Consider the following 72,089-nt stretch of genomic DNA (forward strand, 5'->3'; position numbering starts at 1 on the left):
CATATATTCTAGATTTTCCTAGCTCTGTTTCAATTTTCGTTTCTATCTCACTGCTGTCACATGCATTAAACTATTTTACATGGACATTCGCCCAACCGGTGAACGGCCTCACCCACATGCATGTTGGTCTGTTTTCTCAATCTTCCATTCATGTTTTACATGCACTGTTTATCACTTATGATATCACTTAGTGTCACCATGCATTTCATCGAATTACTTGCTTTCAATTGCCCATTGGAGAGTCGGGCCAACCTTGACCCAGTCTTTGCCTTCACTAAGGCTACATTGCACAATCTGGAGAAGGAAGGTTCAACTTCCTCTCCAGATTTGTGCATTCTGGTCCAACACTGGCCTCCTGGACTGAATTGCACATTTCTGGAGGTCAATGGCTGCTTGGCCCAAAAATTTGCACAAATCTGTCCCTGGGCCAGTAGTCTATCCCAACTGGAATCGTGCATTGCTCAATCCTAGCAGCCAATTGCCCAACTGGATTGCATATTTTGTAGATACAACAACCAGTCTAGCTCCCAGTTAGTTCAAACTACCTTTTACAAAGTTCTGGTAGCTAGTCACTCAGCCTCCCAATGAAATTTGTGCAATCTTGCTCATCAGTTCCCCAGGTATGTGCTATGTCCTTCCCCAAATTTGCTTTGCTTTCACTGACATATTTCTTGTCATGCACGCTGCTTGTTTCGAGGTCTTTCAGGTGTTCATCTATCTCAATGGCTTCCAAGAGAATAGGATCCTAGGACACTGATGGTGTTGCAGCTGGAACAACAGTTGAATAAGTGTCCTCTAGCATGCCACTTTACAAAGATACGAAGCTGTATCTAGACAAGGGCATCAAATTGAAGTGGCAAGAGGGGAATGAAACATTCACAGGTACTTTTGGGGAAGATCTTGAAGACCGTCAGGTGTATGTGAACATTCATAAGTCCAGCCTATACCGGATTGCATGTAGATACCCGGCGTTCCCATGTGCGGGTATGAATCAATGGATCGTCTCTCATATTGACCCTGAGACGATGACCTTGAGGAGTGTCAGTGAGACGAAGCTTGCAACCTTCTGGGCAAGATATTACAATGAGATGTATCAGATGGATGAGCCCATGACTATCATGACCCCTTCGTTTAGCTTTCCCAACAATAGAGGCCACTCAAGAGATATTCTGAAGGGTTGGGTAAAGGAGCCAGCTCGTTTCAAGATGACCCCTAATCGGATCTATAAGACAAAGATATTGAGGAAGGCATACCAATACTTAGACATATTCATATGTCGACTGAGTGGCCAAGCAAGCACTGAGACCTTCCCTCAGAGTTGGGTGGTGGCGCTGGACCAACTATCTAGAGAAGGAAGACCGTGCAACTGGTCCGACATACTGGCTCATCAGCTGAAGGAGCAAGTTGTGAAGGCTCGAAAGTCACCCGAAGGCATGCATGCAAAGATTTACATGTCTACCTACATTCTAGATGTAGTTTATGCCCAACATGAGTTCCCGGGCTTGGAGTGGGCATGGTCACTAGCGAAGACTATTGTGAGGACATATTTCAAGCTATTCTCCTAGTGCAGCTTCAGAGGAGTGATCAAACGACTTTCCGACCATCTTGTCACCCTAGTGTACAGGTTGATATTCGAACAAGATCCACCCTGCATGTCAGAAGAAGCGATGAAGGAATTGTTAGGCATTGCAGATTGGTATGCCTCACCGGACAGCATGTTCATCCGAGTGTTCAGTGCGGAGAAGCGTCCGCATGTTATGCCAAAGTTTGCTTCAAACATGCTTAGCATGCAGGAAGTAGAGTATCATATCTCAGCAGGATTAATAGCTAGGCTGCAGCGGAAGAAGAAGGCACCTTGGCCCACTCTTCCATTGTGGATTGGGTTATACAAGATCCAAAGCATCAAGAAAGTGGATGTCGAAGCTGAACAAATGAGGAAGTACCCGTTCGAGCTTCGAAGCTTCAACTCGTATGACCCACATTGCATTGTGAAGGATCACTGCATGAGAGTTCAGTTCAATTGGATCCATGGGGAATTTCATTAGACCGAGGAAGAATCATGGAGGTATTGTCACCATTACTCCAGACCCAATGAACAGGTTGGTTTCTCCATAGAATGGTTAGCATGACAGCATGAAGCAGCACCACAGAGAACACCAATAGTAGTAGCAACAACAGAGGCAGCAGAGCCAAGCATACCTGTGAGCAACAAAGGGAAGAGAAATATTGTCGAACACATGGAGGAGGAACAAAGCTACGAGTTTCAAGTAGATCCACTTGTAGAACAAGCAGCTAAGGCTATTCAAGCAAAGAGGCAGCAACATGAGAGGCGTATCACGTGAAGGAAGAGGGAGAAGAAGAGAATGGGAGAAGCAGAGAATGAGTTGCACGAGATGAGAGAGCAACTCCGAAAAGAACAAGAGTTGTGCCAACATGAGAAGGAAGCGCAACAACAACAAATTTAGCAGGGGGTGCATCACGTGAAGACAAACGAAGCAGTGCCCGTACAAGTAGTTGATTCTTCTGAACAACTGGCATCAGTAGAACTGGGTGAACCCTTGCAGGGGAAAGACTTTTCTCATGAGATAGAATAGGCTCTTGAACAGTTGGATGCAAACATGGAGCAGCTGAGTTGGAACAGGACATTGACCTCATGCCTCACCACAAAGAGGTCGACTCGCCCACTTCAATGCATCGAGATGATGAGCAAGTCTCTAATGACCAAGGAGGCACTGAGATCCTTGGTGGTCAGCTGGAAGTAGAGATGTGCAACATCTCCTTTGATGAATATCAACATAGAGTTGTGCAGCTTGACAGAGTACCAACTCCAGAGGACCGAACATCCCCTGCGCAAGTTGAAGAACAAGTGATCGTGACCAATGTGCACAAGGACCCAGCTGCTTTGGCCGATGCAACTAGAGTGTATGTTGAAGCCACTAGCTCCAGTGTTTGCTTCCTCATAGTTGAGAATGAGCGAATGGCGAAGGAACTACAGGTGGCCAAGCAGGGAGGAGACTTGGTGACAATGTCCACCCGAGATGAACTGAAGAAGGCAATACTAGATGAAGTATTGTCCTTGGACACAGTCATGTGAGCATTGTACTCCAAGTTCGGTACCATGCATCAAGCAGTTGTTCATCTTCACGGATGGCAGCATCGATGTGTGAGAAGAGCTCACATCTTGAAGAACATACATGTTGCCATTGACAACATGCAGGCATGGACGATGAAGTACAAGGGAGCCCCGCTTCATTTGCCCAAGATGATGAGGGCCAATGTGGTTGAGCTGCAAGCATGTATCTGGAGTCAGATCCAAAACTATGAGGACCTACTGCAACTCATCACTGGCATACAGGCTTCCCATGCACGAGTATTCAAGAGCATGGAGGTTGTGGTGCACACACATGCGATTCCATCACTTGGGACTCTCACCCAAGCGAAGACCAAGAAGTAGGTACAACAGGAGCTTGACTCATACTTCGGTAAGTTGATGTGCATCACCACCAGTTTAGACTTGTCTATCATTGCAGACATCATGCGCAAGTATGTTACTGGTCCAGCCACATTGAGGACAATGATGTACATGCTTTCAGATGAGTTGGACACAGGAGCCCAAGCAGTGTACCCGGATGCCATGAAGGCAAGGTTCAGGTTCCAGACAGATGTCACAACGAAACACATAGACATTATCGGAGATTACCAATCTTGGCACCAATATGTTACTGTTGATCAGCATGAAGATGTCGAGTAGCTGGACTTCTATAGTTGTCTAAGTCAGAGTGGTGTCTAGTTTGGCTTATTCAAGCCATTATTCATATGGGTACATTTGCATTGTAATGTTGAGTCATGTCAAGTGTAAGTCAAGTGTCAAGAGTGAATGTAACAGTCATAGAGTAGGTGAAGAGTCTCATAACTCATTATATAGGATTTTGGTTCACCAAGCTTCTCCTAAGACTATCTTGAAGAAGGCATGGACAATATTGTAATGTGCCTTGGCTTCTCCACTATACGGAGCTAGTACATCTCTTTGGAGGAGCAGGCGGATGTGGCTGTAACACTCCATTGTTGGGGCTAGCAAGTTTACATGGATTTATTGTATGATTGTGACTTACTCTTCTTTATATAATAAGAGCCAACACATTTTCATGCATATGTTGTTATTGTAGTTGCACTGTTTTGGTTGCCTTAATGATATATGTTGTTTAAATTATGTACTTGTATATGAATTGATTTATATGCAATTATATGAATCTTGTTGTTAATGTGTTGCATATGTTGTTAATGTTTTCACCATCTGTGTCGACTGCTCTTCCGGACATCAGACAAACCTTTCTCATGAACCTTGCTATATCCAGATTGATCTGTGAGTGTTGTTCGTGTTATCTTACCTTGTATGTTGTGACTGTCGCATCTGTGTCGATGCTCTACCAAAAGCTGGGCATGTCCTTTGTGTTGTGTGTTCCTAGATGAGTTGGGACTGATCCCTTTCAACCTGGAACTCACCTTCACGTTCCTCTCCCTTCGAAGTGTTGGAACCTCTCATACTCATTCCTTGACTCACTACATCAATCACGCCCTTGCTACTGACAGAGTTATCTTACTTGTCTCTGTGCGACATCGCGATCAAGGCATTACCTTACGACCCACTGTTGGGAATCCTACACCAAACGGTCTAAGGTCTAATTGGGACTTCTTACTGGGGAGATCCCCTTGACATGTTGGCAGGTACAACACTATTAATAGGATACGAGTCAACAAGAATTTGAAATGGCTAGTATTGTGAGGAAAGATGCATATAAATATGGTGATAAAATTGCAACTACTCAAGAAATTTTAATCTAAATCAAGAGACACAATTCTACTCTACTGATCTGCGAAATTTAATTCACAATCTAGAACAACATTAAGAAACATGCAATAAGAAAAACCACACATGCACAATATTTTTCTAGGGAAACCGATCTGGGAAAATCCCCTCAATCGTATTTGCATTAATCATATGAATAAAGAATGTATTACAATTTCTTTCCCGCTCTGACCACAACCTACAAGTGAGTAACATATCTCTCTACTCAGTGAGAATCTCCAACCCAAACTTAGTCAATTTCTACCTCTGCTTGAGACCCTATTTCCTTGTGCAAATCCTAAGGAATTAGCCCATATTTTTTTAGGAAATTTCCTCCAATTGATTGCGCAATTCCCAAGTAATGATCATCTAACTGTATGCAACACATGTACACTCAAACTAGTTTACGATCGCTTTTTACACTGCCTTGGAATCTCCACCACAGTTGAGGAACTTGAATTCCTTGCATGCACTAGATATTTTGAGCTGATTTATCAGTTAACTAGATGATTACTAAGTTAGATTGTTTTCCCACTGCACAACTAACCTTCCACTAGTTCCATTAACTGTTAGAACTAGTTTAATTGAACACAACTATAAATAACTGACATGGATTACTAAAATTTAGCAATCACACATGCTTAAATGAACTCCAAGCCCTCTAACTTGAATTTACTGTGCTAAATGAGTGACAAGATCCATGTAACAAAAGATAACTACCTCCAAGTTTTCTGATGATGTGGAAATTCGAATTTTCTTAATTTGACCAAGGCTAAATCAAATTGGGACTTTCTTGCTACACTTCTCAACACTTCCTCTTAGCAAGAAAGGGCTTATCAACCACCCCTATCCTGCACCTGTGGAATTTGAACTTCCCTCTTAACAAAGCCTTTGTCAAATGTCAACATATTGTTCCTGTGTCAGAATATATTGTAGCAACATTATTTGCGTCTGCACACGGTCCCATAAATGATGATATAGGATATCTATATGCTTGGATCAATTGTGAAATATTATATTCTTAGAGAGCTTGATGCAACTCTGATTATCACAATAGATCACAGTTGGATCCATCATCTAACCAAAAAATCCCACAAGTATATTTCTGTTGTCACTGCTACAACACCCTCCAAAATTTTGGCCTGCACCAAATTTTGAAGCCTACCTTGGTCTTGCATTTTGTCATCACAAACATTGAAGTCCATTTCATGTGTTTTCTTTAAGTGTTTTGGTCCCTTTTGCAAGAAAGGAAAAATGTTGTCTTTTCGCATGTTATCTATTGCATAATGTGTGGAATCTTTTTTTGGTGATTTCAAGGGGTTATATTTGTGCAAATGAGTTTATATAACCATGTAAACATCTGTCACACTCATTCCCAAAGTTTTAAGCATTGTCACACAAGTGTCGTCACGGTCGTTGCAAAGTGTATCTTTGGTGTCACACTTGTCGTAAGTCATCACAGAGTTGTCGCACTAAGGGGAGTGTGTGGTTTATGTGTCAAGGATGATCTATGTTGTTGTGTCATTAAGTGTTTAAGTGTGGTCACAGTCAAGTCATGTCATTGATCACATCAGTTCACTAACCCCACACTTAGCCAATTTTCAGAAATTTCCTAGCAACTTAGCCTCATTTAGCCTTCCCCAACTATGCATTGTGCAATTCCAACCCTCAAGATACATCCTTGTCTCTTTCCATCACACAATGCACATTTACTTCCTCCTAGGACTACGCACTACACAGTTCCAGTGATCAAGCCCAGACCTTGGCCCACAAAATTGCGCAACCCAACCCTCCAACCTGGCCTTAGCTGTGCATTGTTCAGTCTCTAAGCTCAATCTCAGCCCTTGAGCTCTTGAGTTGCACAATTGTGCAATTTCTAGGTCTTCTCCACCTCCCAAAACTGTGAATTTGGCCCCAACAATGAAAAACCCATCAGCTAAGACCAATAAGCCTTAAAGTTGCGTAGTTTCCTTCATCTGTCTAGCCTAAACTACACATTGTACAATCTTAAGGCTCAAGATTCACCCCTGAGCTCCTGAACTGTGCAATTGTGTAGTCACTAAGTCTATCTCCCAGCCTGCAATTTGGTTCCGACTCAGCCAGTGGATCAACATGTGCCATCTTAGACTAGGGGTTTTATTAGACTGATGTTGTCTTGTCATGAGTGAATTGAAGATACAATTACTCTATCATACCATGACAAGATGATGGATAAGGAGATGGATAAGGGAAACATGTTGAAAGACACTTGTGTATCTGATTATGCAAGATGATGAATCAAGAGAAGACAAAAGGGACACCATTTTGCGACCATAACTCAAGACTTGATACCATTAAAGACTCCTTACCTTTGATCCATAAGGAGGTGGATAGAAGAGTATCCTCAAGAAGACATGTAGCAAGTAGAAACAAAAGTGGCTTGACATTTCCATCTCATCAAGCAATCCATGTTAGTAGTGTCATGTCATGTCATGTCATGAGTTTTCATATGCCACATCACCATTGTGGGTTATGTAATTATCTATTCAAAATGTATTATAAAGTGGAAGTCCAAAGGATACATTCAGAATATGAAGAGTCATGTAAAGTAAAAAGTCATAGGAAGTAAAAGAGTCATGAGGGTAGTCAAGAGTCACAAGGAAAGTGAATCATCACCTCATTAGTTATATATATACACCCTCATTGTATGAGAAAGGAACTTTTCACCTTGGCTCCCCCCGCAAAGCATTAGAGAGAAAGGATAGTTCTTTTGGGGAGTAAGGAGTGGCTATAATACTCCACTATCGGAGCTAGTGGTGTTCATTGTATACACTTGTCTTGGAATTTTTACTTAATATAAGAAGCCTCATGGGAAACACATTCTTCATGCAAGGAATATGAATATTTGTAAGAGTATTATTTGGATGTGTGTAATTCATGTTTATTTTCATTTGTACTAAATTAGTTGAACTATTTCGGTTATGTTATTACTTATCATATTGAGAATGTGCTGTAAAGGTTATTATTTCTATCACATCCTTGTGGACTATTATGTTGGATATTAGACAAATCTCTCTTGTTGATTAGTTGTATTGACCATCACATATTAATGGAATATTCCACTGGATGTTAGGTTGATCCTTCCTGGTTACGTGTGTCTCTACTAGGATGGTACTATTACTTCTCTCTTAGAGGCTCACTTTATTTTCTCCCTCCGTAGTAGAAGAAACTTGACACACTTACAACTGAACACTCACCATGCACACTCACTTACTTTTCGAAGGCACATTTTCATTCCTCTCTCTTGATGATAGTTATAGTCAAGGAATTTTTTTAAGAAAATGACACCACATATCAGGGAGACCCCTTGAATGTTGGCAGGTCCAACACGATCAACATTTTTGGCACAAGAAGGAGGGAAACCAGATTTTTATGGTTAATAAACTCACCCACCCAAATCCTACTTCCTTCGGTCAAGGAAGTAATATCCCCAACACCTCCCCTGCGCATATTCTTAAAGTTGGTAATCCTTCTCAGCCCAAGACTATACAAACTTGTGAGATCTCTTACGACCAGATTCAGGCCATTTTCCCTATCACCCATAAGTTTGCAAGAGCTATTGGATTGATACTTAGAGTACATAATCTTCCATATTTTCCAAAGAAGAACCCAACCACCCCCACTGGGATAGTGGTCTCAATAGTTGAAGATTTGGTTCTCGCCACCCTTGAAGAGTTAGCAACATCTGAATAGAACACATAAAAATTAGAGCATCCTGCAACCTTCAACGGTGGTGATGGCGATAACATGGTACTCTCGGATGATACTTTTCATGAGTTAGGCAGTGAATAAGAAGAAAAAGACCAATCAAATTTTGAAGATGGGGGAAAAAGTGATGAAGACATGGTAGACTGAGATCTAGACTAGATGATTCAATGCCCACTTGCACTATTGGGTGAGTTATATAAAATGTCAAGGCACCTAAAGAAGTTTTTAATGAAATATGACCCTGACAAAGAAGTGAAGGCATAGGACCACCTGGAAAACTTCTACCTCCATCTGAAAATGCTTGAGGTACGTTAAGATAATGTTTCATGTATAATTTTTCTGTGTACCTTAGATGGCAGAGCAATTGTATTGTATCACAAACTTCCTCCAAACTCCATCTAGAATTGGAGGGGTTTTAAGAAACCGTTTCTGGATAAATTTGTTGATGATAAAACCCCAACCATGATTTTAAGAGAGTTGGGAAGTATTAAGATGGAGAAAAAAAGAAAGTGAAAGATTTCAATTAGAGGTTTAACCGTATCTTGAATATATTTTTGAAAGACAAGAAACTTCATGACTCCATTACCATCGATTATTTCACATCTACCTTACCAACAAGCATTGCACAGTTCGTCAAAAGAACTGCGAAACCAACTTTGGATGAAAATTTCAAGGAGGAAATCATAGTTGAAAAGAACTTACGTGTAATTGGATTCATCGTAGATGACGAATCAACGAAGGACTCCAAAGACATGGGTAAAAGGTCTTAGGCCTTTGTAAGCAAGGCCAAGGAGAAAGAAGCAACTGATCTTGAGAGCTTGAGCCACACTATCAAGTTTTTGTCCAATGAGTTGGCATAATTGAAATAAAGGTCAAGTGAGACCACCGTGAGTAGAAAGCCTCCTAGATTCAACATTCTGAGAAGGGTTACTAACTCTAGCAATAACAACAGCCAACTGTCCAAGTCTGTGTAGAGCTCGAATGTTGTGCTGAACGTTGGAAGTATGGGCATGGATCAATATTGTTCGTTTCATCAAGAGTATCATTTAGAGAAGACATGCCCGCAATGGAACCACAACGTGAACGCTTTTGTTGCGCACATTATTGATACAATGATTTCAGATGAGTAGAATGAGCATGTAGAAGAGAAGGAAGAGAATGTTGTAGCCGACGAAACTCCAAATGTTAGGCACACAGTAAACACATTTAGTTTTGTTTCCCCAACTGAGAAGAAGAGTGCCAAAGAAAAACCACTGAGTGAGGTCCTGAATCAACAACATAACACTTGATACAACCTAAGAAGCTAAGGGCCAACCTCCACACAAGAGTTGACAAAGTAGAAATTGAAATATAATTTGATGAGGAAGATCACACCACCCGTCAAATCATCTCAGAACACTTAGAGCAAGTCTCGGAATGCGGCTAAAACAAAAAATACTTCAGTGAATAGGAAAAGTAAGCCCATAATTCCAGAAGTAGTAGATAAAGAAACTCCTCGAGACACTTTGAAAATATATTCTGCACTAGATTATAACATAGTTGATAAGATGAAGAAAGCTTGCGTGAATATTTCACTCTTCGAATTGACAAATATCATGAGCCAGCGGGAACTGGTTGTCCACACATTCGAATAGTCCACCTTAGCTAATGACACTTCTTCACAAAATGGATCTCGTATGTCCTCTGGTTCCCTTGAATCTATACTTAATGCTTTAACGTTAGATACAAACACACTCTGCCCTCCATCTCTATTAATGTTTGAAATTTTCAATTATAATGTGCACAATTTCTTAGTTGATTCCGGTGCATCTGTAAATGTAATGCCTTTATCAGTAGCAAAGAAAATCAATGCAAAATTGGAAAAAACAGAATCTACACAGATCATTAAACTAGACATAATCATTTCCATGTTATTGGTGAACTCTGAAATATGCTTATTCACTTATCATATAACCAACGAGTTCATGAATGTATAAATACAATAATTGTGGAAATTCCAGAAGCGTATGATGAATTTTTGAGCAGAGAATGGTCTAGAAATTTACAAGGGTATTTTGCTATGGACTGGTCACATATGTGGCTTCCATACAAGGGCAGAAAAAACCTGATACATGTGAACTTAGAGCGTACATGAAACACATGGGTACTCCCCTCTAAGGAAAAAACGAGCCAATGGATTTCACATATATTATCTTTGGAGATTGCTTTCTTCAAACTGATCTGGGGTGTTCTCTTGCTCAACCATCCCTAGTCCCACCTGAAACACAGTTGGAACTCTGTCCTAGTCCAACTGGTGAAAATAATATTTGTACAATTAGTAGTAGTAGTAATAGTAGTAATAGTGCAGTACATAGTCCTTGTAAATACGATGTTTGGACACTATATTTTGATGGTTCTAAGGCACAGGAGGGCTCTGTAGCTGGTTGTGTTGTAATAGAACCGGGACAGAGGAAACATTTAACTCTCCAACCTCTTGGAATTTGAGTGCACCAATAACATTGCAGAATATGAAGCACTGATCTTGGGTTTGCAAAGAGACATTGATGTCAATGTTGTAGTCCTCAAAGTAGTAGATGACTCATAAATTGTTGTATGATAGGTACATGATACTATACACTATGCGTCACCTCATCTAAAAGGGAATAAAAAAGAGATACTATCCTTTATGTCGAATGCTAATGTATTCAAGGACACAACTATTGACGAAGACGAGCACGAGAAAGCATTGTAGTATGAAACCCAAGCGAATAAAGAAAAACCCATGCAAAAAGGTGTGGTATCACTTGAGAAGCTATATGGCCTACATAATCGCTTCTGAGGGTTAGTGAACACAAAAGCCCATAGCTCAACGTTGTCGCACGAGCAAATAAATCTTGGAACAGAGAGAGATCTAAAATTTTCCAATCTAGATACTTGTTGTACACCACATGAGCGATAATATTTCATCTTCTTATTCAAGTAGTACCGATATGTTTTCGCATGGACATATGACGAGTTCAAAACCTATGAAACACATATAATCCAACATGTTATTCCAATCAAAGAAGGGGCCAAGCCTTTCCAATAGAAGCTGTGAAAGGTACACCCAATGCTTGAGCCCCTGATTCAAAAGGAATTGAGGAAATTGCTAGATGATCAGATCATATATAAAGTGCGACATTCTACATGGGTATCAAATCTGGTCTTAGTAAGGAATAAGTCAGAGGAAATCTACTTGTGTGTACATTTCTGCAACTTGAATCACACCTCTGACAAGGATTACTATCGTATGCTATCTATGGAGTAGATATTGAATAGAATATCGGGGTTAGAGATGTTTCCTTTGTTAGAAAAATATTCAGGTTACAACCAGGTGCTGGTCTTAGAGCCTGACAGACTCAAAACTACATTCCGCATGAAGTGGGGCACGTTCTCATTTAGAATAATTCCATTTGGGCTAGTCAATGTTGGTGTGACATCTCAACACGCCATGGGAATCACATTTCGTGGACCCATCAGGTAGAGCTTAGTGGTCTATCTTGACGATGTAACAATTTTTTCCAAGAAGAGATCTAACCACCTATGTCATTTGAAGAAAAGTTTTGAGTGATGTCACAAATACGAGATATCCCTTAATCCAAAAAGGAATATTTTTGCAATGCCTAAGGGAAATATATTGGGCTATATTATCACAAAGAGTGGGATTAAAGTAGACCCAAAAAGGGTAAAATCCATCACACAGATTCCCTTCCCAATGAAAAATAAAGTTATGCAGTCCTTCTTGGGAAAGATCAATTTCCTTTGCAAGTTTATCTCCTATTATGATCATATTATTAAACCCATATAGGAGATGGTGAAGAAGGACAGGATATAAAAATGGCATAAAAGGGGAAAGGAAGCATTCTCCCATATTAAGCAAACAATTGTAGCAGAACTCGTGTTATATAACCTATATTTTAGCAAATATTTTCTAATCTACGCCTTCACCTCTAATAATTATCTTTCCATAGTGCTTACTCAGAAGGATGATCAAAATAATGAGAAACCAATATATTTCATGAGTTCCAACCTGCAAGGGCCCGAACTCAGCTACCCTGCCATTGATAGGGAGGCATACACAATTTATAAGGTAGTAAATCATTTCTGGACCTATCTCTTGAAGAACCATTGCATTATCTTTGTGCCACACTCAACTGTCAGATCAATGTTTGTTCAACAAGAGTTGGGTGAGAGAAGAGAAAACTGGATGACAGGTTTACAGGAGCATGACTTATAATTCAAGCTAGAAGGGCCAAGATCTTTGTTGGCTAGCAGAAGAAGCAGTAGATGCAAAGAAAGAAGATTCGTCCAGTTGGGAGCATGAAATCAAAATTTACAATGTTGAGAAAGCTTCTCGCACTACCATTGCGAAATCTTGGTACACGGATGTGTGCCAATATCTAGAGCATGGCACCTTGCCCTCTCACTTATTCACATGATTGATCTAGGTGGATGTTGGTGGCCACCCACCTATCCCATTTGGACCCCCGCAAAAGTCTCTTTCAACATTTTCAGTTTCCTAAATTGTAGCACAGTTTACTATTTTTAGCAGTTTTTCAGGTCCTGAACTTCTAGAGCCATTTTGAGGCCCTAAACGATGTTTTTTTTTGGAATCTGGGGAAACATGGGTCCATGGACCGATGTTGCCTCCCAAAGTGGTAGTGCTCGGATAGATCTTTCTAACGAGCTATCGTACGCGTCAAACAGAGATCGTATGCCAAAGTTACGACCCCGGGAAATTGATGTACCAATTTACCCAAACGGGGCCCACAATTTGGCGTTTCATCTTCTAGGGTTAGGTATTGGAATGTGAAGGGTTTTCCATTGTTTCTCAACAATAAATAGGCCTTCGAGCCTCATTGTAACATAGTTCAGAATAGTTCAGAGGCATGTAGCCGCCACATCTCTTCTCAGAGATAAGCTACCATCGCCCTAGCTGGTTTCTTTCCATTTCTGTTTGTAAGCATATTTCAGTATTTTATAGTAATGAAATGAAGTATTATTTCCGCTGCATCTTTTTGTTTATGGTTATCTCTGTATTTTATTGCATTCATGTTTAAATCTGGATCAGTGGTATCAGAGCAGTCTGCTTTTTCTCTGTTTTTCTTTGCATGTCCCCAACGAGGTCGGGATATAAGGAGTTAGGGCTTGAACTGGTCGAACCTTTGCAAGACCAGCCTCGCAAATCCCGACGGCCTCCCATGGCGGATGAGAAGAAAGATGAGGGGGCAGGAGATCCTATCAAAATCTTGCTCGAAGAAGCGCTCGAGCGGCAAAGGAACGCGATAATGGATAGCTTTGCGCAGATCCTTCAGCGGCTACCCAGAGGCGACGCATCGGCTTCCAACAGCGACTCTGGAAACGCCACACCGTTTAAGGTACAAGTTAATTTTGAAATCCCCATCTTCGAGGGTCAAATAGACACAGATGCCGTAGATAAATGGTTAAATCTGCTAGATGGGTATTTTTCTGTTCATGAATTTTCAAGTCGGGAAAAGATTGTTTTCGCTCTTCTCAAAGCAGCCCCCCACGTCAAGGGTTGGTGGGAAACCTACTGCGAGCAGAAGGATGAAAGTACAGGCTCATTATTTTCAGCCACACCCACTTGGAATAACTTCCGGGATGCCATCAAGGAGCAGTACTAGCCTGTCGGAAGCTATGAGTACAAATACATCAAATGGACCACACTGCGGCAGGGACGAGACCAAAATGTGCCGGACTTCACAAACATTTTTCATACCCTTCGCACACAGTTGGGTATCGAAGATTCTGAGCTACATCTGGTACTCAAATACCGCGACTGCCTACACAGATACATCCAGGAAGAGATGGGGTTCCTGAACATCTCCTCACTCAGCACAGCATACCGATATGCTGTCAAAATCGAGGAAAAGTTCAAACAGAAGAAGCGAGACTTTGGATCTGCAAATCCAAAGCCCAAAGGGCAAAGCCAAGGTGGGGTGACCCAAGACAACCCGTCGAAGCCGCAAGAAAAGAACAACACCACGAAGCCGAAGAAGGACAGAGGAAAGTTGTGTGAGTTCCACAAGAGTCCCACTCATAACACAAGTGAGTGTCGGACCAAGCAGTGGCTGGTGGCCTAGTTGAAGGCTTCCGAATCAGATGTATGTTCTGACCCTGAGCCAGAACCTGACAAGGGGAATGGCAAAGGGAAGCAGATCATTGATGCGGATCCCAGCGCCACTGTTGCCGCTGCCAAGATCCAGAAGAATGAACCTACAGATCCAGAAGAGGGGGAGCGTCTTTTCCACTCACAGATGTGGGTAAAGGGTTCGCCGCTGCAATTCATTGTCGACAGTGGCAGCCAAAAGAACCTCATTTCAGCAGAGGTCGTGAAGTGGTTGGGCCTACCAACTACACCACACCGCCAGCCATACAGTATCGGATGGCTTCATGAAGGACAAGATCTCAAAGTTCGCCAGCAGTGCCGCATTCCCTACAGCATCAAGCCCTTCATAGACGAGGTATTGTGTGATGTTACACCTCTGGATATTTGTGATGTATTATTAGGCCAACCATACTTGTGGACGACATGCTGTGTATGAGTCAAGGCCTCGTGCTGTCATTATTTCTTTAAATAATTCATTATACAGGATACCAAAGGTAGCCCCACCTACTGCCACATCTTTGATCACTGCTAAGAAAGGCAGCAAGCTCATCTCCCAGACCAGGAAATTTATCTGTATGGTTCACTCCCAAAGTAAGGGAAAGATCGTTGCTACATCCATGACCCCTGCAAAGGGTTCCTCCATGCAGCAGCAGCAGCAAAGGGATACAGTCATGACAAGACACAGGAACAACTTCTCCTCACCCACAGGGGTACCACACAAGTTTCAGGTGGGTGACAAAGTCTGGTTACATCTGCAGAGAGAACGCCTTACCAAAACCCATCAGAAACTCAGGCGACTCCGACATGGTCCTTACACCAGTACCAAGGCTACGGGCAACAATGCTTTGAAGCACAAAATTCCTCCATTCCTTGGCTTGCACCAAGTGTTCAATGTGGACTGTCGTCGACCATGCTTCCCACCATTTTTGGACACATCAGAGATTGCAAAACAGCGCACCAGAGACCCAGATCAGCAGAAGCTTCCTTATCTCAGGGGTGAACTCAACGCAATGGGGACCATTGCTTCCTAAGGGGGGATGAATGATCCAGGTGGATGTTGGTGGCCACCCACCTATCCCATTTGGACCCCAGCAAATGTCTCTTTCAGCATTTTCAGTTTCCTAAATTGTAGCACAGTTTACTATTTTTAGCAGTTTTTCGGGTCTTGAACTTCTAGAGTCGTTTTGAGGCCCTAAATGATGTTTTTTTGGGAATTTGGGGCAACATGGGTCCATGGACCCATGTTGCCTCCCAAAGTGGTAGTACTCGGATAGATCTTTCTAACGAGCTATCGTACGCGTCAAACGGAGATCGTATGCCAAAGTTACGACCCCGGGAAATTGATGTACCAATTTACCCAAACGGGGCCCACAATTTGGCGTTTCATCTTCTAGGGTTAGGTTTTGGAATGTGAAGGGTTTTCCATTGTTTCTCAACAATAAATAGGCCTTCGAGCCTCATTGTAACACAGTTCGAAACAGTTCAGAGGCATGTAGCCGCCACATCTCTTCTCAGAGATAAGCTACCATCGCCCTAGCTGGTTTCTTTCCATTTCTGTTTGTAAGCATATTTCAGTATTTTACAGTAATGAAATGAAGTATTATTTCCGCTGCATCTTTTTGTTTATGGTTATCTCTGTATTTTATTGCATTCCTGTTTAAATCCGGATCAGTGGTATCAGAGCAGTCTGCTTTTTCTCTGTTTTTCTTTGCATGTCCCCAACGAGGTCGGGATATAAGGAGTTAGGGCTTGAACTGGTCGAACCTTTGCAAGATCAGCCTCGCAAATCCCATCGGCCTCCCATGGCGGATGAGAAGAAAGACGAGGGGGCAGGAGATCCTATCAAAATCTTGCTCGAAGAAGCGCTCGAGCGGCAAAGGAACGCGATGATGGATAGCTTTGCGCAGATCCTTCAGCGGCTACCCAGAGGCGACGCATCGGCTTCCAACGGCGACTCTGGAAACACCACACCGTTTAAGGTACAAGTTAATTTTGAAATCCCCATATTCGAGGGTCAAATAGACGCAGATGTCGTAGATAAATGGTTAAATCTGCTAGATGGGTATTTTTCTGTTCATGAATTTTCAAGTCGGGAAAAGATTGTTTTCGCTCTTCTCAAAGCAGCCCCCCATGTCAAGGATTGGTGGGAAACCTACTGCGAGCAGAAGGATGAAAGTACAGGCTCACTATTTTCAGCCGCACCCACTTGGAATGACTTCCGGGATGCCATCAAGGAGCAGTACTACCCTGTCGGAAGCTATGAGTACAAATACATCAAATGGACCACACTGCGGCAGGGACGAGACCAAAGTGTGCCGGACTTCACAAACATTTTTCATACCCTTCGCACACAGTTGGGTATCAAAGATTTTGAGCTGCATCTGGTACTCAAATACCGCGGCTGCCTACACAGATACATCCAGGAAGAGATGGGGTTCTTGAACATCTCCTCACTCGGCACAGCATACCGATATGCTGTCAAAATCGAGGAAAAGTTCAAACAGAAGAAGTGAGACTTTGGATCTGCAAATCCAAAGCCCAAAGGACAAAGCCAAGGTGGGGTGACCCAAGACAACCTGTCGAAGCCTTAAGAAAAGAACAACACCACGAAGCCAAAGAAGGACACAGGAAAATGGTGTGAGTTCCACAAGAGTCCCACTCATAACACAAGTGAGTATCGGACCAAGCAGTCGCTGGTGGCTGAGTTGAAGGCTTCCGAATCAGATGCATGTTCTGACCCTGAGCCAGAATCTGACAAGGGGAATGGTAAAGGGAAGCAGATCATTGATGCGGATCCCAGCGCCATTGTTGCCACTGCCAAGATCTAGAAGAATGAACCTACAGATCCAGAAGAGGGGGAACGTCTTTTCGACTCACAGATGTGGGTAAAGGGTTCGCCGCTGCAATTGATTGTCGATAATGGTAGCCAAAAGAACCTCATTTCAGCAGAGGTTGTGAAGCAGTTGGGCCTACCAACTACACCACACCCCTAGCCATATAGTATCGGATGACTTCATGAAGGACGAGATCTCAAAGTTCGCCAGCAGTTCCGCCTTCCCTACAGCATCAAGCCCTTCACAGACGAGGTATTGTGTGATGTTACACCTCTGGATGTTTGTGATGTATTATTAGGCCAACCATACTTGTGGAGGCGACATGCTGTGTATGAGTCAAGGCCTCGTGCTATCATTATTTCTTTGAATAATTCATTATACAGGATACCAGAGGTAGCCCCACCTACTGCCACATCTTTGATCACTGCTAAGAAAGACAGCAAGCTCATCTCCATGACCAGGAAATTTATCTGTATGGTTCACTCCTAAAGTAAGGGGAAGATCGTTGCTACATCCATGACCCCTGCAAAGGGTTCCTCCATGCAGTAGCAACAGCAAAGGGATACAGTCATGACAAGACACAGGAACAACTTCTCCTCACCCACAGGGGTACCACACAAGTTTCAGGTGGGCGACAAAGTCTGGTTACATCTGTAGAGAGAACGCCTTACCAAAACCCATCAGAAACTCAGGCGACCCCGACATGGTCCTTACACCAGTACCAAGGCTACGGGCAGCAATGCTTTGAAGCACAGCATTCCTCCATTCCTTGGCTTGCACAGAGTGTTCAATGTGGACTGTCGTCGACCATGCTTCCCATCATTTTTGGACACATCAGAGATTGCAGAACATCTCACCAGAGACCCAGATCAGCAGAAGCTTCCTCATCTTAGGGGTGAACTCAACGCAATGGGGACCATTGCTTCCTAAGGGGGGAGGAATGATCCAGGTGGATGTTGGTGGCCACCCACCTATCCCATTTGGACCCTCGCAAATGTCTCTTTCAGCATTTTCAGTTTCCTAAATTGTAGCACAGTTTACTATTTTTAGCAGTTTTTTGGGTCCTAAACTTCCGGAGCCGTTTTGAGGCCCTAAATGATGTTTTTTTGGGAATTTGGGGCAACATGGGTCCATGGACCGATGTTGCCTCCCAAAGTGGTAGTACTCGGATAGATCTTTCTAACGAGCTATCGTACGCGTCAAACAGAGATCGTATGCCAAAGTTACGAGCCCGGGAAATTGATGTACCAATTTACCCAAACGGGGCCCACAATTTGGCGTTTCATCTTCTAGGGTTAGGTTTTGGAATGTGAAGGGTTTTCCATTGTTTCTAAACAATAAATAGGCCTTCGAGCCTCATTGTAACATAGTTCAGAATAGTTCAGAGGCATGTAGCTGCCACATCTCTTCTCAGAGATAAGCTACCATCGCCCTAGCTGGTTTCTTTCCATTTCTGTTTGTAAGCATATTTCAGTATTTTATAGTAATGAAATGAAGTATTATTTCCGCTGCATCTTTGTGTTTATGGTTATCTCTGTATTTTATTGCATTCCTGTTTAAATCCGGATCAGTGGTATCAGAGCGGTCTGCTTTTTCTCTGTTTTTCTTTGCATGTCCCCAACGAGGTCGGGATATAAGGAGTTAGGGCTTGAACTGGTCGAACCTTTGCAAGACCAGCCTCGCAAATCTCGACGGCCTCCCATGGCGGATGAGAAGAAAGACGAGGGGGCAGGAGATCCTATCAAAATCTTGCTCGAAGAAGTGCTCGAGCGACAAAGGAACACGATGATGGATAGCTTTGCACAGATCCTTCAACGGCTACCCAGAGGCGACGCATCGGCTTCCAACAGTGACTCTGGAAACGCTACACCGTTTAAGGTACAAGTTAATTTTGAAATCCCCATCTTCGAGGGTCAAATAGACGCAGATGCCGTAGATAAATGGTTAAATCTGCTAGATGGGTATTTTTCTGTTCATGAATTTTCAAGTCGGGAAAAGATTGTTTTCGCTCTTCTCAAAGCAGCCCCCCACGTCAAGGATTGGTGGGAAACCTACTGCGAGCAGAAGGATGAAAGTACATGCTCACTATTTTCAGCCGCACCCACTTGGAATGACTTCCGAGATGCCATCAAGGAGCAATACTACCCTGTCAGAAGCTATGAGGACAAATACATCAAATGGACCACACTGCGGCAGGGACGAGACCAAAATGTGCCGGACTTCACAAACATTTTTCATACCCTTCGCACACAGTTGGGTATCAAAGATTTTGAGCTGCATCTGGTACTCAAATACCGCGGCTGCCTACACAGATACATCCAGGAAGAGATGGGGTTCTTGAACATCTCCTCACTCGGCACCGCATACCGATATGCTGTCAAAATCGAGGAGAAGTTCAAACAGAAGAAGCGAGACTTTGGATCTGCAAATCCAAAGCCCAAAGGACAAAGCCAAGGCGGGGTGACCCAAGACAACCCGTCGAAGCTGCAAGAAAAGAACAACACCACGAAGCCGAAGAAGGACACAGGAAAGTGGTGTGAGTTCCACAAGAGTCCCACTCATAACACAAGTGAGTGTCGGACCAAGTAGTCGTTGGTGGCCGAGTTGAAGGCTTCCGAATCAGATGCATGTTCTGACCCTGAGCCAGAACCTGACAAGGGGAATGGCAAAGGGAAGCAGATCATTGATGCGGATCCCAGCGCCACTGTTGCCACTGCCAAGATCTAGAAGAATGAACCTACAGATCCAGAAGAGGGGGAGTGTCTTTTCCACTCACAGATGTGGGTAAAGGGTTCGCCGCTGCAATTCATTGTCGACAATGGCAGCCAAAAGAACCTCATTTCAGTAGAGGTCGTGAAGCGGTTGGGCCTACCAACTACACCACACCCCCAGCCATACAGTATCGGATGGCTTCATGAATGACGAGATCTCAATGTTCGCAAGCAGTGCCGCCTTCCCTACAGCATCAAGCCCTTCACAGATGAGGTATTGCGTGATGTTACACCTCTGGATGTTTGTGATGTATTATTAGGCCAACCATACTTGTGGAGGCGACATGCTGTGTATGAGTCAAGGCCTCGTGCTGTCATTATTTCTTTAAATAATTCATTATACAGGATACCAGAGGTAGCCCCACCTACTGCCACATCTTTGATCACTGCTAAGAAAGGCAGCAAGCTCATCTCCCAGACCAGGAAATTTATCTGTATGGTTCACTCCCAAAGTAAGGGGAAGATCGTTGCTACATCCATGACCCCTGCAAAGGGTTCCTCCATGCAGCAATAGCAGCAAAGGGATACAGTCATGACAAGACACAGGAACAACTTTTCCTCACCCACAGTGGTACCACACAAGTTTCAGGTGGGCGACAAAGTCTGGTTACATCTGCAGAGAGAACGACTTACCAAAACCCATCAGAAACTTAGGCGACTCCGACATGGTCCTTACACAAATACCAAGGCTACGGGCAAAATGCTTTGAAGCACAACATTCCTCCATTCCTTGGCTTGCACCGAGTGTTCAATGTGGACTGTCGTCGACCATGCTTCCCACCATTTTTGGACACATCAGAAATTGCAGAATAGCTCACCAGAGACCCAGATCAGCAGAAGCTTCCTCATCTCAGGGGTGAACTCAACGCAATGGGGACCATTGCTTCCTAAGGGGGGAGGAATGATCTAGGTGGATGTTGGTGGCCACCCACCTATCCCATTTGGACCCTCGCAAATGTCTCTTTCAGCATTTTCAGTTTCCTAAATTGTAGCACAGTTTACTATTTTTAGCAGTTTTTCGGGTCTTGAACTTACGGAGCCATTTTGAGGCCCTAAACGATGTTTTTTTGGGAATCTGGGGCAACGTGGGTCCATGGACCAGTGTTGTCTCCCAAAGTGGTAGTACTCGGATAGATCTTTCTAACGAGCTATCGTACGCGTCAAATGGAGATCGTATGCCAAAGTTACGACCCCAGGAAATGTACCAATTTACCCAAACGGGGCCCACAATTTGGCGTTTCATCTTCTAGGGTTAGGTTTTGGAATGTGAAGGGTTTTCCATTGTTTCTCAACAATAAATAGGCCTTCGAGCCTCATTGTAACACAGTTCAGAACAGTTCAGAGGCATGTAGCCGCCACATCTCTTCTCAGAGATAAGCTACCATCGCCCTGGCTGGTTTCTTTCCATTTCTGTTTGTAAGCATATTTCAGTATTTTATAGTAATGAAATGAAGTATTATTTCCGCTGCATCTTTGTGTTTATGGTTATCTCTGTATTATATTGCATTCCTGTTTAAATCCGGATCAATGATAGAATAGGGAACTCAGGTTAAAATAATTATCTTATCAATTGGTGCATGGGATGCTTTTCAGGAAGCATCATAATAGAGTTTTGCTCAGATGCTTGGAAGCACATGATTCTGAAAATGTATTGTGTGATCTTCTAGATGGATTAGAGAGGGGACACTTTTTGGGTAGCACAAATGTGCACAAGGTTATGTGGGCTGGTTTCTATTGGCCCACATTATTCAAATATTCTCATACTTATCCCCATAAGTGTCTGGTCTATCAAAGGTGTGCTGATAGAGGAAAGAAGTTAGCTGCCCCATTGCAACCTATTCAAGTGGAAGAACCATTTCAACAATGGGGCTTAGATCTAATTGGTGATTTTTTTTTGCACTCATCAAAGCAACACCGCTACATCCTCACTACCACCAACTACTTTACACGGTGGGCAGAAGCAATTCACTCAAATAGGTGAATGATCAAGAAGTCATTAACTTCCTTAAGTAGAATATCATTTCTAGGTTCGACATTTTGACTTCAACTGTTTTTGAAAATGAAATGTATTTCTCTTTGTTAAAATTATATCTTTCCATTGTAAAATGGAATTGCATTGAAACATTCATCAAACTAATATCTATAGGGAAATGGTTTTGCTGAGTCTACAAAAAAAAACCTCATCCGCATTATCAAGAAGACCATTTTCTCTGAACAGAGGAACTGACACTCCACTTTGGTGAATGTTTTATGGGCTGATAGAGTGATGCCAAAACATTCTCTAAACACCTCTCCCTACTTCTTGGTGTATGGAAAAGATTCCATCCTACCCGCAAAATCTATTTCCTTCCCTTCAACTTTCACAACAATCTTAGGCCAAGCCATGCTTATTGGTTCAATGTAGGATAGACACTCTTCACAAGCTCCAAAAAGAAAAATAAAAATTTTCACTTCACCAGAGTCATATCAAGAGGTGGTTTGACAAGAAGTCTTCCAGTAAGAATGAATTTAGTATGGATGACTTATTCTTGAAGTGGGATGTTGGGAACGGGATCCCCCAAGGATAGTTTTGGGGCTAAAAGCCCATGTTTTGGGTTGAATTTTGTAATAAAGTTGTAAATTCTCCACATTTTTTGGTCGCATAGTGTGAAGGTGTCATGAGTCATAAAGGGTTGTCCGCCCTTAATTTTGTAAAGTAAAGTTAGCTGTAAAGATCTACCCATGGTCCGCAGACCATGGGATTGTATAAAAAGAGCTAAGTAAGTAAGCTCTAGAGGAGGAAAAAAGAAGAAGGAAGTTCTAAGAAGTATGAAGTCTTGAGGATAAGGAGAAAGGTCTAAGTGTCGGGTCGTAGCGTAGGTAGAGGTTCTATAGCTGAGTGCGCAGAGGCCTAGGGTAGAATTCTGCAGCTGAGTGTGCGGACCCCTGCAGCTATGTGCGAAAGGTGGATAGAGTCTGTAATCATCTGAAGATATCAATAAGAGAAGTATTCTAGAAATTTTGTGTCTTTGTTTCCTGTTAATACATCTTGTCATATTGTGTATGGATTTCATTTACAATGCTTATGTGACGCACAAATATATGTAAATATGTTGGTTAATTGAACAAAAATAAGGATATTTATTTACGTGACGCTAACTATGGTTGTTTAGTAAGATAATTAAAAATTTAAGATAACTTGGAAACCCATTCTATACGCTGTTGTAGTAGCGTGAAAATCCTTGAACTGCAGGATAGGGCTATGTGACGGCTAATCATACCCCTTCGCAAAGGTACTAAAGGGTGGAATAAAGGGCTAGACTAACAAAGCCCTAGAACTTAATGACCTATGTGAAAGCAGGAATAAGAGGAATAAACTGACATCATGACCATCTTAGGGTGCGAAAACTTGGTTCCAGCATCCCCCCATACTGCTTCGGGTGAGACTTTGGTCCGCCCTCCGCGGGCTGAGGCTGAAAGGGCCAGTGGTGTAGGGATTTGTTTGGCTAACTAACATTGAACCTAGGTCAAGCCCCACTAAGCAAACAAATGGTGCCGTTGCCGGGACTAGAATCTGCATAAGAGATGTGTGATGTTGTATCACTGGAATCCAACTAAGAAAGAGATCAGAGAATGGTTGGATAGAAAGATCCACGAATTCGTGGTAAGGAGAACAAAAATCCATGACTGACAAAGGAATAGTGGTTGGACAGGTCCCTATACACAGAGATCCATGAGATATTTTTCTGTTCCTTTCTGGTTGAGCTATATGAGTGGATCGCGAAACTAGCATATAGCCAAGGAAGGTGGAGACTTTACGGCCCTATTGTCTGGACCCCGGAGTTAGTACAGAGACTGGAAGCCTCTGAGGATAAGATCGCCCGCATTGTCGATCATTGGCTCGATTGCATCAGAGGAGGATTTGTGACTGAATTCGAAATCAATACCTTAGTCAACTACAGTGAGGGAAAGCGACGCTTTTTCAAAGGTTCGCAAGGTAAGTACTTAAAGTCTTTGAATACCTGTATTAAAATGTTATTGTGCGAAAAATGGGTTATGCAGCTACCTTGATGTTCAGGGCTGCACGAAGTGGAAAGACTTACAGAAATGAAGGAAGGAAGGGCCCTGAATATAGTCCATTGATTTCACCTCCATTGGGTGATGAAGAGGGAGTAGCGCAGGCTTCTCCGCGAAGTGCTATTCAGTTAATAAGACAAGGTTTCCTGCGACTTCCACCTCCACCCACACCACCTCCAACTTCACCACCATCACCTGCGACTTCACTCGTACCACCTCCACCTACACCGCAGTTCAACATGGCCAACTCAGTGAAGCTGCCTTTGTTCAAAGGCTTGGGAAATGAGGACCCCGACTAGTTTTGGTTCATCATGAAAGCTGTATGGGAAGCTCAAGGCGTTACGGATGATCACCTAAAGAAGGAAACATTGGTTAGTGCCTTGTAGGATCGCGCGCTAACCTGATACATCAAGTACTCTAATGATAATCCAAATGCTGGGGTGGCGGACATCCAGACTGCACTGAATAAAGAATTTAGTATGCCTAAATCTGAGGCACAATCGATAGTGGGGTTCAAGGAAATCGCAATGAAACTAGGTGAGACACCCTGGGAATTAGATTAGAGGTTGAAGTGTAAAATGCGTGAAGCTAATATGAACTTAATAGATGGACATTACAGTGAATGGTTTGTGGCTTTGCTCCTACCACACCTAAGGGTTGCGCTATCACAACAGAAGATAACAACTCAGGCGGAGGCCTTGGAGATTGCAATGAGACTGCATGAATCAACGATGCAGGATCTAAATCTGGGGGTTCAGTAGATCCATGCGCAGTTGCAAAATCTTTGCATTGAAATGCAAAGCTTGAAGCAGGACATGACAGTTCAACCAGAGGTGCGTGAAGAGGTATGGTACTTGAAATGCAAGGGTCAGGGGCATGACAAAGACCATTGCTCGGTCTTTGTGAACTATATTACAAGAGGAGGACTGATGCCTTTGAGGCTGGAGGCCCAAACACAACCAAGTGTGGGGCCTGCATTGTGGCGCGCTATATGTCAGGTAGCAGGAAAAATACCACGAATAACTATCATTTTCTATAGAAGTTTGTACAAACACTGCAACAACTGTTCTGCAACTTCTGTAGGTCAATAGGGCATGATAAGTGCAACTTCAGAAGTTATGAATTGATCATGGATAGAACACCCGCCTATAGGGTTTGGGCAGAAACGCGGCCCCCTGACCAGAGCGCAGGGATGGTGCAAACAAGATTTTAGGGGTGCGAACGAGGCCGAGGTGGAGGAGGACCTAGCATAGGTTGGGGACAACTAATCTGCTACAATTACGGAGGAACAAGACACTATGCTCGTGATTGCACTAACCCAACACATTTGTTGTGCAAATATAGCACTCTTTTTTATCATGAGATAGAATATTGTCCTACACTAATAGCAAGGATACGTGACAAAGGGGCGCTACCACCTCAGCCGACTCAGAACCTGCAAATGATGAGGTCTAAGCCTCGCGAAGAGGATCCGAATGTGAATATAGTACTCCGAAGTGGAATTGCAACAGGATATGATAAGGGGAAACAACCTGAAGATAGTACATGGGTTCACAAAGCTCTGGCGAAGGAGGCTGAATTTAATTTGGAGCACGCACGTGAAATGTTTATTGAAGTAAAGAAGAGCTTTGCTGAGGCCTCCACCTCAGGGAGCAAGGATAAGCCTGATCAGGAAATGGACCCTTCTATGCTTACAACCTTCCTAGAGACCTACATGAAGTGCTACACAATAGCAAGGCTGTAAAAGGATTACAAGAGCTTATAAATGCGTCGAAAACACTCCAGGTAAACTCCGCGTGGTATGAAAGATTGGTAAGCATAAACAAGGATAGGACAGGAGATGAGGCTAACTGCGCAGATAGGAGAGTATGAGATGGATCAGGTTATTTTGGACCTGGGGTCAGATGCGAACGTCCTACCAAAGCAGACTTGGGAACGGATGGGAAGACCCGCACTGCAGTGGTCTCCGATTCAGTTAAGGATGGCAAATCAACAGAATATCATCCCCATGGGGCGGCTGCAAGGGGTGACTGTAGATATTAAAGGTGCGAGCGTGCTGGCTGACTTTGAAGTAATAGAAATTGTGGATGATAGAAACCCCTACCCTGCGCTCCTTGGCATTTATTTTGCTACCGATATGAATGGTATAATCAACCTAAAGAAGTGAAAGATGATATTTGAGAAGAAATCGCTCTGTGTAATAGTACCCCTAGATCCTACTGAAGGATCGCGCTATACTGAACCAGTCTGCGATTATGAGAGCAATGACGATATGGATTGTATCTATAAGATAACCATGCGAGACCAAGATTAGGTGAATCCAACAATGGAAGGATGAATTACATGGGATCACAAGAGTTCCTTCACCTCAGACTTTGATTAAGAATTAGAGCACTGGCAAAATCGGTTACATGAAGTAAACACACTAAGTTGTAACATGATGACCCGGTTGCTACACTGTGTGTCGTTAGAGGTAAGAGATCTGCCCACTTATGATGGCCTGAATGATGTAGATATATTTTTGGATACATTTGAGAGGGAGGTACTAGAAAAGAAGTGCTTCCAAGCTTTGGACTGGGCACTGCGCACTACGCCCGCAAGGTGGGGGGGGGGTGCACACAAGGGTAGCTTTGATGATTGGCGCGAATGTAGGAGGATGATGAGAACACACTTTGGGAAGATGAAGGTATGAATGACAGAAAAATATGATGGGCAAGATGATCCATGCGCGCACTTGGCCAAATGGGCTCAGGCTTATGGAGAGAAGCCCCAACTTGAATGGGTGCACTTGTTTTGTCACACCCTGGATGTCATCCTGATGAATTGGTACTTAGAAACAGAGCTCCTCCATGGTACAGGTGAATGGGATATTCTGCGTGAAGGATTCATAATGACATTCAACTTTCAAGATGGGTTTGACTGTATTGACGAGGTGCTACAAGAAGTAAAAGAAGCAATATTTAGGATACCACAAGATCCTTTGAATTTGATTCAACCTGATTGGACTACTCAGTTGATTCACATGCTGGAATGCTATAATGTAACCACTGAAGAAGAAGATGAGGATCTGTGAAAGATTAACATCCTTGAAACAAAAGGTCACCACGAGGTTGAAGGACTGCAGATTGAGAATCTTGATATAACCGCGACATTGAAAACAAAACAAGTAAATATTGGTACGGAGGCAGAGCCCAAATTCATGAAGATTGGAGATTACTGGGATGACGCGACAGTGGATAAGGTCGTTGAATTGCTCTGCGAATACCAAGATTTGTTCCCTACCAAGTTTACAGATTTAAAATGAATAATCGGGGACCTAGGTGTTATGAAGATCACATTAAAGCCCAATGCGAAACCAGTTAAGTAAAGACCTTACCATTTTAATCCGAAGTATAAGGAGAAGGTCTGCTTAGAGCTAGACAAGATGTTGGCGGCAGGCATCATTGAGCCCATAGAAGAATCTGATTGGGTAAGCCCAATTGTGGCACAGGAAAAAAAGCAGAAGGATGAAATAAGGATATGCATAGATCTCAGGAAGTTGATTGACGCTTGTGTACATGATCCTTTCTCGACTCCATTCACTAATGAAGTGTTGGACAATGTAGGTGGCCAGGAAGAATATTCCTTCACTGATGGGTTCTCTGGGCACCATCGGATCAAAATCACGCCGGAGGATAGGAGCAAGATGACCTTCGCGACTGAGTTGCGATGTTTTCGGTACACTCTAATGCCTTTTAGATTAAAGAATTCACTTGCGATTTTTTTACACGTAGTCATTGCGGCATTCAAGGAATTTATTCGCAAGTTCCTAGAAGTATACTTTGATGACTGGACTGTGTTTGGGCTGGTGAAGCACCATGTGGCAAGCTTGCGCATGATGCTAGATACCTGCCGAAGATACCAGATCGCGCTTAATCCGAAGAAGTGTTTGTTTTGTGTTCCTTTTGGGACCCTGCTGGGTCATGCGGTTTGTAGACAGGGATTGATGGTAGATACGGGAAGATTGGGGTGATACTTAACTTGGAAGAACTGAGGAGTGTGAAGTAGCTGCACGCTACCCTAGGACATACAAGATATTACAGAAAGTTTATCAAAGGCTATGCCCAGATCACCATGCCTATGGAAAAGTTGTTGAAAAATAATGTCACATTCTGCTGGAACGAGGACTGTAAGAAGAGCTTGGATGTATTGAAAGAAAACATGATCACTGTGTCGATTCTAGTCTTCCCGGATTGGAAGAAGGAGTTTCATGTACATGTCGACGCGTCATGTATAGTGCTGGGAGCAGTATTGACACAGGTTGGCGGAGGAGACTTGGACCATCCTATAGCGTTCGCAAGTAGAAGGTTATCCAAGGTGGAGAAGAACTATTCCACCACCGAGCGCGAAGGGTTAGCCATGGTATACGCGCTCCAAAAGTTTAGACACTATTTGCTAGGTGGCCATTTTAAGATGTATATAGATCATTCCGCATTGAAACACTTGGTCAATAAGCTTGTGTTGGGGGGGAGAATCTGCAGGTGGTTGTTATTGTTCCAGGAGTATACTTTTGAAGTTATTGTGAAGCCTGGATGATTGAACGTGGGACCAGACCATCTGTCGCTCATCGAAACATGGGAAGAATCCACTAATTTGGAAGAGGGTTTGCCTGACGCGCAGCTATTTGCAGTGTGCATCATGGATTTTCACTTTGAAGATATCATGCACTTCCTAACGACAAGAACTACCCCATAAGGATACACCATCCAGTAGAAGGAGTTAGTGGTGCATGCGGCAAAATTTTCTGTCATTGCTGGGCATTTGTACAAAATGGGGTCTTGAAAGGAGAAGTATCCTCGTGGATGCTCATGGGGGCATCACGGGAGGACATTATGTAGGGAGAGCGACCGCACAGAAGATTCTATGCATAGGGTTGTGGTGTCCAACCATGCATCACGATTCAAAAGCGTATTGTAAAGTGTGTGATGTATGTCAAAGGACTGGCAGACCCTCGTAGAGGGATGAGCTGCCTCTGAATCCATAGATGAAGTTACAACCCTTTGAAAAATTGGCGATAGATTTTGTGGAACCCATTCAGCCCCAAGGGAAGAAGACGGGAGCGACGTACATTATCACTGCGACAGAGTACTTGACTCGATGGACAGAGGAACAGCCTGTGAAGGATTACACAGGTGCAACTGCTACAAATTTCCTCTTTGAGTATGTACTCATGTGATTTGGGTGTCCAAATATTTTGATGAATGATCGCGGTACTACGCACTTTCTGAATGAAACGATTAGTGTGTTGATGAAGGAATTTTAGGTATATCACCAGAAGAGCATGCCTTATCACGTGCAAGCTAACAAGATGGTGGAAGCATTCCATAAAGTGCTGGAGAACACGCTGACCAACGTTTGCAATGCTTAGCAAAGTGATTGGGACCTATGCATACCCGCAGTACTATGGACCTATCGAATGACATGCAAGAAGTTGACTGGACAAACACCTTTTAGTCTTGTCTATGGTGTTGAAGCGGTGATGCCCATGGAATACATTGTGCCTAGTTTGCGCATAGTGGCACTCACGGATATGACGGATCATGGAGCCCTGGAAGAGAGGCTCGCCCAGCTGGCTGAGCTTGAGGAATAAAGATTTCTAGTTGGATTTCACCAACAGGTCCAAAAGCAGCGTGGAAAAGCATGGCATGATTGGCACATTAAGCTGCGCACTTTTAAGGTAAATGACCTGGTTTTGTTATATGACAACAAGTTTGATAAATTTCCAGGGAAATTCAGAATGCACTGGTTAGGGCCCTATGTCATTAAAGAGATTACCGAGGGAGGAGCGGTACAGCTGGTCAAATTGAATGGAGATCCCTTCCCAAGAAAGGTGGATGGTAGTCATTTGAAGCCATACACCGGTGGTTCGGCCATGTGATTATATGAAGGTAGCACAGTCTTAACGCTCCAGGCAGCTGAAAGGAGGCACGAGACTATAAACTACACTACCCAGGTTGGGGAGTTGCGTGATTGGAGGATTGTGCGAAGCAAGTAAGTGTCACAGGGTTCGCGGCATCACGAAGGGAGTTGCACTACCTAGGGAGAAATCACGCAGGTTGACCAGAAAGTGACTGTTAAAGTTCATGATTTGACGATAGGAATGCAGCCAAATGGAGTGGGCGGCCAACATTTAAGACAAAATTTATGGATCATATCCTTGAAAATCTGCCGCCAATCCGGCATTAATGAACCAAATTTGGGGGGACCGATTGGATTTCAATTCAAAATTCCCTATAAATTACAGGTGGCTATCCAGCGAAAAACACTTGGTATTTCGAGAATTGAGTTGTTGAGTTCTCAGGCGCACATGAACCACGAGCACTTCGAACTCTTGATAGCTAGTTCATTATTTGAGACATTGCCGAAGGAGACACAGGAGTTCTTGTAGAACATCATGTCAACACCCAAAAAATCTATAGATACTGAAGCAGAGGAGTCAGTGCCGGAAATTGATATGGAGGCCGAAGAAGCTACTCCCAAGGTTGTCGAAGTATTAACAGAAGTCCCCAAATCACCAAGGATGTCGAGACCAAAGCCCACCCCAACCAAGGAGACCGCGAAGGATAAGAAGGGCAAGCAACCTGCAATACCGGTGCACGCATCGCCAAGAAGAAACCCACTGATGCCCACCACACATGAGAAGGGCAAAGCCATCAATCTAGAGCTAGATGAGGAAGAAATCGAAGACATCCCGATGGATGATGAGGATGTGGGGATAGACATGGAGGAAGTTGAAGCCTAGGGTGCTGAACCTATCAATCGGTTACCTGAGTACGTCCCTCCATGCAAGGGCAAGGCCAAGGTACCGAAGGATATCGATGAGAGCAAGGTCCCCTTGAAAACCCCTCTACTGCCGGATGAAATTGTTTTTGAAGGACCGTGCTTGGGGCGGGTTCCTCTGTTAAAGCTTGAAGACTGGGACTTGGTCGACCATTAGAAGTTCCCACACCTGGTGACCGAGTAGCTGATGCATTGCATCATTGATACAACCACCGGAATGACTGCATTGGAGCCACAGACGTGGCTTAGAGGAGTAGACAAGGCAGGGTTGCTCAACCTACTTTGGGTGCCGCACTACAATCTCACCCCAATTACAGTCTTGGTCATCAAGCAGCTGTTATGCTTGGTGCATGACGGGTGTCTATGGCTGGAGGATCCAATACTCATCACACACAGATTGATCCATAGGATCACACGGTTGCCCTACACAGGAGAAAATCCGCCCATGATATTTGGCGGAAAAGGTGGTGAGCAGGCCCTCATAGAGGCCATGAAAGAGAAGTTTAAGTAGGTAAGGAAGCCGCGCGGATATGCCCTATCCAACATCTGTGACCCTACTGTAAAGGTGACTACATGGATTCTAGTAGGGAAGGTGATGAGGAAGTGTCATGCCAATGCGGTGCTGATGCCTATCTTCGTGCTAGCAACTTAGTGCTCCGAAGGAGTTCAGTTCAATTAGGCAGACTATCTCCATGGTGAGCTCCTTGTGAACTGTCACAAAGCATAGGAGCTTAGCAAGATGTTCCACTATGCGTGGCTCTTTCTGTCGATTGTGCTGGTAGCATGGGAGCTGCTAGAGGACAACCAATTCCCTTCAGTCAACCAGACCTACTAGAAGTAGTGAAGTACGCTTTGTTGTGGACGATCAAGGATGCACACCGAACGAAGGATAGCAAGATCTTCTCGATCTTGATGGAGATGATCATCCGCATGGCCATCAATCGCAAACAACAGTTGTCACCTATGTTGTTTTCCAACCTGCAGGGCCACGTTGAATTGAAAGTAGATTTTCACCATGTGGCCATCAAGGCGCAGAGGGACCCTGCGCAGAAATGGTATGACTTGCCTTGCTTGGCAATGGATGATGCCATGGATGCAATACTTGATCGATGGCCGACAGAGTGTCACACTACAGTAGACTTGGAGGTGGGAGTGAGCAAGTCTGCCACGTAGAAAAAGAAGGAGGAGAACAAGCTCAAGATGACGCAATTGGCCAAAAACAGAAAGAAGGAGGTCGCTGACAAGGCCTTGGTGGAGCATGATGCTGCTCAGCAAGTAGAGAAGCAAACAAGAGGAACAGAGCAGGGATTTGACAAAGGTGCGAGGTCACCTTCACCTAAGACAAAGGAGGAGACGGACAAGTAGATAAAACAACATGGCGTAGACCCACAGGCAATGTCTGCCCGCATCAAGCATCCAAGGGAGCAAGAGAAAGGAGGGTCCAGGAAGAAATCCAAGGCTACTAAGACATCACTGGATCCAATCATCCTCATGGAGGGCGATTCACACGACATCAGTGACATGGTGTGGGATGTCACCACGGAGGCCCTATAACAGTTTGAGCAGCAACAAAAAGTAATCTTGGGGGCTATCCAGACAAGTTTGTAGGAACTGTAGACCCGCATGTCACAGGTTAGTTAGGTGTCTACTAGCCTTGCTATTGGCACTTCAGAAGCTGCTGAGATGCTGTGTGCGAAGGCCTCTAGCATGATAGTGCTGCCTGATGGAGCACTAACCATGGAGAATGAAGTTGACAGGCCCATTGTCAGCACCCTCAAGGGAGTAGGGTTGAATCTGGTAGTGCTCCCTGGTGAAGCACTCCACCTCTTGCAGGATGGAGTGATTGTGGAGTTGAGGTCCCGTGAGCACTACACCCTCCAGGTGATTAGTGAGTAGTGATTAACAATGAGCAGATGACACTACAACGAGACTTCACCATCGCCGTTGTGACTGAGGCCACCAACTAGAATAAGCATATAATGCAGGTCGTCGAGGAGGCATGCCGAATGGTCCCAGGGACGGCCATTTCTAAGGAAGAACCAGTCGAGATGCACGTCCGCAAGCTGGCCTTGGGGTGCGCGATGCTCATATAGAAATGGTGAGGGTTCTATTGGAATTGAACCTGCAGATCACAGAGTTACAGTCAAAGGCCCAGCCTTCAACTCTACTAGAAGTAAAGGAGCAGTGGGCGACCGCTTTCACAGAAGCAGTAGCAGCGGTTGACAATGCAGTAGCAGACTGCACACAAGTTTTTGAGCAGTTGTTCCAGGTCCTCACAAGAATGAAGGAGGACCCTACTGCACAATGACTGGAGACAGAAGCCGACAAGCTACAGTAGTGCAATGATGAAGTCAAAGGCACAACGCGAATCGTTGCGCTCACATAGAGACTGGAAAACCTGCAGGAGGCCAAGTAGCTGAAGGAATAGGTGGATGCAATGCTGCACAAGGAAGCAATGCTGAAGGCATGACTGAAGCCTTGGCTGGATGAGGCTTACATGGTGACAACCTCTATTGAAGGAAAGCTTGTGACTCTGCAAGAAACTTAGCAAAAGCTTCAGGCCGACAGTTCAGGAGTCGTGACCTAGTAGATGGTTGAAGACACAAAGAAGGCAGCCGCACAGTGCACTACTGAGGTTGCGGTCATACGGGTCGAGCTTGGAGGTCTTCACGCTAAGATCTCCATGCCTTTAGAGTGACTCAAGGGCGAGTCACGATGTTTGTGTTGGGGGCCTGTTGGGAATGGGATCCCCCAAGGATAGTTTTGGGGCTAAAATCCCATGTTTTGGGTCGAATTTCGTAATAAAGTTGTAAAGTCTCCGCATTTACTTTACAAAATTAAGGGTGGACAACCCTTTATGAATTTTGTAATAAAGTTGTAAAGTGGCGCGAAGGTGTCATGAGTCATAAAGGGTTGTCCAACCTTAATTTTGTAAAGTAAATTTGGTTGTAAAGATCTACCCATGGTCCACGGACCATGGGATTGTATAAAAAGAGTTATGTAAGTAAGCTCTAGAGGAGGAAAAAAAGAAGAAGGAAGTTCTAAGAGGTATTAAGTCTTGAGGATAAGGATAAAAGTCTAAGTTTTGGGTCGTAGCATAGGTAGAGGCTCTGCAGCTAAGTGCACAGAGGCCTAGGGTAGAAGTCCGCAGCTGAGTGCGCGAACCCCTGCTGCTCTGTGTGTAGGGCGGATAGAGTCTATAATCATCTGAAGATACCAATAAAGAGAAGTATTCTACAAATTCTGTGTCTTTGTTTCTTTTTAATACATCTTGTCATATTATGTATGGATTTCATTTACAATGCTTATGTGATGCGTGAATATATGTAATTACGTTGGTTAATTGAACACAAATAAGGATATATATTTACGTGGCACTAACTGTGATTGTTTAGTAAGATAATTAAACACTTAAGGATAACTTGGATACCCGTTCTATACGCTGCTCTAGCAATGTGAAAGTCCCTAAACTGCAAGATAGGGCTGCACGAAGGCCAATTGTACCCCTTCGCGGAGGTACTGAAGGGCGGAATAAAGGGTTAGACTGATAAAGCCCTAGAGCTTAATGACCTGCGTGAAAGTAGGAATAAGAGGAATAAACCAACATCACAACCATCTCAGGGTGCGAAAACTTGGTTCCAGCATCCTCCAATACTGCTTCGAGTGAGACTTCGGTCCATGCTCCGCGGGCTGATGCCGAAAGGGCCAATAGTGTAGGGATTTGTTTGGCTAACTAATGTTGAACATGGGTCAGGCCCCACCAAGCCAACATGGGACAAATCCCATGAGGACAAAGGAAAACACACTAAGTTCCAATCCCTATGGATCAGACCATTTACTTTACATGAAAAACTTGGCCAACACACATTTCATCCGAAATCCCTAGATGGGAAGATTGAATCTCTTCTTGTTAATGGCCAAGACTGAAAACACTATTTTTAATTATGATCTAGGCTTGTGCCCTTCCCTATATACATAGTTTCTTTTCTTTCTTGTTTTTTTGTTGGTCTTGTTTTTCTTTCATTGTGTAAATGAGCGTTGTGTGTGAATGTGTTTTCCATCTTCTTTGCGTGTGGTTGAGATGAAAAGAGTATTGTGACACCACAAAATTTGGCTAACTTTCATCCTCCTTCTTTGTTTTGGGTTACATATTTTGGTCGATGAAGTTCCAATGGAAAATATGATTCGTCTATAAGGAGAATTTTGGATAAACCATGATCCTTGTGTCTATTATGGAAACCTTATGCCACACTTGGTTCTTATGTTTCATTGTTCTCATGCTTATCCAATTAGTAGATGAAGAGAAGGGGAAAAATCTAAATGAGCAAACCTAAATCAAAGGTCTCTATATGCTTCTCTGAAGGAACAACCTCTCCTGCTCTCAATAAGTTGGGATCCCTCTTCTGCCCACAAAATGAATAAGTGTCGATGTAAAGTCACATTTAAATATATAAATAAAGGTGAAAGAAGAGAAATGCCTCCTGCGTAGAGAGGTGAAGCAAGAAACTCTACCGAGGTACTATCTAGGCTTGCTAGTAGCAAAGTAATGTTTGTGTTCCTGTAATGACTTCGTCGGGGTACTATCTAGGCCCGCTGGCAGCGGAGAAACACCAGAGATGAAAAAATATACTCTAAAAATATAAAGCTTGTGAACTTCACTACCCTTTCCAATTTGAAACATTGCAATATTATTGAATCTTATGCTTGTGTTCAATCGAGAAAGGCATAAAGGGGACCATGTTTATTCATAGGGTGAATGGGGAAGCTAAAGTGATCTACCTGATGAATCAATACTCCCTCAAAAACTAAGCCCCTGCACAAAAGAGTTGATTGAGACAGAGAAGTTGGAATTCCCCCAGTGTGTCGCTAAGTGTTGTCGTTGCAACAAAACCCTCGAAAATTTTAGCCTGCATCAAATTTTGGAGCCTACCTTGGTCTTGCATTTTTTCATCACAAACATTGAAGCCCATTTCATGTGTTTTCTTTAAGTGTTTTGGTCCCTTTTGAAAGAAAGGAAAAATGTCATCTTTTATCATATTAGTTGTCGCACAATGTCTGGAAACTTGTTTTGGTGATCAAGGGGTTATCTTTGTGAAAATGAGTCGATCTAACCATGTAAACATATGTCGCACTTATTCCCAAAGTTTTAAGCAATGTCACACAAGTTTCATCACAGTCGTCGCAAACTATATCTTTGGTGTTGCACTTGTCATAAGTCATCACAAAGTCGTCACACTGAGGGAAGTGTGTGGTTTAGGTGTCATGAATGATCTAAGTTGTTGTGCCATCAAGTGTTTAAGTGTGGTCTCAGTTAAGTCATTTCATTGATCACATCAGTTCACTGACCCCACACTTAGTCAATTTTCAAAAATTTTCCAACAACTTAGCCTCATCTGACCTTCCCCAACTTCTCATTGCACAGTTCCAACCTTGAAGCTACAACCTTGTCCCTTTCCACTACGTAATGCGTAGTTCCTGCCTCCCACGACTGCGCACTGCATAGTTCTAGTGCTTAATCTCGGAACTTGGCCCCTATAATTGCATAATCCAGCCCTCAAGCCTGACCTTAACTACACATTGTGAATTATTTGAACTCAAGATCAATCCTTGAGCTCTTTATCTACACAATTTCACAATCCCCAAGCCTTCTATGCCTCCTAGAACTACACAATTGACCCAAGTGCAAAACCGCTCAGCTAATCCCACTGATCCTTAAAGCTGCACAATTTCCTTCCTCAATCCAGGATGGACTGCGCATTGCGCAGTATCAAGGCTCAAGATTCACCCTCGAGCTCTTGAACTATGCAATTCAGTTTGGGCTCAGCCAGTGGATCAAGATGTGCCATCTTAGACTAGGGGTTTTTATCGGACAAATTTCATCTCTTCATGAGTGAATTACGAATATAGGCACTCTACCATACCATGAAAAGATGATGGAGAATGATATGGAGAATGGAAACATGCTAAAAGACACCTGTGTAGCTGATCAATAAAGAGAAGACAAAAGGGACACCAGCTTGCGACCACAACTCAAGACTTGATACCATTAAAGAATCCTTACCTCTAAGCCATAAGGAGGTGGATAAAAGAGTAACCTCAAGAAGACATGTAGCAAGCAACATCAAAAGTGGCTTGACATTGCCATGTCATCAAGCAGTCCATGTCAGTAGTGTCATGTCATGTCATGTCATGTCATGAGTTTTCATATGCCACATCATCATTTTGGGTTATGTAATTATCTATTCAAAATGTCTTGTAAAGTGGAAGTGATCTGGGTCCGGGTGTGAAAAGGACCCTTCCAAGACCTTTTACTTTCTTGATGTGTTAAATTGCATTTTTAGAAGAACATAAATGAATACATCTGCATGCTATAAAGAAGAGGAACATGACATTCATCAACATATGAAAACATAAGCCGTTGATAATGGAGTTCGTCCAGGAGGGACTACATCTCCAGGCCCTGATGTCAAGATGGTGTAGGCCGCTACATTAATTGTTGTCAATAGTGATGATGTATATAAGAGGTGATGTCGCTATCATATAGGGAAAATTCCCTCACGTAGGAGTGGCTCTAAGAGATGTTCCGCTACAGGAACTCTGAGTCAAAAGAACTCCTATCAGTATGACACAAACTCATGCATGATGATAATGAACATCGCGCCCACATGGCATAAAAGGGATCTCAATGCAAACATGCATGGTGACACATGAGTATCCCATCAACATAACAACAAAGGGATCTCAAACAAAATATGATGAATCATGACAACAAGTACAACCCACAAATGATTCTGCATCACATCACGCGGGAATCATGAAAAAAAGCAATAAAAAAGATCCCTCATCAAACATCAAATAGGGATCTGTGCAACACAATGGATAACAAAAGAAGTACATGAACACATTGCATATACCTCACATCTTGAGGCCATATGAAGAAAAGGATGTCAAACCGCTGAAGCTGGTTGCACCATCAATCTCGCGGCGTTGAATCTCATGGAAATGGCTGCTCGCACATGAATGTAGACACTTGCACTCCACTTTGAAAAGTGGCCGAAAAATGAAATGAGCAAATGGAAAATTTGAATGCACCATTAGATTTATGGTGTCGAATAGTGCAAAATCGACTGTCAAATTTATGAGTTCTGAGAAATTGAAAATTTGGGGCTTAAGGAATCTTTTAGATTCCCCCTAGATTCCTCAAAGATTTCCCCTGGGTCCTCTGCAATTCTGCTTCTGAGATTAGGAAATTGACTGTGCCATTGGGTTCATGTCGCCAAGAGGTGTAGGATCAACATAAAATTTGTCCAATTTGGACATTGCAAAAATTTTACCCTCCTGAGAATTTTGCTCAATCATGGTTCCACCTACAATAAATTAATTAAAAATTACAGTTTCGCTTTATGTGCCCGCTCCTGGCTCCTCCATGCCTGGGCTTACTGATGAAATGAAGGTTTATATAAAATTTTACTGGGTGGATTAATCAAGGAATTTGTTTGGCAGATTGGTATAAAGTCGAAATTAGTTGAGGAGGGGTCGGGTGGTCAAACCCCGCCCCTCCCATTTTAATACAAAAAAACCACATGAATGTATTCTTGGGGGTCGGGTCCGCATTGGGCGGCCCATCTTTTAACCCCCACAGACATGCTGGTTGTGTATGGCATGTTGTTTGGTATTAAATGAAGGGCGGGTTAAATTTTGGTTTTTGATGATTAATTTGTTATGGTGGGTTGGTACATGGCTGGTGTATGCCACCACATGGGGCTGCCTGGTGGGGGACGGCCCGCATGGGCTGGGGGGGTTCGATCCCCGCTAGCCTCACACTAACGAATAACATTTAAAGCGGTTGTGTGTTGGGGTTTTGGATGTGTGGGGCAGGTCCACCTGAGGTGGCCCACCCACCCCATAATTAAATGTGTAATGTGTATATGGTTGGACCGGGGGTCATGGCCCATTGGTCCTTATTTTAATATAAATTTGTTATATGATGTTGCGGTTGGGAAGGGAGGTGGTGGGGGTCATGGCCCACCACCTCATATTATATTTTTTTTTGATTTTATAATAATAAGGCCATTTTTTAATTTTGTCTAACATAAGGGTTATTAGACAAATTAAAGAGGAAACAATTTCACCCGATTTCAGGAGCTAGGCTTCATGCCCCGGGGTTGGTCAAATTGTAGGACACTTAAACCTAGCCCACAGTCCAATTTTGACCAAAAATTTGACTGGCTCGTTCTCCCTCATACGAGCTCGGATTGACGAACTGTTTGCATTGTTGCGAGCAAGATGACAAGATCTACGCTTTGGTCTTGGTTCGAAAGCATTCTAATCACTTTTATTTTTGAGCTTCCATAAGCCCTCTTTGCCCTGTGTGTGTCCCTGGAGCCACATGGATCAGGAAGTCCAAAGGACACATTTAGAATATGAAGAGTTATGTAAAGTAGAAAAGTCATAGGAATTCAAAGAGTCATGAGGGTAGTCAACAATCACAAGGAAGGTGAAGCATCCCCTCATTGGTTATATATATACAACCTCATTATATGACTAAGGGATTTTTCACTTTGGCTCCCCTTGCAACTCATTAGAGAGACATGCTAGTTCTTTTGGGGAGCAAGGAGTGGCTCCAATGCTCCACTATTAGAGCTAGTATACATGTGTCTTGGAAATTTTACTTAATATAAAAAGCCCTCATGGCCAACACGTTCTTCATGCATGGATTATGAATATTTGTAACACTATTCTATGTGTTGAAAATAGCAACAAGAAATGCTAAATATATAAGTGTTAAATTTAGTATTGCTATAAATAGCATTTCAGGATACCTTCCTATTTTAGTTAGTCCCTGAACTAAAATAGAGAAGTAAAATTCGAATTTGATCTTAGCAGCTATTTGTAAAATAATTAATTAATTCATCTTGAGTTAATTAGTTGTAGAAAATCAAACATGAAGTCTATGTGGGGACATGCAACAGTTTCTCCATTAATTGTGGAATTTTATCCATCAGTTAAGAAGATAAGGATGAGTTGTAATTAGTTGGCTCAGTTAACTTAGTCAAGTCCAGTTAGATTAGTTCAAACAATTTGTTGAATTAATTGTGAGTTCAATTAGTTAATGCATGCATGCATGTAACTGCTGCATTTCAGATAACTGAATATTCTCTCATAAATAACTCATGCATGTCAGTTCAGACAGAGACCCAGTTGAGATCAAATGGAGGGACAATGTACTATCAGTTGCAGGAATATTCCATTTTGAATATCTCTTGCATGTAGAAGCAATTCATTCCTTGGATATTGCGTAGTTACTTCTTTAGTTTAGTGAGTGTGATGAGGCCAATTTACATAGGTGGCATCATTGGACCCCAAGAAAAACTGTGCAAGGAAATAGGAGGCTTGGAGGGCTGAGGGAAGGCATATCTAGTGTCTATTTAGTCTGTGAGATGTTTTGTTTGATTGCAGAGAGAGCGGGATAGCTTGAGAGATGATTCTTTTCGTAACTTGAACATATTTTCACTTGTATGATAATACAAAGATTGGGGATTTAGGTTGAGGCTTTCCCTAGGTTATTCTTTTGTGTTCATGTGTGATTGATTTCTCATTCTTAGTTATATGTGTTCTAATTGATCTTGTTCATATTCGATTAAGCTTCCGCAAAGTTTGTTGTAGAAGTAGATCTTATATTTTGCTTTAGTATATTGCATAATCTGTTGATCTACAATGGGAATTTCTACATGGTATTGGAGCAAAGGTGATCAAAGCGAAGAATATTATACAAGAAGGGAGAAGTTCGAAGTTTCAAGTTCATGAATATAGAAATCGAGTTCTTATCACATCTCAATTTGACCAATGGCGTTCAATGGTTTAAGACTCGAGTATGCCCTTGATGGCAGCTTGAATTATATAGCTTAGAAGGATCGCATGGAAGCAGTATTAGAGGATAAAAATATAAAGGACTTCATTGATCAAGAAGTCCCCAAGCCGACTGATGCTATAGAATTGGCGGAATGGAAGAAATGTGTGGCTAGAGAAAGGAGAATCCTTCTGGAGGGAGTTTGATATCACATAGTCTCAAGTCTCCATGGGAAGGAGACACCATTTTCGACATGGAAAACATTGAAAGATCAATATCAGAACAACAATGATTAGAGGAAGTTGTCGCTGAAAGACAAGCTTCGGAAAAACAAGTGTGAAAAGGGCGACACAATCTCTACATATCTGAACAAGCTCACGACCTGCAGGGATGAGCTTGGAAGTGTAGGGATCACAACTGCCGATGATGACATGGTGAGTCTTGCAGTCCTTGGTCTTCCTAAGAGCTAGCATAGCTACCAAGACTCGGTTAATGAAAGAGAAAAACAGCCAGATTGGGAACAACTTTGGTCGGATTTGATGCAGGAGGAGATAAGAAGAAGCACCAGAGATGGATCCTCATCAAAGCAAGATGATGAGGAAAATGTAGCCTTAGCGAGTAAGGCGAGGAAAGGGAAAGGGAAGGCATCCCATCCCAAATCCGTTTCTTCCCATGGTGGGAATAAGTTTGAAAAATCGAAAGTGCAATGCTTTCATTGTCATGAAGTGGGCCACTATGCTACGAATTGTCTACAGAAGAAATCCAAGAAGGGATCCTAGAAGGGATTTGATGGTGAGGCACTGGCCTCATAGTTTGAGTTGGATTTCTCTCTTATTACATGCATGGTTTCATCCATGGTGGGATGTGTGTGGTACCTGGACAATGGAGCTTCATTCCACATGTCAGGTGACAAGAATCTTTTCAGTACCTTGGAGGAGAAGGATCTCCAGATGCGGATCGAGATGGGCGATGATGGAAAGTACTGTGTTTTAGGTGAAGGTACGGTTGTGTTTTAGAGGGAGCATGGAGCTCCTCTCACCCTGACTGATGTAAAGTATGTACCAGGTCTGAAGAAGAATCTTGTGTCCATTGCTATGCTAGAAGATAAAGGCTATGATGTAGTCTTTAGTAAAGGAAAGGTATTCCTGAGGCATATTAGCACTAGACAGACCAAGCGAATTGGGATTCGAGTAAAGAATCTCTACAAGCTAGAGGTAGATGATTGTGTTGCATTGAGTTCCAAAGCTAAGATGGTGCAGAGCCAAGATGTTGGCAAGCTATGGCATAGAAGACTGGGCCACTTGCACCATGGAGCCCTGAAGATTATGCAACAGATTTCTACCAGACTACCCAAGAGAAAATTGGAGTAGATGAATACATGCAAAGGTTGTACCCTGGGTAAGTATGTGAAATCTTCCTTTCTGAATCGAGACAGTAGAGCTGGAGAAATCATGGAGCAGGTTCACTCAGATGTTTGTGGACCTTTCTCTACAGCCTCCACCGCTAAACAAAGGTACTATGTTATTTTTATTGACGATTTTTCTTGTAGATGCTAGATCTACTTTATGCAAAAGAAGGATTAGACCTTATTGAGGTTTTGTGAGTTTAAAGCCTTGGTAGAGAAAGAATCTAGAAAGAGAATAAAAGCCTTGCGTAGCGACAATGGAGGAGAGTATGTCTCCCAACAATTTAAAGACTTTTACGCTGTAGAAGGAATTAAACAGGAATTGATGGCACCCCATAACCCACAGTAGAATGGGGTGGCCGAAAGGAAGAACATATCGATTGTGGGAGCAACTCGAGCGATGTTGCATGACCAAAGCCTACCACTACATTTGTGGGCTGAGGCATGCAATATAGCAATATACTTGCAGAATAGAAGCCCGCACCGTATACTGGGAATGAAGACACCTATGGAGGCATTTTATGGGAAGCGACCAGATGTGAGTCACTTCTGAATCTTTGGATCATCAATTTATTGTCATGTGACCAAAGATACCCGAAAGAAGCTGCATCCAATAGCTGAGTTGGGAATACTTGTGGGGTACATGGATACACCCCACAACTATCGGGTGTACCTGCCTACTAGTTAGAGGACAGTGGTACGCAGGGATCTAAATTTTGACGAGCAGAAAGCCATGCAATTATCACTTTAGAGGGAGCTCAAGTTGCATGCAGAGGAGGAAATTTCAATTCCTAAGGAGGAGGAGCCTCAAATTGATGCGGAGCAGCTGCATGTAGAGGATATGGGAGTGGAGACATCCACCCATGCTGAGACTTCCAGAGATGGATGGAAACGCTCAAGGGAATCTGACAGGTTGATGTTGGATGCGCAGGAGAATGTGGGATAGCCATCTTCTCAGCACAGACAGAGGAGGTCGCTCGAGCGGTACACTGGGTACATGGCCGTGGTTGGGGAGTGTGTAGATACTGAACCTTCTTCATTCAAGGAGGCAGTGCAACAACCAGTCTGGGTTGATGCAATGGTAGAGGAGTACGACTCTATCATTCAGAACAATGTGTGGGATGTTGTCCCAAGACCTCAGGACAAGTTAGTGGTTAGTTCCAGATGGCTTTACAAGGTAAGCAGGCAGCTGATGGCAGTGCTGAGAAACATAAGGAGAGGTTTGTTGCCCATGGTTTCTCACAAGTCGAGGGGATCGACTATGATGAGACCTCTGCTCCCATAGAAAGGTACTCATCTATCAGATTGATGTTGGCACTATCAGCTCAGATGGGTTGGAAGATCCATTAGATGGATGTGAAGACAACATTCCTCAATGGGAAGATTGAGGAGGAGGTGTACATTGAGCAGCCGGAGGGTTTCTAGACCTTCGATCTGAGTCGCATGTGTACCGACTCAAGAGTGCTTTGTATGGGCTGAAGTAAGCACCCCATGCTTGGTACATGAGGATCGACAATGATTTCACTGGGTTGGGCTTCACCAAGAGTGAAGAAGATCTGAACCTTTACCACATCATGGTAGAAGGTAAACCATTGATCATTGTTCTTTATGTCGATGATCTGATTTTGACAGGTGATGATCAGAAGATGTAGTCTTGCAAGGAGGACCTTGCAAGAGAGTTCAAAATGAAAGACATGGGTTTTATGCACTACTTTCTAGGCGTGTAGGTGTGGCAGAAAGATGGTGAAGTATTTGTGTCTCAAGGCAAGTATGCCAATGAGATACTTAGGGGCTTTCACATGGAGAAGTGTAAGCCCATGCAGAATCCTCTAGCTGGGAACTGGAGGAAGGTGGATGCTACTTCAGGTGAGGTAGTAGCTGCTACTGTTTATTAGCAGTTGGTGGGTTCACTCATGTATCTGGTGAACACATGACCCAACTTATGCTTTGCGGTGAACCAGCTGAGTCAAGCTATGGTTCAGCCTACCAAGCTATTTTGGAAGCAAGTGAAGCATGTGCTGAGATACCTCAGGGGCACATCTCAGTTCAGATTGTGGTACAAATGGATAGAGGGAGTGAAGCTTCAGGGCTTCACAGATGCAGATTGGGCAAGGATTCCATCAGACTGGAAGATCATTTTGGGAGGAATCTTCAACCTTGGTTTAGCTATAGTTTCCTAGTACAACAGGAAACAGAGGTCAGTTGAACTTAGCTTAGCAGAGGCTGAATACATGGCTGCTAGTCAGGCCGCATGTGAGGCCATTTGGATGCAGAAGATTCTAGTGGGATTGTTTGGTCAGAGGATGGATCCAACTGTGATCTACTGTGATAATCAGAGTTGTATCAAACTCTCTAAGAATCCAGTTTTTCATGATAGGTCCAAGCACATTGATATCCGGTATCACCATCTTCGAGACTGTGTGGTCAAGAGGATCATGTTGTTGTTGTATGTTTCGACCGAGGAACAGGATGCAGATATTTTAATGAAGGCATTGTCAAAATGCAAGTTCAAGTTCCACAGAGATAGGATTGGGCTTACTGATAATCCTTTCTTGTTGAGAGGGAGTGTTGAAAATAGAAACAAGAAATGCTTAATATAGAAGTGCTAAATTTAGTACCACTATAAATAGCATTTCGGGATACCTTCCTATTTTAGTTAGTCCTTGAACTAAAATAGAGAAGTAAAATTCGAATTTGATCTTAGCAGCTGTTTGTAAAATAATTATTTAATTCATATTGAGTTAATTAGTTGTAGAAAATCAAACATGAAGTCTATGTGGGGACATGCAACAATTTCTCCATTAATTGAGGAATTTTATCCATCAATTAAAGAGATAAGGATGAGTTGTAATTAGTTGGCTCAGTTAACTGAGTAAAATCTAGTTAGATTAGTTCAAAGAGTTTGTTGAATTAATTGTGAGTTTAGTTAAGTAATGCATGCATGCATGTAACTGCTGCACTTTAGATAACTGAATATTCTCTGATAAATAACTCATGCATGTCAGTTCAGACAGAGACCTAGTTGAGATCAAATGGAGGGACATTGTACTATCAATTGCAAGAATATTCCATTGTGAATATCTCTTGCATGTAGAAGCAATTCATTCCTTGGAGATTGCACAGTTACTTCTTCAGTTTAGTGAGTGTGATGAGGCCAATTCACACAGGTGCCATCATTGGACCCCAAGGAAAACTGCGCAAGGAAATAGGATGCTTGGAGGGCTAAGGGAAGGCATATCTAGTGTCTATTTAGTCTATGAGCTGTATTGTTTGATTATAGAGAGATCAGGATAGCTTGAGAGCTGATTCTTTTTGTAACTTGAACATATTTCCACTTGTATGATAATACATAGATTGGGGTTTTAGGCTGAGGCTTTCCCCGAGTTATTCTTCTGTGTTCATGTGTGATTGATTTCTCATTCTCACTTATATGCGTTCTAATTGATCTTGCTCATATTCGATTAAGCTTCCGCAAAGTTTGTTGTAGAAGTCGATCTTGTATTTTGCTTTAGTATATTGCATAATCTGTTTATTTACAGTGGGAATTTCTACACTATGGATGTTTGTAATTCATGTTTGTTTTCATCTGTGCTAAAGTAGTTGAACTGTTTTGGTTATTTTAATACTTATCATATTGAGAATGTGTTGTAATGGTTACTATTGTTGTCAGATCCTTATGGACTATTCTGCTATATATTAGATAAATATATCTTGTTGATTTGTTGTATTAACTATTGCATCTTTGTGGAATATTTCGTTGGATGTTAGATAGATCCTTCTTTGTTATGTGTGTCTCTACTAGGGTGGTACTATTACTGATCTGGATTTAAACAAGAACTCAACAAATTACAGAGATAACCATAAACACAGAGATGCAGTAGAAATAATACTTCATTTCATTAATGTAAAATACCGAAATATGCTTACAAACAGAAATGGAAATACACCAGCTAGGGCAATGGTAGCTTATCTCTGAGAAGAGATGTGGCGGCTACATGCCTCTGAAATGTGCTACAATTGAGGCTCGAAGTCCTATTTATTGTTGAGAAACATTGGAAAACCCTTAACATCCCAAAACCTAACCCTAGAAGATGAAATTCCAAATTGTGGGCCCCATTTTGGGTAAGTTGGTACATCAATTTCCCAGGGTCATAACTTTGGCACTCGATCTTCGTTTTACGTGTACAATAGCTCATTAGAAAGATCTATCTGAGCACTACAACTTTGGGAAGAGAAATATCAGTCCATGGACACATGTTGCTTCTAGATTTCCCAAAAAATTTCGTTTAGGAACTCAAAACGACTCCGGAAGTTGAGGACCTGAAAACTGCTAAAAATAGTAAATTGTGCTACACTTATGGAAACTGAAAAACTGAAAGAGACAGTTGTGGGCATCTAAGTGAGATAGGTGGGGGCCACCAACATCCACCTGGATCATTCCTCCCCCCTTAGGAAGCAATGGTCCCCATTGCGTGGATTTCCTCCATCTGCTGAACTTGGTCCCTGGTGAGCTGTTCTGCAATCTTGGATGTGTCCAGTAATGGTGGGAAGCATGGTCGAGGGTGATATGCATTGAACACTTGGTGCAAGTGAAGGAGTGGAGGAATGTTGTGCTCCAGAGCATTATTTCCCACAACCTTAGTAATGGTGTAAGGACCATGTTGGCATGGTCAGAGCTTCTGATGGTCTCTTGTAAGGCATTCTTTCTGCAGATGCAACCAGACATTGTTGCCCACCTGAAGCTTGTGTGGTACCCCTGTGGGTGAGGAGAAGTTGTTCCTGTGTTTTGTCATGACCATATCCCTTTTCTACTACTACTGCTACATGGAGGAACCGTTCGTGGGGGTCATGGATGTGGCTACAATCTTCCCCTTACTTTGGGAGCGAACTAGACAGAAAATGAATTTCCTAGTCTGGGAGACGATCTTGCTGCATTTCTTAGTAGAGATCAAAGAGGTGGCAGTAGATGGGGCTACCTCCGGTATCCTATCTAATGAATTACCCAAGGTAATAATAACAGCACGAGGCCTTGACTCATACATAGCATGTCGCCTCCACAAGTATGGCTGGCCAAATAGTACATCACAAACATCCAGAGGTGCAACATCACACAATACCTCATCTATGAAGGGCTTGATGATGTAGGGAAGGCAGCACTACTGGCAGACTCGGAGATCTCGTCCTTCATGAAACCACCTGATACTGTACGGCTGCAGGTGTGGTGTAGTCAGTAGGCCCAACCGCTTCACGACCTCTGCTGAAATGAGGTTCTTTTGGCTCCCACTGTCAACAATGAATTGCAGCGGTGAACCCTTCACCCACATCTGTGAGTGGAAAAGGCGCTCCCCCTCCTCTGGATCTTTGGGCTCATTCTTCTAGATCTTGGTGGTGGCAACAGTGGCGCTGGGCTCCATGTCAATGATCTGCTTCCCTTTGACACTCCCCTTGTTGGGTTTTGACTCATGGTTGGAACATGCATCTAATTCTGAAGCCTTCAGCTCGGCCACCAACTACTGGTTGGTCCGACACTCACTTGTGTTGTGAGTGGGGATCTTATGGAACTCCCACCACTTTCCCGTGTCCTTCTTTGACTTCGTGGTGTTGTTCTTTTCTTACGGTTTCGACGGGTTGTCTTGGGTCACCCTGCCTTGGCTTTGTCCTTTAGTCTTCGGATTCGCAAATCAAAAGTCTCGCTTCTTCTGTTTGAACTTCTGCTTGATTTTGACAGTGTATCGGTACGCTGTGCCGAGCGAGGAGATTTTCAGGAACTCCATCTCTTCTTGGATGTATCTGTGTAGGCAACCGCAATATTTGAGTACCAGATGTAGCTCAGAATCTTTGATACCCAACTGTGTGTGAAGGGTATGAAAAATGTTTGTGAACTCCGGCACATCTTGGTCTTGTCCCCGCTGCAGTGTGGTCTACTTTATGTATTTGTCCTCATAGCTTTTGACAGGGTAGTACTGCTCCTTGATGGCATCCCGGAATGCATTCCAAGTGGGTGTGGTTGAAAATAGTGAGCCCGTACATTCATCCTTCTGCTCGTAGTAGGTTTCCCACCAGTATTTGACACGGGGGGTTGCTTTAAGAAGAGCGAAAACGATCTTTTCCCGACTCGAAAATTCATGAACAAAAAGATACTCATCTAGTAGATTTAACCATTTATCTACGGCATCTATGTCTATCTGACCCTCGAATATGGGGATTTAAAAATTAACTTGTACTTTAAATGGTGTGGTGTTTCTAGAGTAGCTGTTGGAAGCCGATGCGTCGCCTCTGGGTAGCCACTGAAGGATCTGCGCAAAGTTGTCCATCATCGCGTTCCTTTGTTGCTCGAGGGCTTCTTCGAGCAAGATTTTGATATGATCTCCTGCCCCCTCATCTTTCTTTTCATCTGCCATGGGAGGTCGTCGGGCTTTGCGAGTCTGGTCTTGCAAAGGTTCGACTAGTTCAAGCCCTAACTCCTTATATCCCGACCTCGTTGGGGACATGCAAAGAAAAACAGATAAAAACGCAGACTGCGCTAATACTACTGATCCAGATTTAAATAGGAATGCAACAAATTACAGAGATAACCATAAACACAGAGATGCTGTGGAAATAATACTTCATTTCATTAATGTAAAATACTGAAATATGCTTACAAACAGAAATGGAAATACACTAGTCAGGGCGATAGTAGCTTATCTTTGAGAAGAGATGTGGCAGCTACATGCCTCTGAACTGTGTTACAATGAGGCTCGAAGGCCTATTTATTGTTGAGAAATAATGGAAAAGCCTTAATATCCCAAAACCTAACCCTAGAAGATGAAACACTAAATTGTGGGCCCCGTTTTGGGTAAGTTGGTACATCAATTTCCCGGGGTCGTAACTTTGGCACTCGATCTTTGTTTAATGCGTACAATAGCTCGTTAGAAAGATCTATTTGAGCACTACAACTTTGGGAAGAGCACCATCAATCCATGGACCCATGTTTCTCCCAGATTTCCCAAAAAACGTTGTTTAGGGCCTCAAAATGGCTCTGGAAGTTCAGGACCTGAAAAACTGCTAAAAATAGTAAATTGTGCTACAATTACGGAAACTAAAAAACTGAAAGAGATAGTTGTGGGGGTCCAAGTGGGATAGGTGGGTGGCCACCAACATCCACCTAGATCAATTACCTCTCTCTTAGAGGCTCACTTTCTTTTCTCCCTCCGCAGTAGAAGAACCTTGACACACTTACAACCGAACACTCACCAAGCACACTCACTTTCTTTTTGATGGCACATTTTGATTCCTCTCTCTTGATGAAAGTTAGATCCATGGTAAATCTTTAAGAAACTGACAATTGGGCCATATCTCGGATGGGGTTCCTATCCAAAATGGTGTGAGGTCTAATTGGGACCACATATCAGGGAGACCCCTTGAATGTTGGCAGGTCCAACACCATCAACACTTTCTCATATAGATTGCCTCACATGCTGCTTGACTTTCAACCATATATTCTGCTTCTGTCAAGATGAGCACCACATATCTCTGCTTCCTGTTGTACCAAAAAATCGTTATGGACCCAACACTGAAAATTCCACCTGATGTACTCTTTCATTCAGATGAACTCCCTTCCCAAATTTCATCTTTGAAGCCACACAACTTCACTCCCTCTGCCCATTTATACCAGAATCCATACTAGGTAGTGCCTCTGAGGTACCATAAAACATGCTTCACTGCCTTCCAATACAATTTGGTTAGCCTAACCATAACTTGGCTCAACTGATTGAGTGCGTAACACATATCTGATCATGTTTTCACAAGATACATCAGTGAAACCACTAGCTGCTGATAAATGGAAGCATCAACATCTTCACCTAAAGTGGCATTCTCCTTCCTTAAGTTGGTTGCCAGAGCTGTCTCCATGGGATTACAAATCTCCATGTGAAATATCTGTAGTATCTCGTTGACATACTTACCTAGAGACACAAAGAATTCCCTATCATCTTAACATACTTCCAGCCTAAGGAAGTAGTGCATGAGACCCGTGTCCTTCATCTCAAATTCCCTTGCAAGGTCTATAGTGTTGTTTTAATCAGCCTTAATTGACTCAGACTGCAACATTAATTGTCAACCCAGGGTAGGTCTTGCTGTTTCAATGAAGTTCACACTGTCTGTGCCGATACACTCCAGCCAAGCATAAGAAAATGTAGAAAAACTATAAAAGAGGTCACTGATCTAAATTTTTGAATCAAACCATGCGTGTAGATACAAAAAACTTTATAGAATTAAATCACAAATCGCAGCTATTGAAGTAAAGGCACACCACACAAGAACTAACATCTATTCTAGCTGGTTACTATTACTCTGTTGATTAACTCTGTGTAACAGAATAAGATAAATAGAAATAGCAGTGAATGAAATCCACAATTTGTACAGCAACAGCGAGAAACCATAAATCAATGAACTAAACTGAAATGTACACTACCTAATCATTGCAATCCATGCCAAAGAGGAGGGCCCTTCCTCCTCAGCAGGGCACAGGAAGAATACAAAAAGTGATTAACGAATCAGTTGGAAAGTAATAACAGCATCACCGTGCCAATTGATATTAAATAAGTTCAGGATTACAGAAATAGAGTAATGGTACTCTTCTATATACCATCTGCTGATACATAAAATGTCGAGTCTTTTATAATTATTATAACCTGAAAATTAGAAAAACAGATCAGTCATGAGAATCTCCTGATTCTCATGCTAATAAAAAATAAAGAAGTTACAACCTATTGCTAAATAAATATACATTAGTTACAACTGCTTGAGTCTTGTTGCTTCAAGAATAAGCAATCCTACTACTGACAATTGTTATGTGGAATAGTACCCACATTTCCAGCTTCGGTGCAACAACATTGAGAAAATGGTGGTTTGGGATGATGCTGCATAACTGACGACAACACTGTTGGTGTGACGGCGGATCCACGCGAGGTGTAACAACACTTGATGTGTAACAACTATTTGTAACAACAACAGCCTGTAACAACAACAACTTGTAACATGACCTAGTATATAGCAGTGATCTATAACAGCACTCAGGGTGTAACAGCGAACCGTTCTACCCTTTCCTATAGTTAATCCCTACTGCCTATCTACTTCATAGCTTCATTCTCATGAGCCAACACTTGAAAAAGATGAAATTCCCAACATAATCCTTCAATGCTCTCCTAGTTAGCCACAAAAAAGGAATAAAGCCTTGTATTATTCGGTAAAATACAACAAAGTAACATGACAGCAAAATGGATTAAAAAGGTAAGAAAACAAAGAGTTTGGTCATATAAGGGCACAGGCTTGGAGGACATAAAGGTCAAAACAGGGGAAAGAATGTGTAGAAAATAGGTAAAAAACCACACCCAACATCTCCCCCCAACTGAAGCAATCGCATGTCCCTATGTAGAATCTCAGTTCCTTCTACTGTGCCCCCAGTGGAAATCTGTGAAATTGTAGGCACTAGCAGTATCATCACCCAGAGCTCTAAATTCTTGATCGGCCATTAACTCACGTGGCCAAGATTCCTCTTCATAATCACATAACCGATAATCGGGCTGATACTCCTCCAATGGCAACCAGATCAAAGGGAATTTGAACCTGAGGCCAATCTAGAACACCCCCAATTTCAACACAATCAGAGCATATTCCGACAGCCATAAAGTTCTTGTACTCAAAGGGGTTTCCTTCATGAAATTCTTCACTATAGGCCTTACTGCGTTTGAGACATCCAACTAGCGCTTGGCTCCTCATGTTTGCAAACAAGTTGAGGCAGATCCTCACAATTCTCCTTCTGTAAATGGCCGATTGATCTCTGATTTCCGAACTACTCAGGAATTGTCTGAACTCTCACCAGAGTTCGTAAGCCATTCCTGGCTCAGCCTTGACCCACAATGCTGTTTTTTCCTCATTGGTCTCTATTGTTTTCTTGGTCAGTTTCCACTCAATCTGATTCTTCATAAATGAGAGGAATTCCCACAACTACAAGTCTCCCATGAAAGAAAGGACACTTGCCACCATCCTCATGCTCACATGTTTACACATCATATTGTGCAAGAACAACACGCACAACAAATTTTGATCATCAAAATCATAGCAATGGAAAATTTCCAAAAACATGTGAGTTAAAGAACCCATATAGGACTTGTTCTCATAAACGTCCCTAAAATGGAATAAGTAGTAACGTTCCCACAGGAACACAGGGTATGATGGGAACGACCACCTGCATGCTAGCAGGTTTAGAGCAAGATCATGGAGTTTGGTCTTATCAAACGTCAGGTCAGAGACCTCCCAATGTAGTTGTTCATCCTTTTTCTTCATAATTTCTTTATGCCTCCGTGCCTCCTCTTCTCTTTCCCATTCTTCTTTTAACCATTTTTCTCTCAGGGAATCCATCATTCTCTTATGTGTCTTGAGTGCAATCACTCACTCTTGGAGAGAGAGTGTCAACTGCTTCCATTTTTGTAGCTTTGACAATAAAAACAATTTCTCAGAATGCCATCCTTTAACAGGACCTAGCGTTCCCCGGCATGCATCATCAATTAAAGGTATAACAACCTCCTGAGGGAAAAACTGTCCCTCCTCGGTTGTTGGTTCTTGTGTAACAACAGCTTAGTCGGTGGGATTTGTCACAGTTTCTTTATTTTCCTGGTCAACTTCCATTTTTACTGTTGGTTCTTGTGTGGCAGCAGTAATATCCACATGATTCTGTTCATCATTTTCCTTCAGACCAACTTCAGTCTCTGCTGTTGGTTCTTGTGTAATAGCAGTAGTGACCATCAGCTCATGGATATTATCTTTCTCTTCCTCCTCTTGGCTGATTTCCTCCTCCACTGCTGTTCTTGGTGAAACAACAGTGTCAGCCAAGGGTTCCTGTGTATCCATTTCTTGATCACTCTCTGTGGATTGTGCTGTCTCAGTTGCTAGTTCTTGTGTATCAGCAACATCCTCGATAGGTTCTGGTGTAACAGCTTCCTAGTTTTCAGTTTGAATCCCCCTCGAGGTAGTGTCTGGTGCGCATAATTTCAATCCGACTTCCACCAACTTCTTAGAACAGGCTACGCATAGAGTGCCTGAGATTTCTCCCCTTCTAGCCCTGTCCACAACCTCTGCCAAAGTATCCACCCTTGGGGCTCTTGGATCTACCTTTCCTACTTCTAGTTATTCCCTCAATTCTTTAATTTCTTTTTCTAAAATTTCAATTTTCAACAACAAAGACTGGGTTTCACTCTTACCAGGAGAAGGAGGCTTTCATGGCTGAGCTTTCTCCTCGTTCTTTTGCTCGACTGCTTCTTTTTTTCTTTCTCGACATGGATGGGGACTTTGGGTGTCTGCTAACCTTTATTCTCTACTTCAGCCTTCTATCGCCAATCGGTTTATCAACCGACTTCTTGTTGAACCTCACTGTCAAGGACTGGGGTTGCTCCTTTGTTACCTCTGGAGTTTCCCCATCCGTCTCTGTTTCCCTTCTGTGAGTGGTACTGACCCTTTTCTGCATGAACTCTTCCCAATTCTTGCCCTGTCAGCTCAAGGCATCCACCACAATGAGTTTAATAAGGCCATGGTTCATAGCACACGTTTCTAGATGTGCAACCATTTTCACAGTCGCAACCATGTGCCTAATATTTCCCAGCAAGAAATAAGGAAGGTTAATCAACTGCTGATGGCAGAGGTGGCTTAGCAATGGGAAATGGCACTTAAACACAATTGTTTCCCTTCCCTCACAAGTAATGTACTTAATCAGGAAGAGATTAACATCTGCCCATGGTTGGGGGAGTGATAGCCTATCAATTCCCTTGCCTTTCTTGACCAACAACTTGCTTTCCTCAAGAAAATATCCTTTTAGTGAGCGGTCATTAACCTTCCTAGTAAGCCATCTCTTCCATTCTGCTGGCAATCATGTTACTCTGGCGATAACTTCTTCTGTGACCTCCAATTTCAATCCTCTGACTTCTGTCTAGTTTCTTTCCAGGTTCTTTATGAATTCCATGGCCACACCACTGTCCAATCCTTCCAATCTCCAGAATAATATGAACCAGCTTGCATCTTTGAAAACCTATCATGCTTCAGGGCAATCTTCTAAGGCTTCTGTAGACCCTGGCTCGTGCCGTATTGCTGATCCTCCCATTGCCTATGCAATTTAGTGCTGTTTCACCTACTTATCCTTCCCTCCGGCACACACTCTAGTTGTTTCAGCCTGTACTTCTATCTTCCTCCTCTCCGAACACTCTGAATGGGGATTCAGCGCTTCCAGCAGGGGTAAATGGTAGGGTGGCAGGGTGGCGCAGGTGAAGATTTTGGATTAGGATTTGGCACACATGGTTCGTACTACTCAATGAATTTTTCCTTAATGGTGAGTCATGGGGAGGTCTCGTCAATGGTTCCCTCACCCTTTTTGGTATGATTCAGAATTAAGTAACGATAACTACTGGGTCACATGCTTTAATTGTTGGATTTTTCAAATAATTACAAATCATGTGACGGTCATGTCGCAATGTGATTCGTTCCCCCCCAGCTTAATTATGACAGCCGTCCTTGGTCGTCAATAGTCATGTTAAGTTGCCATAATTACAAAATAAAACAAATTCAATATTACCTTTTTGATGACATACCTGGGTGATGTGGGACGAAGTAATGGGCGACGTGACGTCGAATCATACTCGGGCAGCGAGACGCACGAACTTAAATCTGATGACGAGGCTCACGGTGATGTTTTTGCTATTTATTACAATAGAATATCTCGTTTTATTCCTGAAAAGTCGTCGGCTATTATAGGTGTAACAGTCAAGACGACTGATATATATTAATTTAATTTCTTCAAAAAGATAAAGAACAAAAAATTGTGTAATAGCACTTATCACATGATATACTTTGGAATAACAAATGTTGTTACAGAGAGTGTAACAGCTGCCACTAGGTGGTTTTCAACTGTTACAAAAGTGTCTGTCCGTGCCTGAGAAAGGTTTCAAAGCCAAATTAATATTATTATTATTATAATATATATTTTTTTTAGTTTGACGGTGTAACAACCGCCACTAGGTGGTTTTCAACTGTTACACTTATTGGAAAAATTAATTTTTTTGTAGCATAGGGGGGATTTCCCCTATTCCCATAATCCATAGATCTGAATTCATGACAATGTTGACAAATGAATCCTTCAAGGTAGGTTTGTGATACAACCGAAGACGGTGCCCATTTCCAAGTAATGGTGTCCTTGCACTGTCAATGGTTACCAAATTTACAGTCCCATTGTCAAAGACTGCATCTACCTCATAAGGACCTAGCCATCTGGTGCAAAGCTTACCCTTGAAGTCTTTAAACCTTGAGTCGTATAAGAGAGCCTAATCTCCTTTCTAGAACTGTTTCGTCTTTATAAATCTGTCATGCCACTTAGCTCTCTGCTGCTGGATAATATCTGTTTGCTGGATAGTAACCAACCGTTTCTCCTCCAATTCATTGATCTGGTTCAATCTCTGCCTTTGTGCTGTAGCCAAATCCAAATTGACCTGAAATGTTGTCCTTAGTGTCTTGATTTCAAATTCAATGGGGAATAAATGGTTCTTGCCATACACAAGTTCATATGGTGAGAATCCAGTGGTGTTCCTCCATGTAGTCCTATATGCCTATAACACTTCTGGAAGTTTGTCAGCCCAATTTTTCGATGATTGGCCAGAGTCTTAGTAAGGATCCCCTCAATGAATTTATTAGTGCTTTCTACCTGGCCATTTGCCTATGGATGGTAAGGCATTGTGATTCTGTGATGGATTTTATATTTTTCGACCAACTCCCAGATCTTATGAGATGTGAACTGCGGCCCTCCGTCTGTGACTATCTCCCTGGGTATGCCAAACCAGACGAAGATGTCTTCAAATAGAAAGTTTGAGACAACCTGCTCCATGGCTCTGGTTAGTTCCTTCGCCTCGACCCATTTCATGACATAGTTGGTACAGACCAAGATGTAAGATCTCTGTCTAGATGAAGGGTTGATTGGTCCTACAAAATCTAGAGCCCACTTCTCAAAAGGTTCTATGATGATTCAGGGCTGTAATGGCATCTCATCTGATCGCAGTGGTTGGCCCATCCTTTGACAACTATCACATCCCTTCACAAAGTTCATGGCATCCTAAAATATTGTCAGCCAATAGTACCCTGTTGAAAGGACTTTGTATCCTATTCGTTTGTCTGCGAAGTGTCCTCTGCAAGGTTCCTCATGGTAGGCTTTGATGATATCAAAGACCTCGTCCTCTCTAACACATCGTTTGATCTAGAAATCAGGTCCATTGTGATAGAGGTTCCCGTATATCCAAGTATATGTAACACTTTGTTATATGATTTTCCTTTTCTCCTTTGAGGACAAATACCGGGGAAACTTTTGTGCAACAAAATAATTGGCTATATTTTCATACCAAGGTGAGTAAGTAGAAATAGAAAAAAGATATTCATCAGGGAAAGAATCTTTAGTAGGAGTGCAACTGTCATCAATAGTTAGCCTAGAAAGAAAGTCAGCTACTACATTGTCTTTTCTAGGCTTATCTATAATAGTGATATCAAATCCTTGTAACAACAATAACCAGGGTGTAATCCTACCATTTGTAATTAGATTATTCATTAAAAAACGAATGGAAAAATGGTTAGTGTGTACAAATACTTGACATTCGGTGATGTAATGCCATAATTTATTGATGGCATGCACGACTGCTAAGAACTCCTTCTCAGTCACTGTGTAGTTGATCTCAGCTGGAGTTGGATTTTTACTTATGTAGTAAATAGCGTAAGGTTTCTTATCCTCCAGTTGGCCCAAAACAACACCTACAACAATATCTAATGCATCCGTAGCTATGTGAAACGACAGTTCCCAATTAGGTCCTCGCAAGACCAGAGCTACTGATACACAACATTTCAGCTTTAAGAAGGCCTACTCACACTTCCCTATCCACAAGAAATCAACATCCTTCATGAGAAAGGAAAATAATGGCGATGCAATTCTTGAAAATTTTTCTATAAATCTTCTATAATACCCTGCATGCCCCAAGAAACTACGTACCTCTTTCTATGTTTTGGGGGTTGGAATTCTTAGAATTACCTCTATTTTTGCAGGGTCTACCTTGATTCCGTCAGTAGAAATGTAATGTCCAAGCACAATCCCTTCAGTCATCATCATGTGACATTTCTCAATGCTCAAGGCAACATTAGTCTATACACATCGTTCTAACACTTTTTCCAGATTGACTAATGCTGCTTCAAAAGCATCTCCATAAGGTGTGAAATCGTCCATGAAGATTTCTAGACAGTCATTCAATAAATCAGAAAAAATTCCCAGTATTGGCCTTTGAAAGGTTTCCGGCGCATTACAGAGCCCAAAAGGTAGCACTCTGTATGTGTAGGTTCCCCAAGGACAAACAAAGGTTGTTTTATCCTAGTCTTCTGGGGCAATCTGTATCTGATTGTAGCCACTGAATCCATCAAAAAATGAAAATAATTTCTTTCTGGAGAGAGTATCAAGGACCTGATCTATAAATGGTAATGGAAAATGGTCCTTCTGAGTGGCCTTGCTGAGTTCTCTATAATCAACATGGACTCTCCACTTGCCATTCCTTTTAGGAATGATGACAAACGGTCACACCCACTGACTGTCAGATATTGGATAAATAAAATTAGCACTCAGGGTTTTTTGTAGTTCTTCTTTCACCACTTCCTTTAGTGCAGGGTTCATGCAGTGCTATGGCTGTCTGATAGGTTTGCAGCCATCCTTCAAATAAATACGGTGAGTGCATATGTTATGGTGGATCCCTTTCATATCCATATAATCCCATGAAAATTCCTTTTTATACTTCTGTAACAACTGTACTAGTCGTTGATTCTGTTCAATAGTCAAATTGGGATTAATGTTCAAAAAATTTCTAGATTCAATCTCAATTGGACTGCTAGCAATATTTGGAGCTATTCTCATTTGTTCAAAATCTATATCTTCCACCTCTTCCTCCTCATTTTTATTTTTAATGGAATAAATAGAAAGTGAATTACTAATAAAACCATTAATAACATCATCTTCTCTCTCATATTTGAAATATTGGGCTTTCCCTAGAGTGAGGAGTGAAAGGGAAAGATTTGACTCAGGCTCAAACTCATCCCACCAAGGGTTGTACACATCCATATTTGGTTTTGGGGGATAAAGATTAAGGTTCTAGGTTGCTTGGCCATCTGAGATCACCATGGATCTCATCCTGCAGCCTATGAATGCGTCTGCAGTGGCCAACCAAGGTCTCCCTAAGATCAAAGGATGCCCCCCCAAATTGGATTTGGGCTGTAGAATAAGGAAATCAGTCGGGTATCTCTAGGAAGCTATCATAATCACTATATCTTCTAACATCCCCTCGAGTTTAACACGGGACCTGTCTACCAATTCCAGCACAGTAGGAGTGTGTCTGAGTCCCTGTAGCCCGAGAGCGATAAAGAGATCTTTTGTCATTACATTAATGGCAGCCCCAAGATCAATCAATGCATTGGCTATGGGCTGATCATTAATGTAGACAGTGACTGTGGGATTTCCTGGATCATTGTACTTAGTAAGGAGAGGTTGAGTAGACATTAATTCAGATAACTTTCCCATCACATGTATGGTGGCAGGGTCTTTAGGCTTCCTCCCAAGCTTCTTGATGCACAAATATCTCACTGTCTTGGCATAGATGGGTACTTCTTTAAGGGCTTGCAACAAAGGAATTCGTACATACAAATTTTGCAACTCCCTAAGGAAATAAAATTTAGGCTGTGAAGTCAACCTAGGTTCGACCAGTTTCTGAGGGTACGGGGAGTCCTGCGTAACATAGTTGAATCTGTTGTTACAGGTGTATCAACCTTCCCTGAATTAGCTGTTATAGATGTAATAGTTCTTCGCGAGTCGGATGTTACAGATGTAACAACTTCCTCTATATCAACTTTTGTAGGTGTAGTAGCCGCATCAGAGCTTCCAGCTTCTCCTCTAGATGGTTCAGAGTCCTCCTCTATAATGATAGGGGAGTGACTGGGGTTAATTACCATGCCTGATCATAATTGTATTTCATTAAGTTTCACGGGGGTAAAAAGGTAGGTCTAGAAGGTCGTAGGAGCCTCTATGCCCTGAGATTCTTTATTTTTTGGGTTTGGTTAGGTTGCAAAGGTAGTTGGGGTCGAATAGGTGGTAAAGGAGCAGGAGCTTGGAAAGGAGGTAACTGCAGTTGTTGTTGCATGGGTGCTATAGGAAGAGCTGAATTCTGGGCATTTCCTCTCTAGTTCTAGTTCCACGGGTATGGTTGGGATTGAGGATATTGAATAGGAGGAGATGGAGACCATTGGTTCCAGGGTGAAGGGAACTGAGCTGAAGAAGGGGTAGAATATTTCCATGGATACGGTTTGTTATTATATGCACTGTTCCACGAATTGAAAGAGGAAACGTCTTGAGACATACCTGGAGGTTGTGGTTGCCATGGCCTCCTTGGTGCAATGAAGTAAGAGGACTACACCTCTTTGCTTGATTCTTTGAGTACCGCCTTTAGTCTAGGAAGCTCTGGACACTTCTTTGTCTAATGCTCCAGCTCGCAGATGTTACACAGGCTGATGTTATTCAATTTGCATTCCCTGTAAGGATGTTTCTTTTGGAAAGTCAAACAGAACATAGCTAGGGGTGTTTCAGCTTCTAGTTGTGTCTTTTTGATCTATTTTGTTGTTATCTGGGCCGAGAGAGTACTGAGTATATTGGTCTAAAAATTTTCGAACAAATTTTCGATCTTTGCTTTGGTTATTCCTCTGCTTGCAGATTTTTGTATGCGAACAGAGGCATCCCAAATTCTACTCCTTCCTCTAGACGATCCTTGAGAGCATCATATGTGGAGCTTTATAATTTCATAAAATGGCTCTTGTAATATATGCCCCTTCCCTAATAGGTTCAGGGTGTCTAGGCAGTCATCGCTCATCCCTTTGATGAATATAGGCTTCAAGATTTCAAGTCTAAATCGCTATGTTTAGACCTCTGCAGATTGTAGTGGAATCGTTCCACATAATCTTCCAGGCTTTCTTCCTCATTTTGGATCATTCTAAATATCTCTTCCCTTAAGTCCTTGGTCCTACAATAGTCCTGGTACTTTGACAAAAACGTCTCCTTCATAGCATTCCATGTTGAAATGGAAGCAGGGCCTAATGCCATGAACCATCTCAAGGATGCTCCTTTAAAGGTAGCAGGAAATAACTTTAACTTTTGAGCATCTGTTGTATAATCATAACTTCTGCACAAGATATCAAACTCAAATAGAAATGTATCTAGATCTTCCATAGTAATCCCCTGAAAGGATGGTAATAATGATAGAGGAATATTTTTCATAGGAGCTTCACCTCCGATATTCTCGATTGGGAACTCAAAGGTGGTGGTAGTGGTGTCTGTTTTAGCATTTTTATCATTTTTTTCCCCCATGATTAATTCTTCTAACCCTTTCTGTAGCAGATGTCCTTCTAGTTGCATTTTTTATGGCCCTGCAGACATGATTAATGCCTCAGATATTCCTGGGGCTGGTTGTTTCACCACACTACCTATATCAGGATATTGATAAATCAACAAGTGCTCCCCTGTCTCAGGTGTCTATTGTTCCCCCTTAACCCTCAGTCCTCAAATTCTAGCTACTAATTTCCCCTTCTTACTCATAAATCAAATCCTTGATCTTGGGGGTATGAGTGCTAGCCTTAGAATGATACGGTCCCGAGATGGAGGGATTGGAGGCTTTTGCTTTCACTATGGGAGTAACAACCTTCTGCATCCCTGTTTTCCTTGCATTCCTTTGAGAGATGGACTATTCTTTTTCTACCTTGGAGATTAATTCTTGAATAAATGTCTTCCTTCCCAAATCTTCACCCTTTGTTTCCTTTTTATGACCCATCATTCCTATGAGTTATTAGAGTGGGGATGATTTCAGTGTCTCTATAAGTCCTACAAATGCACACATGGACCCTATGTGTATTAAATCACACTCTAAGTGTCTCAGCCTTCGATAGTGGTGAGCTCGCCCAGGTATGTTAGAGCGATGCGCAGGTTCTTACCTCTCGTCTTATCACCCAACAACTGAGGAGCTGAAGACACACTAATCAAAGCACAAAAATGTCCTAAGTGTCTTAATGATCACAATGGTGAGCCTGCCCAGGTATGTTAGAGCGATGCGCAGGTTCTTACCTCTCATCTTACTGCCTAGCAACCGTAGACTAGGAGCACTCTATATCAAACAAACAATTTGGCTGACTGTATCGTCAACTTGCCATCCCTGGCATTGATGCCAAAATGTAGTGCTATTTTAATCAACCTTAATTGACTCAAACTACAACATTAATTGTTAACCTAGGGTAGGTCTTGTTATTTCAATGGAGTTCACTGTCTGTGTCGAGACACTCCAGCCAAGCATAAGAAAATGCAGAAAAAATGTAAAAGATGTTGATCTAAATTATTGAATCAAACCATGCGTGCAGATACAAAAACACTCTACAGAATTAAATCACAACTCACAGATATTGAAGTAAAGGTGCGCCACACAAGAACTAACATCTATTCGAGTTGGTTGTTATTACTTTGTTGATCAACTCTGTGTAACATCATAAGATAAATAGAAACAACAATGAATGAAATCCAAAATTTGTACAACAATAGCGAGAAACCATAAATCAATGAACTAAACTGAAATGTACACTACCTAATCACTGTAATCCCTGCCAAAGAGGAGGGCCCTTCCTCCTCAGCAGGGTGCAAGAAGAACACAAAAGTGATTAACAAATCAATTGGAAAGTAATAACAACATCACCGTGCCAATTGATATTAAATAAGTTCAGGATTACAGAAACAGAGTAATGGTACTCTTCTATATGCCATCTGCTGATACATAAAAATTCGAGTCTTTTATAATTATTACAACCCTAAAATTAGAAAAGCAGATCAGTCATGAGAATCTCCCGATTCTCATGCTGATAAAAAATAAAGAAGTTACAACCTATTGCTAAATAAATATACATCAATTGAAACTTCTTGAGTCTTGTTGCTTCAAAAATAAACAATCCTACTAACGACAATTGTTATGTGGAATAGTACCCACATTTCCAACTTCGGTGCAACAACATTGAAAAAATGGTGGTTTGGGATGACGTGACATAACTGAAAACAACACTGTTGGTGTGACGGCAGATCCATGCAAGGTGTAACATCACCTGATGTGTAACAACAATTTGTAACTGCATCAACCTGTAACAGCAAGAACCTGTAACAACAACAACCTGTAACAACACCTAGTATATAGCAGTGATCTGTAACAGCACTCAGGGTGTAAGAACGAACCATTCTACCCTTTCCCGGAGTTAATCCTTGTTGCCTATTTGCTTCATAGCTTCATTCTCGCGAGCCAACACCTGAAAAAAATGAACTTCCCAACATGCTTCTTCAATTCTCTCCTAGTTAGCCATAAAAAAGGAATAAAGCCTCGTCTTATTTGGTAGAATACAACAAAGTAACATGATAGTAAAATGGATTAAAAAGGTAAGAAAACAAAGAGTTTGGTCATATAAGGGCACAGGCTTGGAGGACAGAAAGGTCAAAACATGGGAAAGAATGTGCAGAAAATAGGTAAAAACCACACCCAACAAGGTCCTGCTTGCAAGAGATGACCAACTTCTCATCACCTGTTAATATTAAATCATCAACATATAAAATAATGATAAGCAATTTAGCTTCTACCAAAATATGATATAGGTTCACATCCACTTCACTTTTGGTGAAGCCCAAACCAGTGAGATAATTGCCGATCCTGGTGTATCAAGCTCGGGGTGCCTGTTTGAGACTGTACAATGCTCACCCGAGTTTGCACACATGAGACTCTCGATCAATGTCTCAAAACCTTCTAGTTTCTCTATGTACACTTCCTCCTCAATAACACCATTAATAATTTTTTTTTTTACATCAATTTAGTGGATCTTCCACTCTATCTGCATAGCTAGAGTGAGAATTTCTCTAATGGATGAGTACCTTTCTTTGGGAGAAAAGGTATCCTTATAGTCAATTCCCTTAACTTGAGAGCACCCTTTGGCCCCAAATATAGCCTTATACTTCTCTATGCTTTCGTATGATACATGCTTAACCTTGAAGATCCATCTCGAACCCACAAATGATTTATATTCTAGTGTTGGGACCACTTCCCAAACACTATTCTTCATGATGAATTCATTTTCTTCCACCATTGCATCAACCCAAACATGTTTCTCTACTGCTTCCTCAAAATAGGATGGATTAGTCTCTACAAGCTTAGTCAATAGAGCCATGTAGCCAGTGTACCTGTCAGGTGGCCTCCTTTTCCTGTGAAAATTTGAAGGAGCTCCCACATTCTCCCTCGCATAATGCATAAATCTATTAGCTTCCCTGGTTCTTTTTCTACCTTCTCTCGATGGTTCTACTTGAGTGGATTTCTCCACTCTGCCTCCTCTCTGATTCTCCATTTGTGGCTTCTCCACAACTTCTTGAGGCTCCTTCTTTGGAGCTAAAAGCTCTTATTCTGGTGGGATCTGAAGCTCCCTCTCAAGAGAGTACCACATCACTTTATCCTCATCCAACTTTACATCCCTTCGCACAACTATCATTCTGAGGGGAGGTAAGTACAAAAGGTAATTTTGTGGAGTTTTGGTGTAACCCATAAAAGCTCTAAACTCTAATGTTGGCTCAAGATTCTTCCTCGAATCTTTGGATACATGGTAGTAAACAGAGGCTCAAAAAGTTCTGAAGTGAGAAATATCCAACTTTCTCCCCAAGAAAGCCTCCTCTAGTGTAACCATACCAAGAATTTGATGAGGACTTCAGTTCTACAAGTATACTACTATGTTACATGCCTCTACCCACAAATGCAGTGGTAGGCCTCTAGTAGCACCAACAATGCTCCGATTCTTTTTCTCAGCTACCCCATTCTACTGTGGCTTGTGGGGTGTCATTCGAAACATACTCAACTCCATTGTCACTCCTGAGAGCCTTCGCCTTCATGGTAGTCTCTTTATCAACTAGTGCCTTGAATTCTACAAAATTTGAGAACGTCTCATCCTTCTTCTACATGAAGAAGATCCAACACTTCCTTGAGAAATCATCAATAAAAATAACAAAATATTTATGTCTAGAAGTGGAGGATATCGAGAAAGGTCCACAAGCGTTAGAGTGGACTCTTTCTAAAACTACATGTGCTTTACTGTCTCGATCATGGAATATGGATTTTACATACTTCCCCAAGGTACAACCTTTGCAGACATCCTACTACTCAAGTGCTCCTTTAGGGAGGCCAGCGGCTATTTGCTTCATAATTTTCAGGTCGCCATGATGAAAATGGCCTAATCTCTTGTGCTAGAGTTCACCGACATCATGACTCTACACTTTCTCTGCCTTAATGCTTAATGCAACACAATATTCATCATCAAGTTTATACAGGTTCTTCACATGAACCCCAATATGCTTCACTTTTCTAGTGGATATGTGTCTCAAGAATGACTTCCCTTTGTTGAATATCACATCATAGCCATGGTCTTCAAAAATTGCTATAAAGATAAGGTCCATCTTTAGGCCTGGTAAAAACATGACATCTTTAAGGCAAGGAGGGTGTTATGGACATTTTTGTGCCTTACATCATGGAGCATGAAATGTCAATAATCTGAGGGATCCAAAGTCCCTAAACATGTTGTTCCTACCCCTAGAGGAACAAGGTCAGCAAACCACAGCACTCCAGATCAGTTCTCCACTGAAAAACACTCAAAAACAGGTCAATTTTGGATCAAAGCAGCTGCTCCACTAAGCATCTGCGCTGAATGTCAAAAGCTCTATGGTGTACCTGCGCTGCATAGCAAGTGCAACAAAGGCTACCTGCGCTGGGCGTACTTTGACATGTGGAGGAATCTTTTCTCAATGTGCCAGTGCCCAGGAAGCTTCCAAAATGACACTTGGATCAGAAGATTCACCTAATGATGAGTAAAGAGGTTCTAAAACTCCAAGTGGAAGGTAGAAACTCCGAGTGGACTCAAGGACTGAAGAACAACTGGAGTTGAAGAGGACAACAAGTCACACATCAAGCTGACTTATCTTCACTCCAAAACTCTATATAAGGATCTCATCCCATGGGATCTAGAGGCCGGAATTTTGTGCAAAGAATTGCTGTTGGTTTACAGTTGTGAGTATTGGGTGATTGCTTGAGGGAGGTGAAGAGGAGATTTCTTTCCGTCGGGAAGGTGATGCTGGATTGGACCTCTCACGGTTGTATCACCACCTGAACCTTACTTCCTTATATTAATAAAGCATTTGAGGTTCTTCTATTCGCATGTGTTTCAATGGTGTATTGTCTTATTTGCGTATTTGATTTATGCTAATCCTTGAATCAATTATGAATGCATGCTTCTTGTAGTTTCCCTTTCTTGTCTTGTTCGCAGGATCTCATGTAGCTGGGCCCGTGAGAAGACTTGGAGCTGGGAGAAAGCGGCAAATAGAGGAGATTGGATCGACCATTTGCGCAAGACATCGGTAAGTGGATCTCTTCCTTTCATCTCTTGCATGTCATAAAGAAGTAACTTTAGATAGCTTTGCTTCAGCTGTTGCTAAGGAACTATCACCCTTAGAGTGGGATAGGGTCATTTCGTGTTGGATACTTTTCCCCACAACAGACTGGCGACTCCGCTGGGGATCGTGTCTTGTTGGTAGCTTGTGTTTCTTGCTATTCATTTCCTAAACAAAAGGAGTACCGAATCGAACTGCATTCGAAGTAGTAGAGGGCAGCTACTCTAGCTCAGTGCTGGGCATGTTTATGATTTGAAGAGCTGATCCACAAGGACTCTTTTTAGCTCTTTGTGATAGTGTTCATCTTCCTTAATCATCCTCTAGTGTATACTTGACTGATAGCCTCTGATTTGGCCAAAAACCATTGATTTTTGAGCAAACTGTGACCCGGAATCTGAGAGAGACGAGAGTTGTCTCTTCAGTGCAGCTGCAGCAAAGGCTACCTGCGCTGCAACGTAGGTCCCGAAGGGGCTACCTGCGCTGCATGTCAAATTGACAGTGCAGCACCTGCGCTGATCCAGTTTTGCCTTGTGCAACTGGGGTTCCCCACTGTCTGTTGCCCAGTTTTCAATATTGTTTTTGCAGCCTGTTGTCAACCTGTATACCCAGCTGAAACTACCTTTCTTTGCCTTCATTTCGCCTCAGTTGTATGAAGAAACCGTGATTGTTCTTATTGTATTTCTTGCTGTCATTCACAGTTTCCCGTAGCGAAAGTGAACTAGTCTTGCTGTGACCTCTTGAATCTAGACCTGTGATAAAGTGTCGTTGTGATTCTAAGAGCTAGTTTATTACTGTTCATAGCTGCTTGAGCATTTTCTTTCGTTATATGGTTCGAATTTCAGTATTTCTTGTGTTGAAATGAGTGAATCTTAAGGTGTTCTTTTGATTATTGGACAAAAACTTGTTTGCTTTCGCTTGAAATTGAATTCGAAATTATACAACAGCTTTCTTTTTGTAATACATCAACATTAAGGAAGAAGAAAAGAAATACTTGCATTGTGCATGTGCATTTTGACAGTTTGCATGTCGATTTAGGAAAGTGCATCAGTGTGTGCTCTATGATCTGTTTGAAAAGATGATGTCTTTCTTTTCCCTCAGTAGTTAAGATTTTCATAAGTTGAAAGAATTGAAAAAGCTTGCTTATCATTCTTAGACTGCATTTAGGAGTTGTATCATACATCACGAGGTGATCCATAAAGGAAAACTACTAAGCAAGATCAACCTAAAAAGAACTGAATTTATCTAACAACGCTTTGAAACATAACGAAACACAGTAGAGGTCTAGGTAGAGACGTGAACCGGCGTCGTTAAACATAGTGACTGTCGATCTCTACGAAGGTGGGTGATTCCTCCTGAGGGACGATATCACTAATACGGACTTGTGCCCCCGCGTACCGTCGCGTATATTGGGGGACCCCTATAGGAACAAAGCCTTTATCCATAGGAAGCCGTGTCGGCCGCCCTACTGATCGCAATGCAGTGAACACAGCATTCACGAAGATCGACCACTCGTACCGTAAAACGTATTCTGTGGTTTCGCGAAAGGTTTGGCACACCCTCTGCCTAGAACTCCAGAGTAGTTTCTTTTGGCCTTTTTCAAACTCTATAACTGAAAAAGTCCATCCGAGCATTTGTCACTTTGGGCTCGTTAATACATCGAAGGAGACTAGAGTCATCTTTAGCTTTTTCTCGACTCTTAAAAAGTGAAAAAGCAAGTTGTGTCTTAAAAAGCGTCTAAAATTAATTCAATTCGAAAACACATTTTTACCCTGTGCATTGTTGGTTGATCAAGTAATCCGCAACCATGGAAGAAAGTCAATCGATGAATCGTCGTTTGCGGAGGCGCACGAGTCAACCGTCTTTGTCTCCGGAATCGAAAACAACCCGGGCAAAGTGATCTCGTTCAACTGGTTCCAAATCTCCTGTCAAAGTTAGAACAAGTGTTCCGACGACATCTGAGGTTCCAGTTACTCCAAACATTTCTGGAAACCCTGCCCCTATTGAAGAAGTTCAACAGCCCTAGAAGGACAGTAACACTGATCCTAGTCTAAGAGCAAATACTTGTGTTACTGAATCAGTTCCATCAGTGATCGGTTCAGAGAGTCTTGCTCCTCAAACAACTGTCGCTGTCGAAACAACCCCTTCTTCGGCACCAGAAATATTCTACGGACCTGACGGTCTTCCTCTTCCACCCGGTCTGATCGTAATAGAAGAAATTGTAGAAGATCCGCAAGAAACTACTCCAACGCATTTTGGAGCAGGGATCACTCTACTTCCTACTGCATCAGAAGCTAGCCTATCACCCAGAGAAGTTCCTGAAGAATCACTAGGCAATCTACTGGATAGACTCAAAATGTCTGAACAATCGTCAACATCTAGGACTGTGCCAAATGACACAGCGACAACAGAACTCCCTGCAGTCATTCCGACAATGTTCGCCGGCATACCATCTGTCCCTAACTCTCAACAGCTGGAGGGGGTCCCTTCGGGGGCCGTGACGACAGTATGGTCTGTTCCTGTTTGTTCTCCCGGGATAATACCCGGTAACTCCTATGTTGGAACTCAACAGATTGATCCTTTCGGAAATCAGTTTGGCCAATCCGGTCCTCGAGGTGTAATAAATGCTCTCGGTTCCGGACCACCACCGTATGGGGGGCAATATGCTTTTTCATTACCCCCTCTGGGAGGTTACCCATACGGGAGCTCACAACCATACTCAAGTTATACTGGAATAACTACAAGTGGTTGGATACCTATGCTACCCCAGCAACCAAGAGTTGTGTATTCTATGCAACAACAGATGCCTGTGACGAACATCCCGACGACACCAGCAATTGTGACTGTGTCGCAAGTTCAAACGATACCTGTTGCATGTCAACCTCAGTTTTCCCAGGTTGTAATGCAACAACCCTTTGACCCTGCAACCCAACCACAATCGCCGACTGGCGGGGTGACACAAGCACAAACGGGTACCCTTACCCCTCATCTTGGCCCAGTGGTAAGCATCACACAACAACCAATGGTATCACAACCATGGTTGGTGCAGTATCAACAACCGCAGTTCCAGCAAGTGTACCAAGGTACCGAGCAGCAGATTTTTGCGAACAATGGACAACCGTACCTACAATACGGTCAAAACCAACCACTTTACAATGGGGTAGTCCACCAACCGTATCAATCATACCAGCATCAAATACATTATGCCGGTATGCAAAGACCAACTGCTCAGGCGATCCCTTCGTATCCTAGGTATGCTTCGCCTAATCTGAGTCAACAGCTGCCATTCGTGGCAACTCTAGAGTTACCCGATTTACATCGGTTGACGAACGATCCGATTGCTTATGCCCCTTGGTGGCCAGCAATTCCTCACAAACTTCCCTCAGACATTCCTAAATTCAATGGAAATCCAGGTGAAGACCCATCGAATCACGTCATGACCTTTCATCTATGGTGTTCATCGAACACTCTGAACGATGATTCGATAAGACTTCACCTCTTCCAGAGGACATTGACAGGTCCGACGGCTAAATGGTATATAGAATTGCCAAGAACCTCTTTCGACAATTTCAGCTCCTTAGCCGCGACTTTCCTAACCCATTTTCAATTACCTATCAGGTATGAAACAGGAACCGAGATACTAACCAACTTCAAACAGACGACAGCTACTCACATATCTGATCACATACATGAGTGGCGTCGCCGTCGTAGGATGGTGAAAACATACGTTCTTGATCAGCTATTAGCCGAATGGTTTATAAAGTCATTACTTCCGGCTATAACGGAAGATGTGGCCAAGGGGGGGGTCGTAACAGAGGAGCAAGTGATTGCTCGTGCTCAATATTTAGACTTGGTATATACTCAGTCTGGCACGCTCTACGACAAAATACCTTATGCCCCTAGACCTGAATTTTCAATTCCTCCCCCTCCTAAATCGAATATTGACTCTCATGCCGGAGATGGCATGATTGGCACTGCAAGTGCGAAGTCGAAAAAGGCTTCACCTCAGAAAGCCCGTAAGACTTCAGATCGAAATGCCCATGAAGAGATTCTTGCTTCGGAAGTAAATGCCATATCAGCAGATAAAGGCAAAGAAACCAATCAACCAGGAAGCAAGAAGAAACAAAACAAAGGGAGGAAGAAGCAACAGGATGATCCGTCACCTGAAAAAACTTCTTCAAACCCTCCTGAGAAAGGGAAAAAGAAATGGCCCTGTATGATATGTGACGAAGATCACAAGACAACAGATTGTCCATACAAAGCTGAGCTCAAGAGATTCTTTAAAAGTCCAAAGAACCCAGCTGTGTTGACAGATCCATTTCCCAATCCAGGTCAAAATATGGTTGATAGTGGAAATGCTTCCCCGTCGCAAGTGCTGATGTTATCGATCTCCAAGCAGCAGAACGATGCTTTGATTTCGACAAGGAACAAAGATTACGGGAATCCGCAACTGTCAAACGAAAAAGGTAAAGATCAACCTAGTAGTTCGACAACAACTTCGACAGAAGTTGTCCCACCCATAATGCCGGAATTAACGATAAAACCACCCAAGGGTGTAGTACACAAGTCGACTTTTAATCCTCGTGCCAGAGCGGCGCAGCATTATAACATAGTAGAAGATTTGGCTCAATCGCCATCCGCTATGTCGACTCTAGAAGTACTACAAAATTGTCCATCCCAAAGGCAGGCATTGTTATCGGCAATAGGGGGGGTTGATCCTAAGGATTCCAATCTTGTGTCCTTTGATCACAAAGGGTATGACCCTCAGTTACCAGCTCGACTAGCTTTCCTTATTCAAGTGAAGGCCCTCAACAAAACTGTTCACAGAACAATTATTGACGAGGGGGCATCTACATGTATTATGTCGATGAGCTGCTGGAAAACGCTAGGGTCGCCAACTTTGTCGAGATCTTCGACAACACTAAAGGCTTTCGACGGTACGACATATACCCCTTACGGTATTCTAAGTAACTTGAAGGTTGAACTAGGTGGAAAAACAGTAGAGATTGATGTTGAAGTCATAGATGGAAATCTGGATTACAACATCCTACTGGGAAGACCATGGATTTATGCCATGGCAGCTGTCGTGTCGACTTATTTTAGGAAGATCGCATTCCCGTTTGAAGGAGGGATTACGGTCGTCGACCAACAGAACTTCCTCCTTAATGGTTCACAAGTTACGGGAAGCATTCCCATGATCCATGAAAGCGACCATTCAATTCAAGATATAGGAGTAGGCCTGTTGAAAGACCCCACGATGATGGGGACTTTCTCGCTACCAAATCATATGTACATAGGAAATGTACCATTGGTGGCTACCTGCAACATGATATCTTCCACGAAGGTCGCAAAAGACAAAGTCATCATGGATCGGGCAATGGTCTTGCACCCAAGCCCAATCGAAATATTGTAGCAATCAATGTTTCAGGCATGGGAGGCGAGCCCAAATCAATGCTCATCAAGCGTTTGGGTAGATAGGTCAGGAGAATGTGGTACCCCTTTGGATCCTTGGTCACGAGTGCATGCAAGTGACGAAGGAATCCTGCAATCAATGAGGATTGAGGGGGCACCATGGGATGATAACCACCATTGTTCCCTTCCTAAGGAAGATACTCAAGGCGACCTGTATCACCCCTCAGTATTTGAATTCCTAACGAATACTGTAAATACGGTGGACTCCGAGAGAAACCTATCCAATATAGAAGAAACTATAGCCATAAATATCTCGACCAAAACAGACATTGTAGAGAATATTTATGTCGGCAAAGGTTGTTCCCCTTCAGAACAAGAAATATATAAAGCTCTTTTCCGCGAATTTAGAGATGTCTTTGCCTGGTCATATGATGAAATGCCAGGCATTGACTCGAGTATCGTTGAACATGAAATTAAGATGTATCCTAATGTCAAACCAGTAAGACAACGGCTTCGGCAGGTACACCCCAAGAAGGCCGCTGCCATTAAAGTAGAAGTTGAGAAGCTTCTCCATGCTGGTTTCATCTACCCGGTTCCTCTAACCGATTGGGTATCGAATATTG

The sequence above is a fragment of the Pinus tabuliformis genome, chromosome 7 (genome assembly GCF_031772625.1).
Source record: "Pinus tabuliformis cultivar Carrire ecotype Pingquan chromosome 7, CPIR1, whole genome shotgun sequence".
Lineage (NCBI taxonomy): Eukaryota > Viridiplantae > Streptophyta > Pinopsida > Pinales > Pinaceae > Pinus > Pinus tabuliformis.